Source organism: Rousettus aegyptiacus, unplaced genomic scaffold (assembly GCF_014176215.1).
Source record: "Rousettus aegyptiacus isolate mRouAeg1 unplaced genomic scaffold, mRouAeg1.p scaffold_m13_p_2, whole genome shotgun sequence".
Classification (NCBI taxonomy): domain Eukaryota; kingdom Metazoa; phylum Chordata; class Mammalia; order Chiroptera; family Pteropodidae; genus Rousettus; species Rousettus aegyptiacus.
In genome coordinates, this window is record NW_023416295.1 from 113,240,512 (window position 1) to 113,312,600 (window position 72,089).

At 32.9% G+C, this 72,089-nt stretch overlaps 1 protein-coding gene across 1 annotated transcript; it reads right to left on the reverse strand.

Moving 5' to 3' along the window:
* Positions 1 to 36,943: 36,943 nt before the first annotated feature.
* Positions 36,944 to 40,578, reverse strand: ATXN7L3B (ataxin 7 like 3B). The gene has a single exon (XM_016125454.2). The coding sequence runs from the start codon at positions 40,249 to 40,251 to the stop codon at positions 39,958 to 39,960; it is 294 nt and encodes a 97-aa protein (XP_015980940.1). The 5' UTR covers positions 40,252 to 40,578; the 3' UTR covers positions 36,944 to 39,957.
* Positions 40,579 to 72,089: the final 31,511 nt, after the last annotated feature.

Sequence of the window (72,089 nt, forward strand, 5' to 3'; positions counted from 1 at the left end):
CTTAATGACCTATGTAAAAACTATTGACCCTATTTTATAGACAAAGGTAATAAGGCTAGGAGATTATATACCTTTTTCCAGTTTTCATGACCCATAAGTACCACAACCAGGATTAATATGTTAGATTGTCTTCCTCTAAAGTTCATATTCATTCAACTGTAAGATCCTGTAGAAAACTTGATTTCACCTTTTATGATATTAACACTACACGCTGATGACACAAGGATGTTTCCCTCTGGCATCAAATATTCTCAGGCATCTTACTATTCTCTGGTCCACAGAAATTAGTTTAAAGTGTTATATATATTACGGTGCTAATGTTACAGTTTGGAACATTATTTCTGACCATTTTCCTAGTTAGCTCAGTAACTTTAATTCTCCCCTATTTTCTTATGGTTATGTATCTATCCATCATCTATCTGTCTATCTATCTATCATCATCTATCTAATCTATCATCTATCTATCCTTTCTCTCTCTCCATTCATTTATCTATCCATCAAGTATCTGTGTACTTCTCTGTCTTCCAAACTAATATGCAATATATAATGAGAGCTATATTGCATTTACATTATCTATTACATGTATCCTTGTTCCTACTTCAATGACTAGGACAGTAGCATTAAAATTTGTTCAATAGACAATAATGTAATTCTTTAGTTATGACAGAATTACAGTGCAAGGCAGATTGATACCCAAGACTACTATACATCAGTGAAGCAACAGGGGGATCCAGGATTAAAAGAAATTTTCTGGTTCAATTTCTAACTTAATAATATTTTGCTGCTGTAAAGAATAAAATACACGTGAAGAAAGAAAGATACCTGGCAGAGGAGAAATCTTGATCTTCATGATTTATTTTTCCAAATAACAGTCATCCTTTAAATGATAGTTTCTGCTAATATTGACTAATTCTCCCCAATACAGAAGAATTAACTCAATGACTCATATGAGTAATAAACTATATTTGTTTTTACCTTTTCAGTCAGTTTTTCCCCCTTTTATTTATTTTATTTTTCCTTAAAAGTGTAAGTATATGGTTACATGGAAGGAATATAAACCAGGAGTAAGAAATCCAAGTTCTAGTTCTGGGTATTCTAAGTAGTAGATCTAAAACTGTTTGTGCCCCTTAGAGCTTCAATTATCTAATGTATTACTATATATGACTTTTCCATAACAAAATTAATTTAGTCAAAATCAGTAATGTCAAGAATAGAATAACATACACAATGGCTTTTATGTCATTTAATAGTCACAAAAAAATCGTGCCATATGTTTTATTACCATTTCACATTTGATTAAACTAAGCCACAGAAAACCTAAATAATTTATACAGACTAATGAAAGTAGCAGAACTGATATTCATACATAAGTATGATCCCAAATCAATGTTGATTTGATAGGATTGCATAAAAGTTTGTTCATAGCATTCTAGAATCTCACAAGCAGAGCAGACAAATGTACTGATTTTAGTCTGATGCTATAATACCTTCCTCAAAATATTACAGAATTGCCTAAGTTATGAACACCTTCAGGTTTAAGATGTTGTCTTCTTCTTAGAAGCCATTTGATTGTAAAAGCTTTTATTGTTAAAAATAGGTCCTGGTTATTGCCTTGAAAACCTCCCACATCTTTGAATTTTTGCTTTACAGAATAACACAGAATAAGCCCATACTTGCTGCACATGAAATCTTTACATGTTTAAGGTACATCATAATTCTAATGTTGTCATGGATAAGCATCTCTGTGTATTAAATGGGTTCTCATTTAATATGAACTGTGGTTCCTTCAACACTTTTTCTCTCTGTTTCTCTTTGTAACTGTGTGCCTAAATATGAGTTCAGGTTTTGCCCAACAGAGAGATAGAGCAGTTCTAGCACTTCCCATTTTCTTAAAATATTGTTTTATAATAAAGGCTAAGAATTACTTTTAAAATTTTAGACAACAGTCCTACATTATTGACTTTTATTAAGTTCACAAGAAAATATGAATCCTAGTTCTTTATTTATTTTCCATACAATAAATTATATTTCCTTGTACCTGGCAGTTCATTTTTAGATCTAATTTCAAGATTTCATTTTTATCTATATTACAATTTTTTTTAGGTTTACTCCATTATCCAAACATAATATGGTAATTTTATCTAATCCATATTGTTGGTCTCCCATAAACTCTGTTTCCTAAAAGATTAAGATTTTTGAATAGGCACTTTTTGATATGCAATCAGACATGTTTTACTACTTAATATAGATATATTATTCAGTAATCTTTTTGAGGTAATAGTCTACCAGTAATGAATTCCCATAACTTTATTCCAAGTCTAAATTTCTCCATTAATATCTACATAATATTTCAATAGCCAATAAAATTCTTAACAAAATCCAGATTATAAACAGGGATATCAAAGTCATAGGCACAGATGGACATAGTTGTTGGATAGTATTTGGACTTTAAGGTTTAAAAAAGAAAGAAATTCAGTGACTTTAGGAGAGAGACATATTTTCAACTTTCTATGGGTCTCTGTATTCTTTACTGATTTACTCTTACTGCTTCACACATTTATGTTACTGGTCTGGCCCCTGAAAGCAGATGCGTTTGAGACTCCTGCCATGATTCCCCTTGTCCATTAACTTTTTATCTATATAAGTCTCAGCATTTTATGAGCACATTCCTAAGATTTATCAGTTATTTCCATTCTAAGTACACACACAATGTTGTTAGAAAATTAATTCTTGAAAGTTTTCCCTGGGTAAACGTCAGTTAAAAATATATATCCCTGATTAAATATAACTAGTTTTGCATCTGACTTCTCTACCTTCTTTCTAGAAGGTATGGCTCTTTTTTTTTTTTTTTTTTCATCTCTGCTCTTCACATCCCACATGATCACAAAAACTGCATTAGTGACAGATAGTAATTTCCCATGCACTTTTTTCAATGGCTTGGGATTTAACTTTTCCAAACAAGAAAACTTAACTTTATTTAGAACAGCTAGGAGCAGACCTAAAATCCTACATCCATCCTGGGATTCTATTCTATCTGAATAATGCTTCCTCAGACTGAAAATGGGAGTATTCCATTAGTCCTGAGAACAAAAAGGGTACAAAGTAGGAGCTGAAAAGCGGTACCTAAGTTATCATTAAGTCATTAGTTCTCATTGGCCAAGATGACCTCAATCTTCTTTTCAGCTTAACTTTAAATTTTAAACAGATTTCTTCCTGACTAAAGGCCCCTGACCTCTTTTTTCTTACAGCTTTTACTTTAGAAAATTTGCAGGTGTAAATTTTTTTGCTTCCCCTTTGAGATGTAAATCTTTTAGTACCCTTATCTTCCCGTCTTTGTTGGGGGAAGTAGGAACCAATTAGCGAGTATAGATGGGCTAATCAAGTTGACCAAACTTCCTGCTAATTTTAGTCAGTAATTTTCCACAGGCCGCCCCCAGCACTTAAATAGTCTCTGCCTTTTGTTTCAGGGGAGCTGAATTGACTCCCTCTTCCCTGTTGTAATAGTCCTGAATAAAATCTTTCTTGCCTATTCGACTGGTCTGGTGCAGTTTTTCTTTGACATCATTAACCTAGATATAACTTCCTTTAAAAAAAAAAAAAGTTAAAGTACTTTTCTTAAATAGTAGTAGCATTTATTGTATAGTTTTTGCCAGACTGTATTTACTTGTCATGTTGTCTTCACAATAATGCTGAAAGAAAAGTTCTAGTATTACCTTTGACTTGAGTGTCAGCAAACTAGACTATAAGAGTTAGCTTGCTTAAGATTAAGTAGCACAGGACAAAACTAAAATGCCAACCCAGGCAGTCAACTCCTGAATTCATGCATTTCACCATTAGGCTAACCTCCCTAGTTGTAAGCAATATGTAATACTATAGATTATTCTTTAATTCAGTCTTTCTTTTTAAAAACATTTACCTTCTAACTCTGTGTATTTGTTCTTATCTTTTTCAACACGCTTTTAAAACCTGAGTTCAATGGAGCTATCAGTTCATTCTTTAATTACTTCCATGCCAGTGGTTTGGTGTCCCTCTCAGGGTCTCAGTCCACACTCACCATTTGTCTCAACTTCTACAGTCCATTTTTCCCATGTTTAAGGTATATTTATCACATTCCCTTTTCAAACTATCACTAAGTTCAAAATGACATAGTCCCTTTCTGCAAAGGTTAAATAGCATGTGTTCATTTCCTAAATAAAGTAATGAGGCATAAAAGGTAAATTGCTATAGCGATAGAAACAAGATCAGATTGCTGATGGGGAAGTTTTTAGTAGTGATATTGATGGCACTGTCTGTAGAATTCATTCTTTGGTGGAAATGATAAAGAGAATAGCCTCATAGCAATTCACTAGACCATATCAAATATACATAGTACATAAGCTGATCATCACCCATCCTTGGGCATTCAAGGAACATTAGATTGCTGTTTTATTGGTTTCTTTGTTACCTTGTTTAACTCAATTTTTTTAAGTAACAATATTTTTCTAAAAGTATTTTCTAATTTTAAGCATGACACCATAAATTAATTTACTGATATTTTCATCTCTGCGCTATTCACTTAAAATGCTTTACATAATGTTGTTTTGTTTTGTTATGTTTTTGAGAAACAGCTTGATAATTTTTTTCATTCTTCAAAAACATCTATTAATTGGAATAAGGATAATTTGTATTTCAATTGGACATATGAATTACAGATAAATATTTTTATAACTTCTGACAAATACCAATTAGTTAAAAAAGACACAGAGACACAGACACACACACATAAACACTTTTTGTTGTGTACAGTCCTAGATCTGACAGTTCATCGCTACCGCTGAGGTAAGCTGATCTTGTTAATATATACTGTCCCATGTTCAATTTTTTTATACTTTCAAGATATCTATGTGAAATTGATTAGAAGCTAGAAAAAAATAAAAAATTAAATGGCTTTTGTTGAGAAAACTTTAACACAACTATAAGTTAAAATCTAATTTGAAAGAGAAGTGAGAAGTCTCATTTGAAGACAGGAAACTTTCTTCTTTCTGAAAATGCAAGGTACATTTTCTTCTGTGGAATTTAATAAGCTGATATAAATCAGTATCTTAGCATTCTGCCTAGAAGTGAAAAGCAAAATTATCTTTCTGGCCAAAATTGTGACACATAATTACTCATTCTCAAAAGAAATCATTAACGCTACAGCATTTTCAAATGCACATTTGCCTAGACATGATATTTATCTTGAAGAGTTTTATTTAATGAAGAATATTCTGTCCTCTTTTGGAATTTAACTGAATGTATGAGTAACCAGAAATCAAGCTCTGAGTAGAGGGTCAGTACATTTACTTATGACAATGTCATACATAATATGAGATGTGGAAGGTCACTGAATGAAAGGGTACAAAAACCTGGTCCAAATTTTCTTCATTAAAAAAAAATTACTTGAAATTCCAATTGCATGTATTTCACCCAACTCTCCATTGACCTGGCTTATAATAATGTAGGCAATACCTTCTGTAGATAAGAAAGAAAAATCCTCATTGACCTAAATGGAAAATATTTGAAGATGAAGATATGTAGATATGAACAAGTCATGGCTTATAACGATATTTTGAACTTTATGCTAACCAAAAGTATGAACTTTTTTATAATTAAAAGAGAGAATTATGTTCATGCTTTACAAATTTGCCTGCTCATTTAAGCCATCTCTGCATCACTCCTAATTAGAGACAAGATGTTTTAATAAATGTTTCAAACCATAGACTATGAATATGTCCTTATTTGAAATACTATCTTATTCTAAAGATTTGCATTCTTCAACATTAATATTAAGCAGAAATCCACTTTGATAAATAAAAATATTAATTATTACAGTTGCAGCGAAGTACAATAACCTATCATTACATTATTTTTGTTCCGTGAACATAGGTTATAAATTTCTGATTCATTCAATTTTAAAGTTTATCCTGTCTATTTATTTGTAATTCAACATAAGAAATCTAGTTTTTGCCATAGATTTTATAATCCCATTAATGTGTAAATACATGAAGTATGAATTCAGGCTTACAAAAAGTCTCTACTAAGACAAATGCTCCATTAAAAAAAAACTTAGAAAGTAGGTGAAGCGATTACATCATCTAAGAAATGAGTAAGATGAAGATAGCAAAGACTTGTTTAGATTTATACCTGATTTGAGGATTTAATATATTACTCCAAATTTCTATGTTATTAATTTGTATTAGGAATTACCATTCAATGTTTTATTAAAATTTTTCTTGTTTTGTGTATGAGTGCTTACTGTTTGTTTTCTCATTAACCTCTATGTTATTGCATCACATTAATATAATTATCTGATCGACTGGGAAAAATTTAATGTCCATAGATTTTTGAAGGATCCACAGATTTATTATTGTACTTTGTTGGCAAAAATTTTTATAAATATTCGCTCCTGCATAATAAGATAATATTTTGGCTGGAGTGATGGATGATAGGGTGAGGAGGTAGAAATAGAGAAATAGAGTAGTGGTAGAAAACTTGCAAACCATTGAGGCAGGACCATTTACAGCACTATTAGAGTTTTTTCTTAGAGCAATAATTGAGACTCAATCTGTAGAAATGGGTTCCAAATTCATAGTTCAAGTAATTAACTTAGGGGAGCTTAAGAGCTTTTTAAAACTCTGATTCTTAGTCAAATTGGGTTGATAATATCATAATAGTATTGTCTGAGAGAATAATTTAAACAAAAGCCCTACTTCTACCTATAAGTAAAACATGCCCTCAGGAGAATTTATTTAGAAGTATTTTATTTTCCATTTAGTCATGCATTAAGTTTTATTCATTGTTTAAAATATAATGAGACTGTAATAAGCATTCTAATTGTATTCGTTAAATTAATTTTTACAACAACCTTATGAGGTATAGATTGATAATAAACCCACTTCAAGATGGACAACCAGAGTATGAAAAAATAACTTTTCAAAGAAACATGGCTAGAAAGTGATGAAACGAGAATAATAACACATTCGGTTTCTTTCCAGAAACTCTTAATTCATCTAGTATATTGTAGCTGAACGTTCAAAAAGTTCATCAATTTTTTTTGTCTGATAAAAACATTTTCTTCTTCCATGGAACTAAAAACTACTTAGAATATTAAACCATGTATAAAATGAACCTAATAAAATCATACTTTATAAAACGATTTCTACCCGAAGATACTCATGCAGTCATTAAAAAGTAAAAACATTTTTTTTAAATTAAAATGGGTATGATTTTAATAGGTATTGATAAAGAAGGCACTTTAGAAAGACAAAGTTAAGAGTATAGAAGAAGAAAAGTTTATGATATACTGGGGAATAATAAGATATTTTGTTTTTCTGAATAATAAAGTGTATGGTGAGTAGTGATAGTAGACAAACCTTTTAAAAAGTTTGGATACAAATCATGAAGATCTTGAAAGCAAGTTTAAGAAAATGATCTTAGAGAAAAGGAGATATTTATACTTTTTAATTAGAAGAGTGATGTAAGCATAAATTAAATGTGTCATTTGTGATTATTGCTTGGTAGTATTTTATAGTATAAATTGTCATGTAGAAGACAAATTTAGTTGAGAAAATAGCATAGTTCAAAACTAAATTCCTTATTTATTTTGAAATAAAAAAATGTGAATAACAATGCAAATTAAAACAGGCTTTAGAGTGTAGATATTTGGTTGTATAGAACTATCCATTCTTAAATATCAAAATTATTTAAAAAAAAAAACAGACCTTAGAATCTTTGAATAATGTGTAATGTACAGTGGTAGATAGACGTTACTAATTCATCAGGAAACTAAGTAATTTTTATAAACTCTCACATTTTCAGTATCACTTTATACTTCATGAAAAGCACATTAAGAACAACATTCCTCTGAATCTATATTGATCTACGTAATAAGGAGAAACTTTTTTTATATAATTAAGGTATTGCATTCAAATGTATTTTTTTTTATCTCCATAGGATACTTTTCAATCACTAATAATAAACTTGTTTATTATTAATATCTAGATTTGGGCAACTTGGTGAAAACATTCTAGAACAAGCCTCCTTTACACTGTATATATTTTATTTCTAAGAATAAAATTAAAATTTCTTTAAATATAAATTTTTCTGAAATAGAGGTTCACAGCTTCTTTCAATTGTTCATTCTTGAAATTATTCATTTCTTAGAAAGCAGAGTTCTGTGGGCTTTATAATTTTCCCCAGTATTAGTATATAAAGCAACTGAGATGGTAATTACGAACCCTCTATATAAAAATATTCTCAAATTCCACAAAAGGTAGCCATGAGAGTTTTTACTATTCCATCACCACCTTCCAAAATTTGAAGTCCACAAAAAATTGGGTTCCGCAAATACACTACTGAAAGCTCTTTTCAGAATATAAGGTTGAACAAAGGTTGTCTTAAAAATTTTTGTCTTGAGTTCCAACATACAGATTTACACTACTGGATGTAGGTTTTTATGTTTGCAATTCACTCTCTCCAGGTCGTCTCTTCTTTGCACTCTTCAACCACTCTGTGCTATCCACTTTCACATGAGAATAAATCTTTCTGTCCATTCGTCTCTAAATTAATTGTGAACAGCTTGATAAAATTTTAAAATTTCAATATTCGGAGATTAAAAACCTTACCTGAAACTTAATAAATGTATGATGAATGGATAGGCGAGACAACTGCCAGCCTGAAAAACAAGTATAGATGGGGGGAAAAAACCAGGGTCAATAAAGCTAGAAGTATTGCATTTTTTTCAATACACCTTGGTTTCACCAGGATTCACAGAAAATCCAGCAATAACTTTAGTAGTTAGAGAAGAATTTTATTGCTGAAACAATATTTCCTTCGTCTTGTGCTTCATTGAATTTTTCTACAAAATCTGTGTTCCAGCTGCATTCCCTCTTGCAAGAGTCAGGCAGCAAAAAGAGGCCATAAATAGCTCCTCGGCTTGCCCTTTCAGTTGCTTCTTCAGCCCTCACCCTTCACTGTGGACCCCACAATTTGCTAGGACCTCCAAGCACTCCAAAGCCTCAGGGTTCCTTCTTAAACACTATTTCAGTTTCTCAAGGCGATAATACGTGCAAACCAGATTTCCTTTAGATCCTAAGCAGAGCTGGCTCATCTTAGATATTAGGTATTTCCAGGGCTGTAACAAGAGATCTTGTGCCTAGTAGGAAAGAATCACAAAGGAGACATATATATGATTGGAATTTCCTCACCTAAATTGAATTATCTCTTTGATTACTGTAGCTGCAAAGAAAATCTAAAAGGAGGGATACAACAGTTATTTACTCAGGTTTAACTGGGCAAAGTGAAAGCTCTGTTCACTTTTGGCCCCTGAGTACAGAATAAGGTGGTATAGCTTTAAAAGTGCTTTACCTGAAACCCTAAGATTATATTATGTAGGCTGTAAAACAATTACAGCTTCAAAGTTGGGTTAAAAAAGGACACAGTCTTGAGGATAAAGACTCTTTAGAATAAGAAATTCATGGAATCCTAACAATGCATTATGGCTAGTCTATAGAACAAATCAGAAGGTGACACATTATGGCAAAATCGATATTTAACAATAAAGGTAAAATAATAAAGCTCAAAAATATTTATTTTATAATAATTCATGGATTTTTTTTGGTTTTAATGGTTAAAAAATTGCAACAATATCCCTTTAAAAGGGTTAATTTAGATAATTAGATGATGTACTTGAAGTTTTACCATAATTGTAAAATTTATAATGGTTCCAATTGAGTTCCATTGTTTCATATGCTCATCCTTACACCAATGTCATACCTTCTTGATTATTATAGCTTTGTAACAAGCATGGAAATTAGTACTTTGAGTCCTTGGGTTTTTTTTCCAAATCGTTTCTAAGAAACCTACAAAAATATTTGTAAAACAGATATTTGATAATGGACTCATATCTGTAATGTAATAAAAAAACTTTCAATATAATAATAAAAAGAAAAGAACTCAACATATGAACAAAAAGTTTGAATAGGTTCTTCACAAAAAAATAATATAGGTCAGTAAATAATTTACAGGTGCTCAACATCATAACTTGATATGAAAATATAAATTAAAATGACAATAGTTACCCCACTCCAAAACCACTAAAATGGCTTACAAAAAAAACCGAACAAACAAAAACCCACCAGAGACGTGGAGCAACCGGAAAATCAAACAATGGAGTACACATTAGTAAAGCTGTTTTGGAAAAGAGTTTGAGAGTTTATTATAAAGTTAAACATATGCTGGACTCCAGGAATTCTACTTGTAGATATTTATTTAAGAGAAATGAAATAAAATGTTCAATAGAGACTTGTCCTTAGTATTTCAATAAATTGTATTCATAATAGATCCAACCTGAAAATAACTCAAATGCTGATTAACCAGAAAATGGATAAACACATGGTGATGTAGTTATACAACAAAATAATACTCAACAACAAAGAAGAATAGACTACTAATACACACTACAACACAAATGAATTGAAAAGGCATTATGTTAACAATAACAAAAGACAGACAAAAGGATGAGAAACTGTATGAGTCCCTTCATATACGACATTTTGAAAAGGCAGTATTGTGAACCAGAAAGTGAATCAGGTTTTGTCAGGGCCTGAGTATGGGCAGGTAAGAGACAAGAGGGGACTTTTTTGAGTGATAGACATAATTGTCCATATCTTGATTGTGCTGGTGGTTGTATATATTACTATACACATTTTTCAAGTATCTTCAAATTGTACCCTTAAAATTTATTTATGTATTTATTTATTTAGTAATTTATTTTATTTTATATACCATTTTATATGTAAGTTGTATCTCAATAAATATATTAAAATATATATTATTCTTTAAGAATTTTTCCTACGTTGTTTTTCCCTTGTATCTCTCTCTCTCTCTCTCTTTCACATACATACTTTTCCAGTTTTCTTTCCTTTCCACCTCCCAAATTTCTTTTCTCATAACATTCAACAAAATATGTGAACTGTAAACATAGTTTTTAATTTTTATGCACCTAAACATTTTAAAAACAAATCCCAAATGAAACTCCCAATCAAATGAAAATCAGTGTTTTCCCATGATAATTATCTCCATCTTAACTTCCAGGACCTTAAATATCAGGTAGATACGATGGAATCTAGCTAAATTCTCGTCTAGTTAATCATGGTTTCTATCGGTTCTCCTAAGAGACTGCCGACAGTCACTAATCATTTTCTTTTAGTTTAAGCTGCTTATGGAGGGGAAAAGGAGTTAAAAGAATGAGCAGGTAATTTTGTTTAAAAACAGCAGGTAATCTTAGCCAATTTTACAAACTGATTATCTTACCATAAAAGATTCTCTTTCAGAAAAAAATGCACATATATAATTTCAGTTGCATACACATTTAGGAAGTTCATGGGCAATGTCATGACTTCAGAAAATTGAAGAGAATCCTTTCTCTATGAGAACAGTGAAGACCTTTAACGTCCCTGGAAATATCTTTCTTTTGTGCCAGGCTCATCGTAGAATCAAATGCATTGATGAATAGTGATGCTTACTATAAGGGTAATGACAACTTCTTTTCTCAATTGAGGTAACATTTCAAAATACAGTTTAATTTTCAGCTTCTATTTACAAAGTGACAACATAGAACAGGAATGAGAACATGATGTAATTTGAAAAACATGACATTATGAAATGGTGCTTTTAAAGTTGTTGCCTTATCTTATTTGATTTTCTACAGATTTCATTTTTTTTTTTCATCAAAATGTGCTGTCACCCAGTAGATAATCGATGTGCAACTGTGTGAGTTTGCAGTGCCAGAGACATTTTTTTTCCTGAGCCCTCGTTGATTTTGTAGAGCAACAGAATGGTATAACCAAGAGCCTATATCTTTTCTATGACTAGCATTTCGTTTACCTCAGAAACATTTTAATAAATAATGTCTTAAATAAATATTAGCAGTAATTAAAAGGAAGAAATATACTTGATCTTTAAAATAGCAGAATTTAAATACTTTTATAAATAGAATATCACCTCATCCTGCAATTATTCATGACCATGGTGAACAAATAGTTGATGAACCCCAAAACTGACAAGTCAGTTACAAATGGCTTTCCATTTAAAAAGCCAATTTCATTCTTCATAAATTTTTTTTTTATCAACATTGCTAAAAGTAACAATTAGAGCAACTAGTTAACAAAAGTAAATAAAGATTGATTATATTGTTACCTCTAATGTAATTTCCAATTTCCTGTGCAGTTGGTCATTATCTAAGAGAAGTAAAAAATAATGAGAGATGAGAGAGAGAGAGAGAGAGAGAGAGAGAGAGAGAGAGAGAGAGAGAGAGAGAGAGAGAGAGGAGGCATTGAAGAATCAGCCTGAACAGAAAAAAATGATAGTTGTTACCTCAGCTAGGTCTTTGAATTTTCTTTTATCTTTGCTTGAATGTTCTTAACCAAATTATTGATCTTGCAGTGAAAAATTAGAGTGACAGGACATAGTTCCTATAAAACCTAAAAGGGCTTACTGCTTTAGTGCATTCCTTCAAGTGACTATTCACACATTTTCTACAGTTCAAAGCCCCATTCTAGACTTCTGTAGTTTCTTTTTTTCTCAGTATCTTGAAAGTAGGCCAAGGAAATCACCACTTATTAGCTATATGATATCTGGTAAATTTTTTAACTGCTCTGTTAATCCTTTGGTTTCCTCATCTTTAAATCAGAGAGAATTTATAGCATATAAATTCTTCCGTTTTTAAAACTGTGTCCTATTTTCAGGGACGAAGTACAGAGGTGTCACCACAAACATCTTTCAGCAGAAGGAACATCCAGACACTGCTCAGAGGGACTTGTCTATAGATATGTTGTTGGATAACTATAAAAGTCATTATCACCGGGGGTTTGGTTTCCCATTAAAATGGAATAAGAACATGTAATCCTTACTTCTACCTAATACCACTAAAACTTCTATATGATGTACATGAGGCTGTTTTTGGACTATGCCAAGGAAATGTTAGCAAGTGGACTGGGAGTTCAAAGTACTTATATACTGGTTGCAAATTTCCTGTTTTAGTCTTGTTTTCTTTTTTTTTCTATTATCTCCAAGCCTGGAATCAAAGACAACCTAAAGCCTGGAAATGCACATCAGTTGCAGACAGAAATAGTTTCTAAAGAAACCTTCTCTTTGTGGCCAGGGGAGCATGTAATGAAGACCTTATGAGACAGAAAGAAGAGAAACTTCCAGTTTTTATTTGTTTGTTTTGTTTGTGTTCTTTCGCACCTTGACCCCTAGGCAATTGAAACTTTGCGCCTGTTTTACCTAATACTCTGTGAGTTCCAAGACAGTGGTCATTCTATCACTTCACTGTGTGCCCATGATTTACAATAGTGCTCAGACATAGGAAATAGTCAATAAATATTTGTGTACAGAAACTAAAATAAAATATGAGGCAAAAGATAGAAGAGGCTGCCTCAAAAGAAATATAGAGTGATCATAGAGAAGAAGACTTTTAGGATATTTAGTCTTTGGAAAAATTTACCCAAAAGGGACAAACGAGGTCAATAGAGTAAGTCATTTAAGATTAATTTATTTGACAGATGAAGTAAGAAATTGTTTTTAAAGTCTGCTTTGATTAGAAAGAGGAGGATGCTCCAGTAAAAGTTTTCATTAGACATAATAATAAATTTCATCTTTTCTTTAATTTTACCTATATATAAATAGTACTGGCCTACCAAAAGCATGAATAGCTTGTGAGATTTAAACAACCTTTATTTTCTATATTATGGAAAATAAAGAATTTAAAAAAAAAAATCAAGCACTCACTTCAAACCACGTATATCTATTGTCACTTTAGCTACTCGTTTTAGAGAACTGAGTTTAATTTACTAAGTCAAGGGACTGATTTTTCCAATATTCAGCCTCAGTTGACATTTTTAATATTCACTCTGCACTGAGTCCTCTGAAACAGGAATGCTCAATCAGCAAAAGTTGCAATTCTCTCTTGTGGGCCAGAACTTTGGCTTCTGTGATTTGCTATCAGTGGTTTTCTTTATATTTTTCTTCTTCATATATACATTTTTTGTTTTTCCCCCTCAGACCTCTCTGATTTCGGGATTTAGGCAATCCAATAAATTATTTCATATACTCTCTCCTGGACATCTTCCAAGCAAAATGCCCTCATTCTGGCTATTTTGTACAGTTTATGTAGCATCTCATGATTTTATTGGATACATCAATTGTGCAGAGCATTTGATTGTATATGGGCAAATAAGACCAAGCAGTTTCTCTAGTTTATCTTCTGTGTAATGCATTCTTTAAGAAATCTCATAAATAAACCTAGCCATTTCCCCAGCTTGTTCTCCTTTACAGGACCACGCTGAGAGCAAATTCTTTTTCACAATAATTTAACTTACCCTGAGGACTAGGTGGGCAATTACTTTCCCTTTGAATCTTTTTTTGTACTGTGTTGTGTGCTGGGTAATGTTTACAAAATCTCTTAGTTAGCTAGTCTTCAAGTTTAGGAATTAAATCTAAACTCCTAAGGAAGTCTCGCCAATCCAGTGTGCCAGGCCTTACTTTGCATTTCCCTCAGTTGAAAACAGGCACCTATGAGCAGCAAACTCTTAAAATTAAGTTTGAATGGATATCATTTAAAACTTACTATGCTTTTCTTAAGCTTGATTACTAAAATCAGAGAAAAATGGGGACAGAAGAACATCGTCACTAATACTATTAACCGGAGGGCTCTATGGTATATATATTTTTTCCTTCCAAATTGGCAAAATCACTTTGAGAGTAACTATGATCCTGGATTTTACTGTGGAACTATTGAATCAGACTTTCCCAGAAACCACTTACTGTGTGTGTGTGAGAAGAGGGTGTGGTGGGGGGAGTGTGTGTGGGGAGGTTAGCCCCAATGCAAACCGTGACTACTAATCTGATTTTAGAGCTCTTAAAGCTGCCTTGTATAGTGTTGCTGTTTTTTCCCTTGCTTAGAGGTTGGCAGCTATTATTGCTCACTGCTGTCACAGTACCAGTTAGTAACAGCCGTTCCCCTGCCATCTAATGTAGTCACAGTTTTTTTAAAAAAATGATAAATATTGCAAAGCTGATCAATTTCTTTGCAAATCAGAGTAAATATTCTCTAAGCATAGGCCCAAGAGATTGTACATATGTAACCAATTTATTTAGTGTGCTAAACTATAAAAACAGTTTTATTTTATCTCCTTATTGCCTTAATTCTATTCTCTCGAAGTCTCCTTTCTGCCTGTTTTAGAGATATAGTATAACTTTCAAGGTCACTTTCAAGCTAAAGCAAACTTTAACCTTGCATTCACTTTAAAGCTTTCACCTCTCATCAGTTGAGGCTCAACCATGAGCCACAGGACCAGCAAAAAGGAAGGGGTGGGATGGGGGATGGAACCTGATCTGTCGTTTCACTCTCTTTATTCTAAACGCCACTTCTCTCATCTCCACCCAAACAATGTCCTATTTGTGGTTCTCACTTAGTTTTGGCAGGTGTCCATGTCTGATATATTTCTATAGAATAGTGGTTTCTGTGATAAACACCAACAACACACCAGTTTTTTCCATGAGAGACTTATTTTTAAGATCTCACATCACCTTCAGAAGCTCCTGCTCTGGCTTTACAGATAAGGGTTCCCTTGCCCTGGGAGACAACCCCCTCTTGAGCATCTTTAAAGGTTTCCTTTTGGGTCACTGAAAAACTTACAAATCCTTGTCCCACAAAACAGCGGAAGTTCAGATCTGCTAATGCGCCTGTTCTTTCACTCTCTCTCCTTATCTTTCATTACAGGTTCACCCAACCAGCTTTTGATGTGAGGATTCTTCCAGAGAAGGGCAGACACCTGTCTTTTTTCCCTTATAAACTTAGGGGAGCACATGACAAGTGTGTTCCTAAGAACACTTTCCTTCTTTCCCTACAAGTTTCTGTGGCTCAGCTGTGTCTCCTCTGTGGCAGACAACTCCAAACTCTATGAGTAGTCTTGGGGTAAGGGTCCTCTCACTGTTTTTTTTTTTAGATGTAGAGGAAGGACTTTTTTTCTTGCCTCCCTGGGACAGGAAGAAGGGGGAAATGCCATAGAAATTTCTATCTCTAACGAGTCTCTAGTATTTTTTATTTTTTTAATCATCTGAAGACTGTGGATGTGTACAGATGATGACCAGGTTAGCCACCACTTACTAGGTCCTCTAGAATGTGTGATATCCACTATTTATAATACAGAACCTCACTTTTTATCTTTTGTCCTGAATTTTGCAGCCTCAGTCAATTCATTTCAATACAAATAGAAATAGTCCCATATAATATCCAGTTACAAATATGTTGTGCGAACTGAGGAGCAATTGCTTTGTAATATCTGTTTTAGCTGCTCAGAAGCCTTTTCAATCTGGTTTAGTTCCAATCCTGGTGTATTTTTGGTTTTTAAACCTGCAGTAGTGATGTTTTTCTAGTTTTTGATAAGTGTAATGATGTAGGCTGCCCTGTATAATTTTTTAATGTTTTAGATTTATATGTCACATTACCCTAAACTGATTTTAAGTCTCGGTGAAGTCTTAAAATTTCCTGTACTTTAATTAAATAAATACATAGTAAGTACTCAGCATTATTTAAAGAAGGCACTCAATATGTATTTATCTATTAGTTATATGAGTTTTTTCTATGTAAATTTTTCTTCATCCAACACGGCAACTTTTCAAGAACTATGCTTTGGTATTCCCTCAGTTAAAGAGGAGAACAATTAAAATTTGAGCAATAAATTCAGATGCTGCTTGACCATTTACTAGATATGAGATTTAGGGAGAGTTTCTTGTTTTATTTCAGCCTCAGTTTCCATTTTTTAAAGGACAATACCTATTTTGCCTGTTTGCAGGAATTAAATGTTGTAATGGATATAAATTTTCTGGAACTTAGTGGGAGATTCATATATATCAGTACCCTTCATTTACCCTTCAATTACTCTTTCCTTAAAATATTCCACTCTGAGTATCTTCTTTGAATTTATAATGGTGATTTCTTACTCTTAGGGTAATTAATCTTTCAGAATCTGTATCACAAAACCTACAAATGAATTACATTACCCACCCTTCACTCAATTGTTTTATATTATATTGAGAGTTCTTAGAGAATTATAAAAAATATATGCACTTGCCAGAGGCAGTATTGTTGCTTTTTCTAATTCCTTTTGAATTCTATGATGTAATTAATCTGAGCTTGGTGCTCTGTCAACTTCAATAATTCTGACGACCTTATTATGCTCTCTAGCAAAGAGATAAGTATTAGGTGAGCACCTGAGGGAATTAGATTCTACTGTCATCATTACCAGCCAATGTTTCAGAAACCATTTCACCCCTTTGTATATATGAGAAATTGTATATTAAACTGAGAATGAATAGAACTGTTGTGTTTGCCAACTCATTTTTATAACTGGGGGCAGGGTGGAGGAGGCGAGCTACTGAAGATTCTAATAAGAAAAAAGAAAATTAAACTGCATCTGTGTAGGTAAAACCAAGAGTCTATTTTCATTATTAAAGCTGTTTATCATTGAAACAACCACTAGTTTTGTCTCAGGGAAGTACTGTACGCGCCTGCAGTTCTAGAAAATAATATCTTCTCAATTTTGCTTTGCTTCTTTGGACTTGATTGCCAGGATGGTAGTGTGATTGCATACCTAAATAATAATAAATTTTGGCATGCAGACTTGAACAGTGAAGGAAAAGGATGAGGAAAATAATGGTGGTGGCTTAAGCCCATGTTAAATTTATGCAAAAATATGGTTACCCAAATGATGAACAGATGCAGCTGAGTATTTCCATCATTTTTTGTTAAATATCCTGCAAATGATTCTGGCTGGTTATACGGGAAAATTGCATCAAAATGAAGTGTGTACATGAGTAAAATATTAATGACTGATCTCCATTCAATGTACTATAGATAATGCAGCTGTTTTTAGCCTCCAGCTGTGGAAACATAACTTACTTATTCTAGGGGAGAAAAAAAGCAGACTTCCTATTTTATTTTATTTCAATCTCATTTTCTATTTACTTATTTTTTTCTTTTCTCGGTTTTCTGACACCTCTTTCTTTTGGAAGAATCTCCAATATTTTAGTCTTCCCTCAATAATAGGAATCACTACTGGTAAACTTTACTTAGACTTCTGGTAATGTGTGTCATTCATAATTAGTGGACACCTTAGAGAGTTGCTTATTAGGGTCTCAGTTCCTAAAGAACCTTATGGTGGGAGGCTGTGTATCTTCGCCTTCTGGGTCACAGCTGTCATGAGTCCGCGAGTGGGCTGGGGAAATTAGGAGTAGCCTCATTTCTTATAAATAAGAAGCTTGGCCAAATTTAGGTGGTAGTGAGTAAATCGAGATCATCATTTTGATAAATAAAGGCATACGGGCAGTAGGATAGATTTGGGATAGGCAAAAGGCTAAAAATGTACTGAGATAGTTGTAAGTAAAATCCAAAGCAGAAGTGGTTGCAAATAAACAGAAAACACTAGTGGAGCAAAAGAAAAGAGAGAGAAGTGAATTGCTAATTATAGTAATAGCATAGATATATGTAGCCAGACACTTCAAAGAAATCATTTCATATACTATCTCAATCAATTATCACAACAATCCTACAAGTATTATAAGGTCCTTCCAAATCTTACAGAAGTGGAAAACTAAAGTACAGGGAAATTTAAAAACTCATCCAAGATCATATAGCTCACTGAATCCAACACTTTGGCCCCAGAACCTATGCTCTTAAAGCATTGTTACTTTATTGGCTTCAGTAACACCTGTAGTAGTGGAAGGAGCGTTAGAGAAGTAACTGACTCCTAGTAGTAGTAGAAATGGAGAGTAAGGAGCAGCTACTTTCACTGAGGTTAGTTCTGTTTCACAGGGCCTTTTAAATCCTTAAACTATAATTCTGGCAATGAAAGTCATCCTTTTTCCTGTGAGACCTGGTTGTATGGTCCTGAGGCCTCTAGAATCCTTACCCATTAGATTATTCTCGAAATAATATAGGGAGAGGTCTGAAAAAAAAATGATATGGAACAATGTGGGGATGAAGTGGTCCAGGCAGAGACATCAATAAGTATAAATGCTTTGGGGTAGAAATGACCTTGGAATGTTATAGTCTCAGCAAGAAAGTCAATTTAGCTCTATTCTAACAGCGATTCTTTCTGTGTTATTTTAAAATCTAGAACTTAGAACTGTGAAAGTGACTGATACATAGGAAGGGATCAATAAATCACTTGCTGAATGAATAAATTAATGAAAAAATTAATAAATACAAACCGAACAATATTTGGGCACTGATCATTGACAAGTGGTAGTGGAATGTTACCAAAATGGCAGTAGGAGAGGAAATATAGCTTTACACTTAAAATAGGAAAACTTCTTTAATTCACAAATTTAGCCTTGATTAGCCCTGATTCTTTGTTTATATTTTATTGTTCTTGATAGCCTCATGCTGTTTACTTGGCTTCAGAGAACTTACGTTCTTCCAAACAAACATACTGCTCATTAAAAAGGCTATTTCCATCTTTTCTTAAATGGGAAATAATGCCAATATTTGACAACTTTATTTCGTCAGGCTGTTCATCTATGTAAAGTTACTAGGATCATTTATTTCTAAATAAATTCTGGATTAATAGTTAAATCAAAATCAAATCATTGCCAAGTTGGATACAGATACATTTTAATAGCTTCAGTGTTTCTCATTAACAACTCTGTAGACATGCTCTTTGACTAACTCAAATTTTATGTCAGAAAATAATCCATCTTCAATATAAACTGTAATTATATATAATTGTGCTCTCTAGGATACTAGAACTAAGAAATTCATTGAAAATCTACAAATAAAATACTTGACATCTACTTTGTCTCTTATTTTAATACTTCTCTGTTTCTCCTCTACTCTTGTCATGTGCATGTATTTCTTCATCGTTCAGGGTGGAATCCATGTGGTGTCCTGAATTCTGCTTCTGGGTCTGCTACTTGTATTAAAGCTGTCAATTGTTTATTTAAAAAATGTGGTAAAAACATTCAATTTTTATTCATTCTTATTTTTCAGTGCAATCAGTGAACGTTGGCCATAATTCCATGAGAACCCGGCAGTACCAATCTGAGTTATAGGTAGCAGAGTGTACTGAGTCCTCCTTCCCTTCAAGTGTTGAGTTATCAACTGTAAACCAAATCTCTTGTCTTCAGTATATAGTCGTATTAGTCTACAAGGACTGACATAACAAAATACCTCAGCATTGGTATGAAAAACAGAAATAATTTTCTCACTGTTCTGGGCACTAGAAGTCCAAGATTGAGATGTCAAATGGTTTGATTTTTTCTGAGGGTTCTTTCCTTAGATTGCAGATGTCCATCTTCTTGCTATGTCCTCACATGATCATCCCTCTGTCAGTACTGTTCGTATCTTAATCTCCTCGACTTAAAAGGACACCAGCCAAATTGGATTAGGGCTCACTCATGTGACCTCATTCTGCTTTAATTATCTCTTTACAGGTCCTGTCTCCAAGTACAATCGTATTCTGGTGTACTGTGGGGTTAGGGCTTTAACACTTAAATTTTGAGGGGACATAATTCCATAATTCAGCCCATAACAAAAGTATTCCCTCACAACATATCCCCTAGAATAACCTTGATGGCTCTGATATGCTAAGTATCCAGACATATCCAGGGTCTCTCAGACTCATACAGGGGCTTCTGTTACAAGCGATAACTCTGTTGGTTTACAGGGAAGATAAAGTGAGAATTAAAGTGAGGAAATCAGTGAGCAGGTAATTTTGCTATTCCAGAGGACAGACATATGTTAAGTTTTAATGGTGCCATTATACATTGTGTATGTGTGTAAATTTTTATGTTTACGACCAACATAAAAAATTGGCTTTAGAATTCTATTGTACACATGAAAAAATCAAGGCTCAGAAAAGTTATCTAATGTGTAAAATGGCAAGATTATAGGCCACAGGGTTGGGGTTAAAACTCAGATTCCTATAATTTTAAAACCCTTATACTGTTGCCATTACACAGTATAATCTTTCTAAAAGCTAAAGTCAGTTTTGACTAAGTTCATGAGAAAATTATTAAATGAGATTCTAAAATGTCTTTTACTTTTTTTATACCTGTAGACAATAACTCAGTGCTTTTGTTAAATTTATGTTGGAGACTCAACTGATAAATTCAGTTCAAGTAGGCTAAGAGTCAAAAGAGGCTATAAAACCTAGAATCTCACTGAGGGAACAGTATTTAGACCACTTGTGCTCATCACTGATAGTAACAGCAGGGTGCTCATGCGTCTTAAAGCTGCACAAATTTAGAACCATTCAACTTAAATATAATCTCTATTTCAAATAAAGTTTTTGGCCATTCGTCTGTAAATCACATCTGTCAAAAAGAGCCAGATGGTTTCCCTAAAATTTGAAAAGCACATGTGTAATGATTTGGACTATAAGAATTCATGTTGGGATTTATGAGAGAAGTCTCAGGGGATGAGACAGTTACCATATAGTGTAATAGAAATATAATAGAAATTGTGAAGCTGTCCATACAAAGAGGTATACAATACTTACTATGATTCCATAAATAATTGACTATTATTTTAACTAGAACTTTCAGATCAGAAGTCACCATGATATATTCTTAGAAATACTGATGTTGGTGACTCAAACTGAGAAATTATCATTGCTTCTTATTTGGGCAGAGGTATTTGTAGCATCAGAGATATATTTAACGACAATTACCAATTATAACTGTGCTGGGTAGGCTGGAAATTTAAAAACAAAAGATATGTTAACACAATTCTTTTACTTCATATTGTATTTATAACCAAGTATCCTGTACCATCACAAAAACATTCCTAATAATTGGAAAAAGGCCTGTTAAGACTGAAAGCAGAAAGGATAACTTGTTATTAAGTAAAAAAATAATGAAACAATAAATATTTGCAAATAAGTAAGTAATTCTGTAGCAAAAATTGTGGTATAACAGCAAAAAATATTCAGTGTACACTCTCAAATGAGATGATCTAACCTCATGATAGTTGTATCCTAAGGTTTTCCTTGATTTAAACTTTCACATAAAAAATTAAACTGAGTTTATTGACCCCCACCAAAAGTATAGGACTAGGGAAATGAAACATTTTTGAGAGATATCTTTCCTTGGGGGTAATCATAATCATAGTATTTACAATCACAGAAAATTGCTATAAATATTATGCAACATTTAACTGAATTGATTGAGCTGTATGCATATAGAAAAGATTATTTCTTAGCTTTCAATAATATGGTTTGTACAGTTACCTATTTCGGTCATGAGAAACCACTCGCTTCTCCTACTGCTATATGATAATGGAATAGATTATTGATAAAAAGAATCATTACAGCCCAAGTCCACAGAGAAAAAAAGAGAAAACACAGAAAATGGAAGCTACATAAATTACACAATGGTATTTTTTTCTTGTTTAAAAATCTATATGTGAATAACAAATTATGGAAGAAATAAAAAATTGTTGTATTTTGCTAAAATTTAGTATAATTTTGAATCAATCACTGAGAATACCACAGATATTGGCAATCCTGCAACAATGGAATAGGCCTTTAGGATAAGCAAAGGAGTTCATTAAGAAAAGGTGTGGGTCTTGAGTAAGTTTTCTTTTCTGCAAGGTGTGCTCACATGGTGAAGATTATTTTACTTATAATTTATTATTATATTTATACAATTATATACATCTAAAAAGAGTTTAAGAGCAAATGAATTCTCAACTACTCTTTGAAGAGTTCTTGTTAGCTAATCTTACTGCAAAATCATTGCAATACTTGGAAACATGTATAAATTACCAAATAAACAAAGAAATAACACTTTGCAGAGAATTAATATTTTTCCTCGTAGAAAATACAGTTGTTATGTATCCTTTGAGTAACATTAAAATTCAATGACATTAAAAGGTAACTCACGAATGTTCCACTAGATCTCTCCTGCTGAAGATATTGGTGAACATTGGGCTTGCAATACCCATGTACATTAACTGCTCTGAGGCAAACAATAAGAATAAAACGCATTGATTTTTTTTTAAAAACCCTGTCATATTTGTGACTTTAGTTAATTCTGACAACTTCACCATGAGGGTGCAATGGCAAAAATAATTATCCTCTTTTAGATATGAGAAAACCTGAGTTTGAAAGATGATTTGCCAACAATCACATGGCTCTTTTGTGATAGAATTGATATTAACATCTGCTCCTTACTCCTAGTCTGGAGCTTTAAATCAACATCAAAAGTTTACTTTGAAATAATCTAATACATTGATTTGGTCCTTCTGTGAGATTGCACTTAAATTCTTTTTTTTAGAAAAAAGGCTCTTTTCATTAAATGACACTCAGAAGCCATTTTTCTGATTTGCTATCTGAACTGTTCAGTAATTGGTTGACCTGTAGCAAAACCATAGAATTAAAAACAAAGAACAAAATCATTGGGGATAAGTGGGTGACATTTAAAATTACAACCTAAGTGACTTGTAATCTAGTTATTATTTCCTTAATGAATGAATTGTCTTTGTTCTCAAATCTAAAAATGATGTTACTCTTGAAAAATAATTGTTAAAAAATTCTATTCAAATGACATTTTTTAGGCACATGAAATTATTTGTTACTCTCAATAGACCTGAGATTTGGCTATCATTATTTGGTCACTAAAAAAAGTTCATCAAGGTTTAAATTTTATTCAGTTTCCATCATGACAAGAATAGATATGCCAGTGTTGCTCAATCTTAAGATGAATTTCATATTAGCAAGCACAACAGTAAAAATAAATAGCTTGATATGAGAGAAATGGAGAAATGTTTTAAAGCCAAGTATTTTTTTCTGTGTTCCAGTGGTTAAATTTAATTGTAGCTCTCTAAGATCTGTTAGATGCTTTTGTTGTGGCATTGTGTGTTTTGTTATAAGCTTTTCATTTTGTCGTATTGAACTATGTAATCATAACTTTGTTCCTCCATGTAAAATTAAAATGTAAAATTTCAGGCTAAATCATCATATAATAATCCACCCTTATAACTTAGCATTTTAGTTTTTTACAGAAGTTGTGATGATCTCATTAATGCTGCCCCCCAAAAGAAAATAAATTAATCAAACTTTAATTGCTAAGGTGCTTCCTCGTAAGTGGAAGTTGTGAGATGAATATTAATCTATCTCATTTGCATTTTGCAAGCAAACAGAAAAACTTTCCATTTCACTGTTTGGATTCACAATGTACTAGGCAAAAGAGGACAAGTAGTTGATTGCTATATTTCTTAAAGATAATTTTAAAATGCCATGATTCTTAATGTCATGAATTAAATTGTCATGAATTTGCCTAAAGTATGAGATCTTACATTTCTTAAAAAAAAATAGATTAAAAACAAAAAATGAATTCTTTAATCCTTCAGAATAAAAGCTAAAATATCCAAATATTTAGAAAGATTTCATAATTTAAATAATGGTAAGAAAATTTTGTTCCTCCTTGTCAAGAACAAAATGATCCATTGTTTTACTCTTGGAATTAACATAACATTATTACTTGAATTGATATACACTTACTTTTGTCATTTATCCTATAAATATTTGTTCAGCACCTATAATGTGACAGACACCATCTTGGGCAGTATGCAAGCCTATTATCGTCAGTTCTCCTGAAACTTACATTCTAATAGGAAATTCTGTACTTTGTAAGGAGTTATGCTGGGGTTAATGGTCTCTGCCTTCAAGAAGTATGCTTGCACTGTTCATCTCCATTAGAAATGAGGGAGGTGAGAGCGATGTGGATAGAGCATTTGAGACTGAGGGTAGTGGTGAGTGGAGTAGGCAAGAGGACAATGATTCAAAAGGTCCTCATTGCTGCAAAAAAGGGACTGTCACAATCTGTTGTTATTCACATCCCACATATTACTGAGGTTTTCTCTATAAATGGAAATAAAAATTGACAATCAAGATCCCTAACTAACAGATGTTGACTTGTTTTGATAAAAGCATGGCTGCAGGTCCATGGATATTGTGCTTCCAGATGATACGGATGGACAAAAGACCCTGGAGGACTCCAGGATTTGATAGATGGAGCTCTTTGCGGGTTGTTTCTATGACACCTACTCACACTGAACTCACATAATCTTGAAGATGAGAGAACAAACAGGACATGCTACCTTTGGATATGCCACCCTTATCTTCATAACAGCTTAACACCCAGGTACTTAGGAGTGAAGTAAAAGCAGAGTTTGAAAAGGATGTAGTATGCAGAAATCTAAGATGGCCCCATGGCTTACAAACCCTGTTTAACCAACTCCTGGAAGAAATGAGGGTGTGTGTACTCTGAAGATAATGGGCTATCACACCTGCTATGAGGTTACTTGTAGACTCTTGAGTTCATAAAAAGGGAGATTATCTTGAGTGGTCATGACATAACCATGTGAGTACTTAAAAGAGAGTGAAGCATCAGAGATGTTCTTCTGTTGGTTATAAGCTTCCATGTTGTGAGAAGAGGTGGTTATATGGCAAGAACTGGAAGGGGGCCTCTAGAAGCTGAGAGCAATTCATGGTCAACAGCTAGCAAAAAAACCGGGACAGTAAGTATACGACCTCAGGAAATGAATTCTGCCAACCCAGAGCTCCAGACGAGGGTCTTCTGCTCAGAATATCACACCTTGATTTTTGTGAGATCCTGAGCAGAAGACCCAGTTAATCTATTCCTGGAGTCTTTCTTCAGAGAAAATGTGAGATAACATATTTTTGTTGTTTAAAGCTATTTAAATCTGCGGTGATTTGTTATATAGCAATAGAAACCACAAATCGATTCAATGGATGAATCAATCTACATGACCTTGAGTAAGTAACTTAATTTCTCTGTGCTTCAGTGTCGTCAGCTGTAAAGTGGAAGAGAGGTGGGTTCACTTTTATAATTCAGGTAAAATTTATTCTTTCTGAGAACACATACTTAACACTAAAAAAGAATATAAAAATTGATTACAGAAAAACAATAAACATAATCACGCTTCTGTCACAATGTCACACAGAGATGTGTGCTATTTTTTAAATTCCATAACACTTAATGAGTACCTTCCATGTATCTGTCAGTGAGAGGGATTGCAGAACATACAAATCATTCAGCAGTGTAGGACATTACTTTTCTCTATCTATGTATGTGCAAATTGTAGATGATGATGATCATAGTTATTATGGGAAGATTTAATTTTCTATGTTGTATCTTGACAATTTGCTCATTACCAGTTAAAGATATTCATTCTGATGTTTATCATTGCTACAAAGAACTAATCAATATCTAATTGTAGGGCCAAGACTTTATCGTAGTAGATTCAGCTGGATTATTTAGTTACATAAATTGGTATTTGTAAAATATGGTCATTGTTAAATGTTCTTTTTCTCTATCCTGAACACAGAAAATCAGGAAGAAATGGGACCAGAGAGAAAGAAGCCGCTGGGGTTAGAATGGGCCAAGTGGGTAACAGGACAGACTTCACATGTGCATAAAGGTATATGGAATCTATATAAGACTGGAAAACTGGACACATATACATCTGTGTTCTCTTTTTTCTCTTTTTGGGACTGGGGGTAGAGTGACAAAAAAGCTGATTTCATTCAGAAAAGACCCAGTTGTCTGTTCATATGATGTGTCATTACCTCTGAAGTAGCCATCCCTACCCTGCATTCCCACAGTTATCTACAGTTCCAGACATAGAACATTTCCATTGTTTCAGAAAATTGTATTGAATAGCACCAATTGGTAGTTTTTTATGTCCATCAATGGTAGGTAACTTTTAAGACCTGGAATATTTTCCTCACCCAAGAACAATGACTAACTATTACATGAATAGAGAAAGTCACTCTGAATTATTCCTCCCCACCCTCTTTTTAATGATGCTACCTGCTAATACCTGTGAGTTGCTATGTATTACCTGCTGTATTGCATTGCTTATGAGCATCATCTCGAAGTGGTCGATCTGGTTCCAAAATGCAGTCTGCCCATAGTTCTGTCACTGAATTACAGGTAAAGGTTGAAGTTTGGACAATTTGCTTTCACTTGCAAGGGCATCAAATTGAACTCCCAGATCATATAACAGTAATGCATTTTTTCATAGTTCCAGTTTACCCCTTGTACATTCTTTATGCCAAATCACATAAAGCATGGAAGATCCAGCTTCAAATATCTTTATCTCTTTAATTTTCCCATATATTCCAAATTACTCCATCAGCTAATCTACTGTACATTTTTGACCATATAGAGATGCATTAGACCTTTATTTCTAACTTCTGATTAGTTACATACTACTATCAACACATTATACTACATGTAAATTTAACACTTTCTTTGAAGACTTGCTCCCATGACTTCCACTACAGTTTGGTCTTCAATCTCTATTTTAAAAAATCTCTCAGTTATTCTGTGAGTTATAATTAGGATAATGATATAATTCATTGTCCAAAATATAACACTTTTAAAAGGACAAGGAGGCACTATTAGTAACACCTAAAAATAGTTGAAAACCAAGATTCTCCGTGGAAAACCAGGATGTATGGTCACTCTAGTAATAGCCCTTTGGGCCTTGTTAGGGCAGGAGGTGTGATAAATATTTGCATATATCCACAAGATAAAGTAGCTTAATTATCTTTTTCCACCTAAACTTAAAAAATGTCCCTAATATACCACTTTCTGGGCTTCTAGTGCCTCCTTGGGCCTATTCGATAGCTTTCCCAATAGTAAAAATTATAACTGTTATAGATCAGTTAACATTACTTTCATGGGGGGATTTTAGACAATATTGTAGATTATTATTTCCCCTGTTAATAATGAGCAGCCTATAATAAATACTTGATAAACCAATGGGAGTCTTTACTCTTATATATTCTCCACTAGTAGAATATTATTCTGATAGAGATGGTTTTATTAATCTATTGTTCTTGTGGCCTGCTGTCATTATTCAGAGGAAAATAATTATTATAGCTACTGTTGATGATAAGTTGGTGATGAGAAAATCAAAGTCTTTTTAAATTTTATATATAGTCATTAGATTTGTTGGGGGTAAATCAGTGACTAAAATATAATGCTCTTAAATCAAACTTTTAGCTGAATAAAAGTAGAAAATATATTGATACCAAGAGACTGGGAAATAGTATCTGAGAGAAAAAAATACTTCAATAACTATACTACAAATGCAACTGAGTTCATCACAGGCATTAATTCTGATGTGATAATAAATTAAATTGTTTCATATTTCCATCTATTATTCCAGACTGTCATTTTTGTTCATGCTATAGAACCCTTTAAAATGAGCACTAAACTCCTTAACAAAAGAATAGATCCTTTACAACTGATTCAAAGGTATGCAAACAGAAGACTAGTGCTATGTAATGGAATATGCATTGCCTTTAAACGCTTAGGTGCAGAGGGATGATATAGTCTTTATATAATTCTAGAGGTAAAAGGTGAGGAATCTCAGGGTCATAACTTAAGGAATAAATAGTTCTTAAACTTCAGTCTTTGTAAAGGCGTTGCAATGGGCCTGATGCCATGTCTTTAAATTCTCATATTGTTAAATTGAATGTTTTATGTACACAGGAGCTCAGCCAAAAATAAAAATAAAAAAATAAAAAGTCTAAGGTTCCAAACATGCTAAGGATGGCCTGTTGGAGATTAAAAGAGAGGATAAACATATAGTTATTTTCTGCTTTCTCTCTAGGAGAGTAGTTCTCAGCATTTAGAATGCATAATATTCATTGGGACATATATAGAAAATACAGCTCCCTAGATTCCACTTTTGTGTAAAGGGAATTATGAGGTTCCTATGGGACACACAGTTAGAGATACCTAGTATGTCCTTGGAAATGTAAATCTGAAATGAGAGCATGGCTTAGAATGATACATTTCTAGCCAAAGGAGTAATAGAGGTCTAGAGCAAACCCATGCAGCAATTTACAAAACAGAAAAATCACAGACTGACACAAAGGAACCTATAATCTAACTGTGACAATTTCTCTACATTTAGATGTTAAAAACTGGCCTTGGAATAAAATAATTTGAGTAGTTATTTTCTAACATTTTGATTCATGGAATCAGAACAGTACAGGTGGAACGGAACTAAGAATTTATTTCATTCGAACTTATTAATTTCTTAATGGAGAAATTTACCTAATTGGGGTCAGAGTTTGTTGAATAGCCAAAACTGAGTTTAATGTTTTTCTAATCTATTAGACAAAGTTCAAGTTGCTTGCTGGGTCATTGTTGAATTCAACTAAGTAAAAAGCAGAAATAACACAAGCACTTTTAATTTTAAAAAATTTAGCTATAAGAGAAGTACCTAAGAGGCCAATACTAATCCATCTTAAAACTGTAAAAGTGTCTGGTCTGAAAGTAGGCTTTGAACTGTAATAATACATACAACATGAAGAGCAAAAGCAGAGTCACTAACCTCACTCTGAACTGGGACTTGATCTAAAGTAATAACTCATGTGCATGCTCATATGTATGTGCATGCATGCGTGCATATCTTTGAAAACAGAATGAGCTGTGAGACCAAGGAGAGTCCAGTGGGAGAAGAGTAAGTTTAGGATATCAAAGCATATTACAATCAGAGGTCGCTGTATATTTAAAACAGCACCTATGCAGGTGTAAGGTTAACCTTGCAGGTGTAAAATACTATATTAATGAGAGTTTGTTTACTTAGAGCTCTGTGGAATTAAATTTCTAATTATGATTTATCTATTTACCTGATAAAATCCAAGTAAGGGGTTTATGCCAATAATAAAGATAACCATCTAACGGTGCTTCCTTTCAATAGCATCCAGAAACTTCCTGATAGAGATGGAAGGGATATGTGGGTTATGTTAGTAACTGAGATTTTTTTTTCCCATCCTCAGTGGCACAAAATGATCATTTTCTCAGAGCTTTAAACTTTCCATGTGAATGGTTCTCTAACACATGAGCTCCAACCACTTTTCCCAAACTTCTAACAACCCACCCCCAACTCACCCTTTACCTACACTAATAAATTTATCTTGGGAAATTAAATTAACTCTAAGTTCTCAGTTTAAATATCACCTTCTCAGGAAAGCCTTATTTTATTCCCGTTACCACCCATTATCCCAACAACGTTAATCTCACATATTTAGTTTTCATAACTGTGAAGTACTATTGCTATTCTCTATTAAGAGAAACAGAAAATCTGAGTTCCTAAAGAATGTTATTTTCTCAAATTCATTCTACTAATAAATGAGAGACTGAGAATTAAGGGATAAATATCTAAGTACAGTGTCTATGAACATTTCTCTCCTTATACTTTGTGTTCTTTCTCATCACTCAATTTACTTTATTTTTCATTCATGCAGGAAGTACTGTCTTCCTCCCTTGATTCTTGGTTAAATATTTCCTATTTCATTTAGCTTATAGTCTTCTTTCTCTGCTTTTGCAACCAACTGTTTTCCTTCTTTTTCTTTTTCTTCTGTCAGTCTTATAAGCTTCTCCAAAGAGCTATCTAGGGGGAACCCATATCTTTTGTGTGTTTTAGGCTAATTTAGGTTAAATTATCTATGGTAGGTTGATGTGTAATTTCTTGATTGCTAATTTTTTGAATTTGAAATACAATTTTAGAAAAGATGAAGCATTAACATCTCTGAAAATTTTTAGGAAGCGATAGCGATACAGGCAGTACTAGCCTTGCACAGGTGTAGACTGTAAATTGACTTTGCACGCTAAAATCGTGCAAGGCAATATTAATAATAAATGCAAACAATTAAGATCATCTGATAACTTTTAAAACTTTTTTGTCAAACTATTAAAAACTCTCATATTGGCAATGATTAAATGTATCAGGAAATGAAAAATGGTAAAGCAGTTTTTATTTAGTACCCTGTAAATTTAAACATTAGAAACATTGAGAATGAATGTGCTTTATTTGTATAAAACTTTTCAAGAATAATTAAACAGTACTTGACTTATTCACATATATAAATTATAATTCAGAGCAAGCATTTTTTCAATGCCTTGGCAAATTGTTTGGATCAGTTTATGACTGTGGTTTTTATTATTATTATTATTATTATTATTATTATTATTATTGTATACTATTTATCACAAACCTGGCTGCCTAAGACAGCCCTCACTTCTTATCTCAATTCTCTAGGTCAAAATTCAGGGCATGCTTGGCTGAGCTGTCCATTTACATTCTCACAGGCCAAAGACAAAATATGTCTGGGATGAGCTCTTATCTGGCAGCTTTGGGGAGGAATTCATTTCCCAGCGTATTCAAGTTTTTTGCTGAATTCAATTTCTATGGCTAGAGATCTCGGGTACCTATTTCCTTGTTAGCTGTCAGCTGAAGACCACTCTCAGCTCCAATATGCACCCAAATTCCTTTTCACATGGCCTCTTCATCTTCAAAGCCAGCAATGGTGCTTCAGATCCTTCCTATCTTTCAAAATCTCTGTCTTCTATCGGATGGAGAACACTTTCTGTTTTTAAAGTGCTCACATGACTGAGTCAGGATCAGCCAAATAATCTCCCTTTCTTAAGGACAACTGACTTGGGGCTTTAATTACATCTGCAAAATACTTTCATAGCAGTGTTTAGATTACTGTTTAATTGAATAGCCAGGTGACAAGAATCTAGAAAGATTGTCTTTAGAATTCTGCCTACTGTACACCATTTTACCCTTTGCATTTTCAGTATTTTGAAATAGTTCTAAAATATCCTTTAACATTAAGTTTACTGGTAGCTTCAGTTCCTCTGAAACATCTTCCTTTTTGTCATAATCAGTTTCCTCATTTTTTGTTGATAATTTCACCTTCATTAAGTTCCTCTGGCTGCATATCTTGGGTCTCTAGAATGTTGGCAAAGTCACCATTCCCATGGTCAGCCATCTTCTAATCCTATCCAATTGCACTTTTCAGTGTTACTTTTTCTTTGCTGCACTTTTATCTTTCGATTATCTACTTAAAAAGAAAACAGCACATTGAGTTTGTTAATGGGAAGTGAGGAAGCAACACAAATACACTCTCTGATGTCTAAGTGAGCAAAAGAGACTGTGCTTTCATGTTGATTCTTTTCTTCTTTTTCCAATTTAATTAAACAATTTTACCTATATATTGAGTTTTTAATTTTATTAGTATACTTTTTTCATTTTTAGAAGTTCTATTACTTTCATTTTTATAACTGTATCATCATTCTCTTCCATTTCTTTTTCTTGTTTAAAATTCCATCTATTATCAGCGGTCCCCAACCATTTTGACACCAGGGACCTGTGCTCCTTTGATAATCTAATGCTTGATGATGAGGTAGAGCTGAGCTGGTGATACTAGGGCTGGGGAACAGCTGCACATACAGATGAAGCTTTACTCGCTTGTCTCCTGCTGTGTGGCCAAGATCCTAACAGGCCCTGTATTAACTTAAAGATTAACTTAATTTATAGCCATTATATTCTGCATCTATTAATTCTATTTATAAGAAATGAGTTCTAATTCTGTAGATTATTTCTGCTAACTACGAATTAGAACTCCTTTCTTGTAAGTAGAATTAGATGCAGAATATGATGTAAGTGAACTTTCTAAAAGAAATAGATGTTTCTTTTATTGCAAGTTTATATTTTCTGAAAATGTTGAGGGACCCAAATTCTGTCAGGTATTTAAAAACTATATCATCTTTGACACATTATAATTTTTCGGTAGAGTCTTCACTGAATACTAGGGTAGAGTAACTACGTGAAAGCAAGGGTATGAGTACAAATTCCCAAAGGAAATGATTTTGTTGATATTATTTTAATTATTTCACCTCAGGCCATGGCAGAAGCTTTTTTCTGTTCTCTGTAGTCAGGAAGGTCTTTGCCTATTTTTACCCATCTTTTCACTAAAGACTCAAAGATTATTTCAGGTATCTTGTATTTACATGGAATGTAATGGTCTCAATTTGTCATGATCAAGGCCTATTCTCCCATTCCCATTTGGAAGTCCCTAGTATCTGTATGTTCCACAGTGTAGTCCCATGTTGTTTTCACTTAAATCTCTGGTGCTTACTGTCTGCCTTTAGAAGGAAAAGTTGGGTCTTTTCCTTACTTTCTTGGAAGGATAGAAAGGCACTTAATAGCATCTTTGTTGCTATTTATTCAACATCCATACATTTTTCTAATCTCTAGTCTACCATATACCATACAAATGGAAGCAGAAGTCCACTTCAATGCTTTTGGTACACAGTACTTTTTATTACATATGCATGTACCTCCTAACAATATATGGCATTGGTTTGCATATTGTTAAGCTTTGAATGAAAGGCAGCAAATTTTAAGAATATATGTTTTACTAAATATTTTATTTGTGCTGCCCTAGTTATTTCCACTTCTGTATAGTGACTATATTTTTCATGGGTATTTATATCACTTTTAAATTTTTTCTATTATAAATAATGCTACAAGAGATGAAACTATTAGGGTATTGGTTATGCTTATCAATGGTAATATTTTCAAAATGCTTTCTAAAATATTTTTATCAATTTGTACCAGCAATGTACAAGTTTTGATTGCTCCAAATATCTGTCAGGGTTGATATCATCACTCTTTTTTATTTTATTTATTTTAACCATACTGAGAGGTATAAATTGTTATTTCATTTATTTTTAGCTTGCATTTCTCTGAATCTAGGTGAACTTTTCACATCTTTTTTGACATTTGTATTTCTTCTATAAATGAGCTGTCCTTTTACTTTGTCCATTTGTCAATTGTACAATTATTTTGTTAATAATCTTTTAGTTATAAGAACTGTGACACTTCTACATACTACTGTGGCACGAAGTTTTGCTTTGTTCATGTCTAGTATGACAATGCACAGAAAGTTTTACTTTTACTATAGTCTAAAAGTATCAATCTTTTCTTTGTGTTTGCTTTCATTTACTTGTTTAACATATTTTCTCTGGCCTACTATTACAAACATACTCTATTTTCCTATACAGGTTTGATGTTTTATTTTTCCACAGTAAGTCTTAAATGCACATAGAAATTAACTTTTGTGTCTGGAGTAGTTTTGTTTGTTTGTTTGGTTTTTTTATGGATAATTTATTCCAGAATGATAAATTGATAATTCATTGACTATAATATCAATTTAGTCATACATCGGCATAACATAAATGTTTATTTGCCCACCTAATTCTGAACTCCATTTTATTCTGTTTCTGCATTAAAACCATGCTATATGTAAGACATGTTCATCAAATAGATCTTGTCTATTCTTGTATGTTGGTTTTCATATAAATCTTAAAATTAGCTTGTTAAGTTTCATAAAAATGTCTATTTGGATTTTTATCAAAATTACTTCCAATTCATATATTTGGAGTAGTGACATTGAGCTTATCTATGAACATCCTATAATTTCCCATTTAAGGTTTTTTTCTAACATACTAGAAGAAAATTTTACCATTTCCTCCATATTATACCTCTCTTGTCATTTCATAGGACACTTATAATTTTTGTTGCATTACATTATAAATGTAACATTTAAAACATTTTACTATTCTGATTTTGGATATATTGATCTTATATCCATCAATTTTACTGTATTCTATCATTACTTCCAGTGGTCTGTTCATAGATTCTATAAAATTATCCACTTAGATATGAGAATTGGAATTTTCTTCATTCCTGCTTTTAAAAGGAATACTTCCAAGTATTCATCATTAAGCAAAGCAATTGTAAACTTTTGGTATGTACTTTACCAGAGTTTTTTAGCCCTTGTTTCTATATGGTGAATAACTTTTAAATCAATATTTGATATTAAATTTTACAAACTATATTTTTCTGTATCTACTGAGATCTTCACATAGTCTTACCCTAATAATGTGATGATTTTGAGTCAAAATCTTACTTTCCTGGGATTAAACAGGCTTGTTGATAATGTTTCATATTTTAAAGGAGTTGGTTTGCTAACATCTTCACTCTTTTTAAAATCTATATTCTAATACATTAGACCATAATTTTTTTTGTTTTCTGCTGTATCATCTGTAAAAATTCTAAATGTCTAGTGTTTCTATGTGTGTACTGGGGTAGTCATGAGAAAAGTTGGCTTTTCTAAGTTCTAGATGTATTCCCTTATTAAAAAATAAAAATTCTTTGAGTCACTTTTGATTATATTTTGAAATTTTTCATTTTTTTCAATTTTTTCAAGCTCAATGCTAAAAATTTTCATTTGTATCTCAATTTTTTCATTCTTTAACTAGTTAGTCTTTGTTTAGTCTTTTCATTTATTACATTAAATTTCTTTGGCTTCAACAAATAGCACTGGCCTACCACCAGCATTCTACTTTTGCTTCTGTATTTTTGAACTGTGGGTAAGTGACTGTTGCTGAATTTATTTTCTCATCTCTAAAATGAATATAGTATTTCCTTTTTAGCTCATATATATCCAATGAGGCTTACGTAATATAGGATTTAAAATGTTTTCAAAATGGAAAAAAGGATTTACAGGTTTACCTGCAGTATCTTTTTGAACATGTTCATCACTTGTAACAAATGTTTTCTTCCAAAGCATCATGGGCATCTTTTAGAACATGAATGAGACTCAAGAGGTTGGGCCTTCCATAGAGTAAAACTTCCAAAATCTGACGCTGAAGGTTAACTCTAGCTGATCTGCAAAGTAGCAATTCACTATGACAGTTATTTTAAGGATTAAGGACTAATGTGAAAAGGTGTTTAACAAAGTATAAATGTTGGAGTTTTAACACAATATATCTTGATTTTATAAAACCTTTTTTAAAAATTAAAGAAACTTTCAAGTACCTCCAATAGATCCTAATGGAAGCAATTATTACTGTGTGTAAATTATTACTGTGTATAAATCTCTTCCCAAATCCTTAACGAGTTGAGCATGGTTCGTATTCTGTCTTTATCATATAAATATGAACCATTTATTAGGTTCCTGATCTCATGCTATATGCTGTAGTTAAAATACAGTATCTAGGGAATTTAAATGTAGGAAGTTAAAAGGTATGCAATCTTTTTCTCTTTTTTAAATATAAAGATCATCAGTTAAAAAACATGAAAATAATCTTAAAAGTCCTACTGTAAAGAGAATTTAGTAAAGCACTAAGGTCTTGCAAATATCTCATTTCAGAAAACTCACTAGGTTAGCACTAAATTATCGATTCAAAACTAAACATACAAAATAGAATCCAAAAGTATTGCTACAACTATATTTGAATGTTAGGTGACTCAATACCATGTTACAAGTCTATAAGATGCCCTGAGGTATCCTGAGATAATTTTTACTCTGGCCCAATTTCTATAATTTGTATTCATCTCAACATAATTCGCAATTTGTTTCTTTACCAAATTACGGCCTTTAGCAAACAAATGATTTTTATTAATAATAAGGAGCAATAAGCACAACTTTTGGGGAAGTAGTCCAACTCTGGATTAGGAAATGGAAAACATAAAAATAACCTCAATTATTCTAAATATAAAATGAAAGACAAAGAATTGGAATAAAATAAAATACATAAAGTATTAGGGAAAAATTACCTTGAGAAAGGCCGATTCATTTTCTTAGCTATGAATCATTGGCCTTTTTAGAGCAAAGGTATTAGCTTGAAGTAGTAAAGTGGTATGTATTAAAATACCTTGAATTCTAGTCACATTGAACCATTTTTCACACTGGACTTTTAGCAACAGGCTTGGATTATATTTTTTTTTACAGTTTCTTAGCTCATATGAAAAAGGGTAGACGGTGTATAGTTTATTTCATTACAGGTTGCAGAAAGCTAATTTGCAGGACTAGGTGGAGAAAAAAAAGTTGGGCAGAATTCTATCTATTCTTATAAGTGACTAAGGTTCAACAGCAATTCAACATTTATTTTACTATGTCAATACCTGAAAAAACATCTGCAATTTTAAATGATTAACATACAGAGTCCAAATAAAGTCATTTTTTAAAATTTTGTTTATTACTGTTTACCAATGGGGAGATGCAATTTATTTACACCAGCGGCCATAGGGGTAAGGGGAATACACAGTTAGCAATCTGCATAGGATGAACTACTTATGCAAAAATAAGAATTTCCAAAGCAAAGGATAGGGGTGAGTTTCACTACACTTCCCCAGCATGCGATACTGCCAGGCAATGGTGCCTGGGCATGCGGTGTTAAAAACTAATGTATGGAAGAATAAACCACAAACCACAGAAAATTTGTAAAGAACCCCTTTCCCCCCATACACACACACACACTCAGATACATAATAGAATTTAATTACAGGGTGATCATTACACTTAATTGAGGAGGGAAGGATAAGAGTCTGCTGTTAGAGGAAAGATAAGTAGGGAAAGGGAGAATTCCTAACCACTGTCAACTATATGGTAGGGAGCATTCTCTCTCCCAAAATTAAAGTAGTTTGTCCCGAACCCACATTATAGCCATCCAGGGCAAGGGTCTACTGCCTTAATAGTGGGTGCCAAAAAACAAAAACCAAGAGGGAGGTAATATGAACTAACCATTACTCAAAACTACTTTCCACTTTTTCATCCTCTAACCAGGAGAAAAGGCGAGAAATAGTAACGTCATAATCTGAACCGCCTCCCTGAAGAACAGACCATGACCCCTATCTTCAGCCTGTTTCCCAGACATTTGGAAGCAGGCCAGAGTCTCACTTAGACTCACCTTTCCCTCTGCATCCCCTTGAAGGAAGATGCCTATAAAAAGTCAAGGGCAGATAACTCAAAACTGTTTTATCTCTTGCCAAGGTTTGACTTTTTAAAAGGTTATCACAATTCTTGAAGACTTATAACTAGGCCCCAACTCTGACCAGGACACCTGTAGGGGTAGAATGCAAAGGACAGTCTTGAGGCCCTATTACTCTGGTTTCCTGAATCTTCTAGAGTATGTAACCCAAATCAGTCCATACAGTCCAAATAGTTCCTCCTGGGTAAGGAACAATACGTGCACAGCCAGAGTTAGATAAAATGGATCAGGACCCACTCCATCCACGTGTGTCTCTTAGCCTTTGCTGTTCTTCTGCTTAGGACCTAAGAAGCAATATCCAGGCAGATATAGGAAGATATAACTCCTCATGAAATAAGACACAGCAAGAAGGCATATTAGCAAGGCAGTCCTATAGGAGAAAGGCTTAGACATCTCACTGCCTTTCACATACAATTATGTTTTCTTTCCATCCTAATCCCAACAGAGGGAGCCATAAGATTCCGAGTCTCCCACAAAAACAAGGGGAGGGGGAACTTAAAAGAAGTCAAGAAAAAGGAAACTGGACAGACTTCAGAAGCAGAAGCATCAAGAGAAATGAACTGAAATTGGTCAATGTAAAAGTGGAGTGGCAGGCAGCACCTGGAGTCATGAGCTGCACCGGATAGGCAGTGGAGCAGGCAACAAGGGGAGCATGGGGCCAAGCCAGAAAGATGAGGCTAGGCTTCTTACTGGGGCACAGAATGAGGTAAGAAAACATTTCAAATAAAGCAGCACCGTTCCCACTCAACACGGGGCTCCCATGCCTCTACATTTTCATAAACCCTTCATCAGGGAGTAAAGAGGAGGGTTGTTTTGATATGTGGCTCACACTTCCCATCCTCCCTTATTCCATTCCCTGAAGCCAGGGGATTTCTGGAGACCCTCCCTTGGTTTTCAACAGTGAAAAGACAGCTCTTGTACACAAGGTCCAAAGAGGACCAAGTGGAAAGGGCTGCCCTTTGCAAGGGGCAACGACCGTGGCGAGTCTAGAGATTCACCACAGTAGAACTCTGTGACTGCACAATCCAAGTAACAGGGGCATTCAATAGGATACTGCACAATCAGATGAAAGACAACCAGTCCTGTTTCATGGCTCCTAACACTAACCCATTCACATTATTGAGGGAAGCTGGAAGCAGCTGGCCTCAGTTTTCAAACCGCAGCCTCCTACACAGCCATGACGCTCGGCTATAGTTCAGTCTCGTCCCTAGGGCAGGAGGCAGGTAGTGACCTGGTGAAATGACCAAGTCAGACCCACGGGCTGCCTACATAACTAGTAACGAATAGGAAAATGACTGCCCCACATAACTGTTATCCACAGAATAATATATCCAGATATGAATCTTGCAATTTGAGAGATCGTGCATAGTTGCATAGGTCCCTGCTACCTCCCCAAGGGACCATAACTAAATCCTCAACCTGCCTGGATAACGAAATTGTCTATTTGCTAGGCCTACGACACTAGGTGGGGTGGCAGGACGAGGTCTCTGTTCAGCAAAAGATTAGCCTTTGTCCCCAAGTCCGGTGAAGTCACTGTAAATGCTGGACCTTTGGGAAACTGGTGGCTTTGATCTTTTCTTCTTGTTGGAGCCAAGACCAAAGAGCTTCCCCTATCAGATTCAGCTGGGGATTTATTTTCTTGGTTTTCCCAAACTGGAATTGTTAATATCCAGATCTCATACCTGACTTTCATTTGTCTTGGAGAAGCCCCAAGCAGAGGCTCAGAGATCAGAGGGGCAGTCCCACTGAGGCCCAAAGATAAAGGCCTGACCATCAGTTATTGTCCAAAGTGTCAGTTATCCAGGGAAGCCCTTGACATCAGGCAGACAGAAAGGCTGAGGAACCAAAGGATCTTAAATGCTGGGCACACAGCTGCTCACCTGTGCAATGGGACAGTACAGAGATCTTCTGCACTTCCTGGTGTGTTGAGAGACCAACCTCAATTGCTTGGTGCGCAAGATGCACAGCTCCTCCTGCCCAGGGTTTCAAAGCTGATCACAGGCAATACACTTATAAAAGATTCCGAATTCTTAAATTCTCCACTTTGGGTTTTTAAAGGCTATATCGTCAATGGGAATTAGGACTTACAGGTCTGATTTTTTTTTTTTTTTTTCTTCTACTTAGCTACCTAACTTCTCCAGACCACAGGACCGGTCTATCTTGTTGTCCTGGTCACCCTCAGACTCTCTCATGGTGCAGCTACTGGAATTCCGGAGGTGAGCGTTGCAGCTGCTGATCAGGCCCATTCCCAGACTCTCCAGGAAGGGAGCAAAGCGGAAGGCGGCGCGCTCCTTTATCTTCCACTGGCTGAATGCCAAACTCCTTCACACTACCAGTGTCCGCGAACTCCAGGTAGAAGTAGCCACACTTCACTGCCCGGTGAACCTCAAAGCAGAAGCCCAAACAAGAATCCTCTATCAGGTCTACGTATATCTCCTGAGCGATGGCCTCTAGCTTGTTAGTATCCAGGTTAGCCAACGAAATTTCCTCCATTTTAATCTGTAAACGACTGTGGAGACGGCTCTGGTATTACTCACAGCAGCACCGGCAGCAACACGTCGGGCTCCGCGGGCCGCGCCTTGGCCTAGACGCCTCTTAAGACCGTGTCCTCCGGAGTCGGGGGTGTCCGCGGCCGCAGGCAGGGAAGCAGCTACCAGTAGCGACTGCTCCGGAACTATAAGTCCTTCGGTTTCTTTTGGCGTCTCCCGGGGTCTGGGGATTTGAGCTCGGGAGACCCCAGACTCACCGCTAAACCGTCTCCGCGCCTCACCCAGCAGCCGGGGCCTCTTCCGCTCTCAGATCCGAGCTTAGCCCCGCCTCCCCGCTTCCGCTCCTCAGTGCGCCTGCGCACTGGCGCTCAGAAGCGGGGTTCTACTGCGCAGCTGCCTGGGAAGCCGTGGAGTTTATGGAAACAGTGGGAAGAAACAAAATGTGTTTTGATTTTCATTATCTCTAATTGTAAAAGGATTGCCAGGGTGCTATTTTATGTTGTTTTATTTGTGTGTTTAAACAGTTGCTAATGAATTCAGCACCCATGCTTAATTGATTTCCTCATGAAAAAGGAAAAAATAATTATGTGCACATTTTTGATGTGATCTGAAGTGTACTTTTAGGAATAGTTGTCTGGATACGTTTGAAATTTTGACTTAATATGATTAACTTGTAATCACTTATAGTACTGTGCAGTTGTTTTTTAAGTCCAGTAGATGGTGCAAGGAAACATTTTTTGAATGAAAATTTAGGCACCAAAGACTATATATATATTGATCACACGAATTTAAGGCATTTATCCTATTTATAAGACTATTAACTCAGTGTGACCATAAATAGATAACAATATGTATCTCTAAAATAATTAAAGAGAAAATTGTACGTATATTCTCAATGGACGAGGGAAGAAATCTTAACTATATTGGGAAAGAAAGGAAGGTTTTCCTAAAATTGAGGAACATGAAGTCTAAGAACTAGAGCCACTCTACCTTGGTTTATATTTGAAATTGCTTTTTAAAGATTTTTATTAAAGACCTCAATTCCATAAAAGATATTTTTAAGAGCCACACCTTTTTATGTGTTCGCAGAAAATGGAAGAGTAAGTTAGCGGGTGCATCAGGGACAGACCTACCCAGTGACATTGGACAAGAAAGTAAATTCACCTTTATAAAAAAACAGCTTCACTCATGTTTTCTAACTGTCTTTTAAAACTGAATTTCTATGAATTGAAGAATCTGAGGAAATATGTTTCAAGTTAAGGGTAAAGTAAATCCTTATGTATTGGCTCACAGAGTTCAAATTTTGGATCCTAAACTGGGTGTGTAAAGGTTTTCTTACCACAAATCTGCACTCCTGAGGGAATCTTGAAGCATCTCCACAATTTAGGGTTAAGAGCATTTCTCACCCACTGAATACTAGCTGTATGTTGTAATTATATTGCCTAACATCTGAAGATGTTACTTGTAGAATGTCATTTTTATTTGAAAATTTTAATTTAGTGATTTTGACTTCTGTGAAATCCACTTTCACTTATAAAATATTCATTAAAACTTTACTTGTTTTTCTTTACTACCTAGCTATTTTAAGATAAGTGATTAGTAAATCAGAGATGGAGGGAACATTTTGCCATATTCTCATAAACAGTACTTTCTCTGGACCATAATTTATGTCAGAAATAAGCTATGTAGTATTTTTGTATAATTTGCCAAAAGCAACATATGTGTGTGTCATAACAGTAAACACTTACATGTCCTCCCAGTCATGGCCAGCTTGAAGTTCAAATTCATTCTGTGCTGAAATCCATATTTCAGGATTTGCATTTAAACACTGATTATCTTGCCTTGCATGAGATTCTGAGATGCCACAGTTTGATATTAGATAAGGGCATCATGCAAAAATTGCAATGTCTAAAATTAATTTACAATTTTAATCTGCCCTACTAAACTGTGAAATCAAAGTGACTTAGTGAATTAGGGTATTTATGACAACTTTGGCTTATCTACTCAAGAGAAGGACTGTAATCCTGAATTAACTATAGTTAGTAAGTACTCTAGTATACTAATCTATTAAACAACAATTTTAGTACTTCGAGTAATAGCCTTTCTCAAAAATGATCTTTTGGTATATCAATTGTTCAGAACCACTTCAATTTGTGAAAGGGTTTCAGAGGCTATTGAAGTATTTCCACATGTTTGTATGTAAAGCATGTTTATAAAAATATTTTTAAAATTGTTTATGACACTGCCCTTGAAGGTTATAAGATATTTCTTAAATAAAAATAGAATAATCGTTGCTGGATCCTCTTAATGTGAGAGAGTCTACATGATAGTGCAGAAAAGGATATCTGTTTACCTTAAATGTAGATATAAGGATTGGTCCAGAAAAATGTAAATTTATACACTTAAAATAATTCACGATTAGACAATATAGATGTGATAACAATTAACAGAGACTTTTAAAAAACATTTTTTAAATGAAATTTAAAATTACAGAAGAATTGCAAAAATATTACAAATAATTTCTATATGCCTACCCTTCACCTAAATTTACTCATTAACATTTTGGTACTTACTTTATCTCTCCCCTTCCAAGGTTTCCTTATCACAAACTAATCTGAATGATTAATTTTCCTAATCTATTTGACAGTAGATTGCAGACATCATGCCCTATAACTTTTAAATATTTCAGTGTGTGTACCTGAAGAACAGCTATTTTCTTGGATCATCACAATACACGATTGAATTAAGATTTTGACTAGTTTAGGAACTAATACTATTGTCTAATGAACAATTCGAATATTCAAATATTACCGGTTGTCCTATTAATGTCCTCTATAGCATTTTTTTCTTGGGTTTAATCACGATCACATACTACATTTACTTGCCATGTCTATTTTGTCTCCTATAATCTGGAACAATTTTATAGCAGATAATTTAAAAAATAAAACGGTGATGTACATAAGTTTAAAGATATCCAATTTCAATTTAGTATGGGCAGAATGAAAGTATTTTTGAAGACATGCAATTTCCCTAATTAAAGCTTTAATCGTGGTAAAAATTTTATCTTAGCGATCAGGATGCTACAGCAGTGTTGCGTGAAAATGAAGATGATTCTGAAGAAAGCTCATTTACCAAAGTAAGTTCATAATGCTGATGAATCAGGTTTCTTTCAGATGCCTTTTGGAACTTCTGTTACATCAGTTTTAAACATATTTAATGATGATAATATTATTTTTGTCAAGCATAAGACTTTTCAGAAATCTAACCGTTAAACCTGATGAGGAATTTCTATTATGCCATGTAAACTTGCTTGGGCCTGTCCAGATTAGTAAAACATCCGTTTGGGTTGCTAGTACACATCAGAGAAAACCAATGGTAAGGGGCATCGGAATACAGGACTCAGTGAGAAAAGTTGACGGCATTTTTTTTTTTTTTACTTAACCAGATTAATAGAAAAAGGGGGAAACTAAAATATTTTAACTTATGATAAAACAAACAAACAAACAAACAAACAAAACCCACCCAAAAAACCTAGGGCTTAAGATATTAAATGCAGAGTGAGTTCTAGATATCAGGGCTTCCGACTCCTAATTTTTTCTGTTACACAGTTATGTTTTCGATATTTACTTTTTTTTAACTACAAGATAATCAGTAATGACTTTTCTAGAATGTATTTTGTAAAAACACTTTAGAATCAGCATTAATATGTACTACATCAAAATCTTACTGCCAATGTAGCATGTACCAGGCTGAAGGCATAAAATACAATTTAAATATTCTTTGCTTATCCACAAGGTGCTAAAACTCATAAAATGATGCTCTTACACAATATGCTCTTTATTTTTTTTAAGCTAGCGGTTCAAAAGGAGAATTTTTTCAGATGAAGAATCCATGCATTCCACACAAAGATCATAAACACTTAGAAATATATTTTGAGAGTTTTAAGAATCAAATCATGACACAAAAGTTCTTACTACCTAAAAATAATATAATTTTTAGAACTTTTTCACCAAATTGGTAAAATTGTTCAGTGCAAAATTAAGTTTCTACCTTTCTTTTTGCTTTCTTTTTTTAATAGTTCTTTGCTTTCAAGTTATAAAAAAGTTTTTATGTAATTAATTGAACACACTTTTTTTCTAATTTGACTAATGTCCATTGGGTTTGTTTTTGTTTGCCTTCTCCCCTTAAGAGCTGTCTCATATTTTCTTAAGTCAAGCTGTTCAACTAGTGGGTGGGATGCTTTTACTTCTGTGTTCCACAGACAGGCATCTGGCAATTGCCACCAAGTGAGAGATTAATCTTCTTGCAAACATCTTGGCAAATGTAAAATTAAGAGCAAATTTAGGCACTAACATAAGGGTATCTCAGAATCACACATTAATTATAGGTTTTTTTTTTTTTAATTAAAGTTACTCTGTTTTCTTTCTTTGAACTTAACCTCATATTATATTACTTCTTTTCCGTTGTTTATCTGAAACTTCTCTTTGCTTTCAATTCTCAGAGGGATTCCAAAACTTGATTTGTCCTCACTCTGAGATTTTTAGTTGACTTCTGGACTCACATTTTTTATATTTCCTAAACAATAAATTTTAGTTATTTTACTATAACTTTACTTATCTTTACTCTTTATTAAAATCAACATCTATTTTTGAGACTCATTTTCTTAGCCACCCCCAACTGCTGTTAAATTTTAGTCAACAGTAAGTAACATAACTCTCAAATATTTTTCTTCACTTCCTGACTTGCGTGGTTTTCACTTGTTTCAGATGCCTAGGCCTTGTATTTTATGGAAAAGTACAAACATAGATGAGTGCACTTCATTAGCATTAGCACAATGCCATGTACACAGAAGATTCTTAATACTCAATATGCCATAGGATCTGCAGCAAGTTTTAGAATTAAATTTCATTTTTTAGTATTTCCAACTATTAATAAAATTGATATTTCATAACATGTTTTTCTTGAGGACTACTCCCAAAACAAAGTGAAAATCTAGTTATTTTAAAATAGTATATAGCTCATTCTGTCTTATAGATCTAGTAGATTATAGCTCATTCTATCTTATAGATCCAGGGGACTATCTCTAAATCTAAGTTACATTATAGGATCTTGATGATATTATTTTTTTCTGTAACTCGAAACATTTTTCTATGTTATCATTAGAAGAAGTGTTGCATCAATAATCGATTATTCCAAGTTATGTTTTGAAGTACAAAAATAATAAAACAGATGATGGAAACATCTAGATTCATAAAGATATATGGACTACAAGCCAAATTGATGTCACTATTTTTGTTAAGTTGTATTAGAACAGAATCACATTTATTTAAGTATTGTCCCATGGCTACTTTGTTTCAGTGATAGAGTTGAGTAGTTGCAATTGAGATCACATGGCTCACAAGCCTAAAATATTTACTATATGGTCCTTAAAGAAAAAGTTTATGCTGTGATTCTTTTAGAAGGATAAAATAATAGTGAAAGAATTAAAATCATTCATTTTCTTATGGTTACTCATAATATCGCATCATCTTTCAAGAAGGTATAAAGAAGCTTAGAGACACCTTTAGTATAGTCTGCTTTTAGCTTTTATTGAACATAATTTAGAATTCAGAATTTTTCACTTTCTGCCCTTAATGGCACAGAGAAAAAAAGTTGACGGAGGAAGATTATTTAAGATGATTAGATGAATCAAAAGATAAATTTAAAGAGACAGATAATAGTACTCTAATGATGATGGTAAAATGGATCATGGTTGTAGAATGGGTCATGTAAGTGGAATCTCAGACAATGAGACAATGAGTTTTCAGATGACAATATCTAAATTTTCTTGAATCTATAAGTGAACAATATATTTCCAAGGACAACGGGAAAAATGGTAATTACATCCAGTTGGTCGTTAAATAGGAGAGACTTCATAGGGCAATGTTTTGCAGTAAGAGCTTGGACTATTCTGTTTTGCTAGAAGGGGGTGCGACATATATCTCATTTTTATTGTTTTGATGCCAAAATTTACTTATTACAAAAAGGTTTGTAATTTTTAAATGTATTTTAAATTTTTCTAATATAGTTATTTTCCACTGTCTCTTTACCCTTACTTCTGTGAATCATTTTTATTAAATGACAAAATTATTTTTGAAAGGGGTCATTGGACTCAGATGGCAAACGATGGTGACAATTTTTTTTTTGATAGATTGGGTTAAATATTAATGATAAGAAAGAAAGAAGAAACAAATAGAAGGAATAAAATTAGGTAAGGTAGATTTAATGGTTTTCATTTTTAGTTTAAAAATTAGAGTAATATTTCTGCATTTTATATTTGTTTTTCTCTGGGAGGTAGCCTGTTTGTATCCCACACAAAACCTCAAGCATTCATACATTATTTGGATTTTATAAAAAGTTTTTTTAAAAAATGACATGAGCCCTTGACGTGATTCTGTGCAGTGAAATTCTCTTCTGCTTGAAAATATAGATGCTCTTAGTATATACTTCTCTAGATCAGATGTCTGGTTTCTGGAGTCATTTTGTTTTGCAGTTTTTCCTTTGCGTGTCTGCCTTTTACCTTTATTTTTAATTCAAGCAGATGTTTCCAAAGATATGTTGTAGTGTGCTTACCTGTGGTTTTTGATAATTTTTCCTTGGACGTTCTCAGAAAATAATAAAGCAGCTTTTTTGTTTTAGCCCCCAAAATACATGCTCCTATAAAATCCCACATACATAAACAAGGCACAGCATAGGGTACAAAAACAAAACAAGACAAAAAATCTTAATATCAATTTGAGCTCAGAGAAAAATAAATATTTTTCAACTTCTTACACTTAAAATAATAAAGTCAATCTTTTGGCACTATATATTTTGACACTTGGTAATGTGGGGGAGACAAGTAAGGTTAAAGATTTAGACTTAAGTTAGGTAGTTTGCAAACTGACAAAGATTTTCTCACTTCTTACCTACTATTCCCGGCACAGAGTCCATTATCATTCTATACAAATCTCACTGTATAATGTAAAGTTTTTTGTTTTGTTTTGTTTTGTTCTAGGGACAACCACATAGAAGACAAGAAATGGGAGAAAGGTTGGAAAGATCTCGTTGGTTTGACACTAAAGGTCACTTCGTATTAAGGTCTCAAAAGAGTAAATTCCTAACATCTACTCTGGTGTCATTCATTTATAACTTTTCCCATATCCACTTTGTTACATAAACATACATGTCAGTTAAATCTGAATTTAGAGCCTGGGCCACTTACTGTTTGTATGACCCTATGCAATTCTAGTAATAGTTCAGCCTTAGTTACATTCTCTGTAAAATGGACATTAAAATAGTGCTTTTCTTATGAGTATTGTGAAACTAAAATGTATTGCTTATAAGAATGTCGGGCATTAAGTAGCTAATAAACATAACATTTTTATGTTTTATAATGATGTAGGAGAAATACTAGTCTTCAACTCAAATGATTCTGGTTTTCAATTACTTATTCTTGTTTTCAGTAAAATAATGAAAGTTTTTTGTTTTGTTTGGCACTTGAGGTACAACGATAAGGGGGTTAATCTCTCTTTCAAGGAGCTACTTACCAGAAGGACAGGGATAAACAGAAACTCATACAATTAAGGATTATGAGACCTATGATAAAAATGTACATAGAATTCAGCAGACATATCCAAATTGTATCAGTCAGTTCTATGAGAAGAGAAAGGACATTTTAATGGGAACTTAACTCTTTATTTAGGACTTTGGAGGAGGAACGTTGCTTGTCAGTAGATGTAGGTGCAGTGATTTGTGATTAGGAGAAGGACATGGTTAAGAGCACAGAGGTATAAAATAACACTGTGTTTACTATCTGTTAAATTATTTCCTGTAGCTAGTGTGGAGGAAAAAAGTGTTTATAAGCTGGGGATGGGATGGAGGAGAGACTAGAAAAAAGACTTTCGTCACTGAAAAGTTTTTTAGAAAGATTATCTGACATCAGTGTGGAGGATGAAATGGAATGTTATAAAACCATGGGCAGGAAGGGTAACTCATAGACTATTGCTATAGTCCAGGTGAGAGATGGCAAACTCATGAACTAATGCAGCAGAATTGAAGATGAAGGAAAATAGACAATTATGGTAAATATAGAGGGAGTCAAATTAATAGCATCTGTTTGGGTTGCACTAATAAAATCCTCACAGTTGGCAGAGATCATTTAAATAAAAGTACTTCGTAAGTTATAAGGCTTTATATGATTTCCAGTTATCCACATTCAGACATTTACAATCAATGACTTTAACCCATTTCCATTTTCCCTGGGAATACTCATCGGCACTTGTGGCTGCAGTGCTTACCCTGAGATAACTCACAGAGTACAGTCCTGATCTTACCCCCAAAGTTTGCCATGGAATATTTTGCTTTTATTATTAATAATTTTTGCATCAATATAGTATACTGATAGTCTTTGGAAACAAATGACATCATTTTATTTATAGCATTCTGTGTTTAGTAGTGGTATTTCCATTTACAAAACATAGTAATTCTCGATTTTTGAAAATGTCAAATTCTAGAAAACAAAGCATTCTTATGTGCAAAGTTAAATTAACAGTGGCAGCAAGCTGCACTTTTTTTTTTATAAACAAAATGGGTTAAAGGCATAATTAATATGATCTATAAAATGTAACTGTTGTCTGCTCTTAAACAAAAACTTTTAAGATTTTAAGTTGTATTATTAAATAAAATCCTTCAATCTTTGGAGACTGTCCTAATGATACTAGTGTTTCTGTGGGAACATATCCCACAATAACATGTGTTTTCATAGATTTCAAGTTTCTTGTATACTTTATAACAACAGCTTAGATTGACCAAATCTTAAAATTTTACCTTTTCAGATGTGTGTACACATGTACTTTTACAAAATCGGGTGAAACTAAAGGAATTTTTGAGGTAGTAGAATTATGAACGGATTTTTTTTTTTTTTTGCTAAAACATAGGTTAAGTTATATAAATAAATTTTTAAAGAAAGAATAAAATTGGAAACATAATCACATGATATTAACTTTTTAATTGAAGCTCAACTTGTCTTCATATCCACAGGTGACTGGGAGGGAGCAAATTAATTTTTAAGTGATAATCATTCTTTTCATAGAGCTAGTTAAGACCTTTGGTGTTCAGAGTCCTATAAACCTTGACAAACAACTGTCCTACATGCACCCCAGGTCTTTAACTCATTTATTGTTAGAGGAATCCATCCATCCCTGGCATGAGTTTACAAACATTCAGAGATCTAGTTCTCATATTCTACATTTTGGGGCTATTTATCCATTGACATTAGGCCTGCCACATCTGTTCATGCATTTAAATGAAAGTTAAAGACCTTCCTTTTTGATCAAGTCGTAGTGTTTTCATAATTTATATGCACCACAGTATTTTAGAAGAGTTTGTTCAGAGCAATTTTCTCTGTTTTATCTGTCATTGGCATTTTTATGCCTTTTATTTCACAGCCTTTAAGATGTGATGTGAATAAAAACAGCTCTCTAAATAAAGATTGACTGTCTGGTAACAGTTCACCCAATAAACAGTAGTCTTCATGTGAAACTAAAAAATACTACATATGTTGATTTAAGTGATAGAATAGCATATATCTTAATACATTGGTGTGTACACAAAGCAATATCCTCATATATATGTTGATGTTAAATTGGGAATTTTTATGAGAAAAAATATTTTGACCAATACCTTGTTCAAATGGCTGGAACATCTGTGTACAGTGTTGTCTTAATATGGACATTATACTACCATTTTTCCCCCATGGAGTTTGATTCTGCCCTACTGAGAGAAATGAGATTGGAGAGAGTCATTCCCAATCATGTCCATAGGTCAGAAATTTATCTTACATAAATTTCTTTTACCGTCTTAATTTCTATGAATCTACCTCACACTTTTTCATTCTACTGACAGAGAGTCGAATGTTTGGAAGAAAAGCCACTAGCCTTTCTTATACAAACAAGTTTGTTAGATTTATATTCACATTACTTCATTTTAAAAATATGTGCATCGAAGGAGTTAGATTTTTAAAATTGATCTTCAATGGAGAAACGAACTTATGTTTATTGAAAAATAATGTCAAATTACTTTTAAAATTTGTTGTAAAACGTGATGCTGCTCAGAAGAAGTATAAGGAAGTACAATAATAAAATAATGTGAATATACTGTGCATGGAATTGTGTCAATAATAATTACAAGACATAGAATATGTCCCAGAGATACTTTGGTGAAATAGTTCCTTATATAATAAACATTTTTTTTTAACTTAAAAGAGTTCTAAATAACTCTTTGTATTTTTCCTCTTTAAGTATCTCAATTTATAAATTTAAGCAAATATATGGCTCTCATAAGTGTTTAAAGAAATGTAGATTAAGTATCCAATTTCTCTTTTGTTCAAATAATTGCTAAATTAGATCTCTAAAATCTTGAGCTCCAATCACTGTAACTGAGCTCCAGCCTATAATATCTACCTGCCTGCTTGACATCTCCATTTGGTTGTCTACTAGGTAGCTCAAACATTTTTACATGTCTAAAACAAAACTTTCAATTTTACCCCTAACTTTCCCATAAAATGTCTCCCCTACATTTTACCTAGTTCATTCAACCAAATTCAACCAATCTACAAATTTGTCTCAGTCTTAATTTCTCTCTATTCATTACATTAATATCTGTGTATTTGCATCTCATGGGCTTGAAAATGAAAATATATCCCAAATCATACCACTCTTCACTTTCTGAATCGCCACCGCCATTGTTACCACCCTACCATCATGACTGTGCAGCCATCATATTTCACATCAGTTGTGGCAGTAATTTTCTAACTTTGCTTCCATTTCTTTCCTATAATTCATTTGATCTGGAGCAGCCAGACTCTTTCTCTCTCTCTCTCTCTCTCTCTCTCTCTCTCTCTCTCTCTCTCTGTCTCTCTCTCTCTCTCTCTCTCTCTCTCACACACACACACTTTAAACTCTAATTTTTAAATTTACTTTTAGTGTAAAATCCAAACTCCTTACTTTGACCTACAATACCCTGTGTAATCTGATTATTTTCTCCCTTTTCTACCCCATTGTCCTGACCTTTATCCTCCATACTCCATCACAGTGGCTTTTTTGCTATTCCTTAACAAACTCATTCTCATAAAAGACCAATCAATCTAGTTATTTAATTAGTGTGAAATACTGTTCTCCAACATCTTTATAGGGTTCTCTCATTCTCAATATTTAGGTTGCTTCTTAAATATCTCATCAGAAAGGTCTTTTCCAAGAACTTATCTAAAAGAGGCTCCTCACCATTTTTTCGACTCTCACTTGCTCTCAACATATTGCTTAATTTCTTTATATACCCAATTCCTATACAAATAGTATATATTTGTTTCTATAGTTATCATTTATCTCCTTTGTTAGAATGTAAGTGTCAGTAGGTCAGACATTTGTTTTGGTAACTGCTATATCTTTAACACCTATAGCAATATCTAGAACATACTTCATACTTAAAATATAAATGCTGAATGCTTGAATGAATAAGTAATTCAGACTTTACCAGGAATTAATTTTTCAGTTTTTTTCTCTTGTTTTTATATTCTAACATATAAATCAGGCATCCAGGAAGCAAGTGCAGTGAATCATGTATGGGTGTCTTTGGTATATTTCTCTGTAACTAAATGTCAATTATACCAATTTGTCTTACTTTATGCATTTTAAATAATGTAGATATAATTGAGAGATGAGAAATTAACTTTTGTTTCAAAATTACAATAAAAGTAGTATATCTGAAAAAGTTGAATATCTATGGAGAAAACTGGTCTGTAATACCATGTTTAAAGGTGTATTAAAATGCTTATCTTTTTTTTAAAAAGCAGACTAAAGTCCAAAATGTTTACCATTCAACTTTATATTTATGAGAAATGGAAAAAATAAGATAAAAATATTTTTAAAGAATAAAACACTTTATCAAATAAATAACATTCCAGACTATATAGTCCTTTGGCTGCTTATTGAGAATGCTAACAGCTGTGTAGACTCACATTTCTCTTCCTATCAGGAAGATTTGTTACAATAATGATTTTTTAAGTATTTTATTAACTTTCAAATTCTACTTCCAATTTTAGTAGTTTACTTCTGTTTTGAAAACTGCTCTCTCTGAGAATTACTTTATCATGAAAGTGATTTGTGAAAATGGGACTCTGATCTTAGACATCATTGCCTTAGCCTGTCATGACTTGACTCACAATTTAAAAAGGTCATTTTCTCTGGGGGTTAAAAATTGATCCACAAGGGAATATATGTATAGATCCTTTGAAACCCAGAGTTATGTACAAAAACTTTCAAGAGACATTTCATCCAGCTCTGTATCTCGCGATCATTGCTTTTCATATCACATGTTCAGTCTGAAGACTCAAGCAAGGAATGACAGAACTTGAAGTGTTGTTCCTTTTGGAGAAAGTTTGAAAGAAATTATTTCTGACTATCTTTAGGAACTTGAAGGAGATACTGGTAAAATCTTGTTTGGGGCTTGTTATTATAGTGGTGAAATATTGGGCTAAACTTACTGTTATATTTATTATCTCTGAATATAGTTGGAGAGGCAATACAGACTGATGGAAACATTTAATTTAGGGCAAAAATGATAGCTGGAGCATTATCATGTAATGGGTGACTCTAGACATTTCTCTTCATAAAATGGCAATAACTTCATCTAAAATTTGGTATAGTTATGCCTTGTTTATAGTGTTTGGTAAATATTAAATGCTGACTATAGAACAAAATTTAAAGATTTTAATGTACTACATAAATGTTTTTACTTTTAGAACATATTTCAACACTTCATGGTATTTCTCACTAGATCTTTTCACTCATAGCTACATTTGAATTTAAATTTCAATGGCCCCTTCAATATTCTCCATAGTAGAAAATTTTACCTTGGGTTAGTTAGAAATAACAAAAACAAAGCTAATGGCTTATTGCTCATGTAAGTTTGGGTTATATTTCTTATCTGCCTTTTCTTTAATTTTCTTGACATGTAAAAATGTGTGAGAAGGGAGAGGTCATGTGACTGCTTATTGGGAATAGCTCATTCATCATTGACCTGCTTATTGCTGTACCAGCAAGTCTTACATGTACAGTAGTGCAGGCTCTGGGTTCATGGCCATGCAGAGAATGAGAGTTCTTCATGGGGCTTCAGTATGAAGCAGTTTGTAGAGATGCTCTGCCTTGGATTGCCTTGCCTGAGGATGTCATCAATTCAATTGAGAATATGTTTGATAGGGTAAGTAGGAACTAAACCCAATATCAGACTTCTATTTCAGATTATTAGGGTCATATATTTCCTTTCTGCCCAAATACCCATCATCATACCGTTTTAGTCCTGGTAATGGAATTACTTCTTACTAGGATTCTTTGTTTAGAAGTTTAATAGTGGATACCCAGTTGAACTCTGATTCCAACATGAAACTTCATGGGAAAGGTCAAACTGTGTTTTTTCTGCATCTCACCTTGAAACTGTAACCTTGAGACAAATCCATTATTCGAACTTAAAGTTTCCCACTCCCATTTAAAATAGCAGGGCTCTGTTTTTTCAAGTTGTATGTTCCCCACATCTGTTATATCATAACTGGAAATGTTTCTTATTCCTCAGCATTTTAAAAGTCTCCCTATTACGTCAAAATGTAACAAAACAAGACGTATCATTTGAGTTAATCAATATTTATAATTTATAATTTCTTATACATACATATATTTAATATTTGTTTTTCATTTGGGTAGAATAAGCCTCACAAAGAACTTTTTAAGATTATGTTCATATCTTCTTACTATAAATACAGTCTCTCAAGAAAAACTAAAGTCCTCTCAGTATTTTAGTTACACTGGTTTTATTTTATTGTTTAATTTGGGGGGATCTTACATCTTTACAAGATTTAGACTTCCTCTCCAGATAAAAATCCATATCTGTCTTTTAAAAATCAATTTTTATATCGTTTAAAAAATTTTTTATAGTTTTCCCCCATAAGCTCTATAAAAGTCTTATTATAATTATAACTAAGAATTTCACTTTTTGAGCTTTTTTGAAGGCCATTTTCTCATTTATATCTGTTTCTATTAACATGATTTTTAATGAGAATTTATATATATAAATTTCTATATATTTTTCTTAAGCTGATTAATGTTTTAAACTATATTATTTTAAATATTTTTAGTTTATTCTCTGATGTTTTTAATGTACCCATTGTCTGCAAATAATGATTATTTTTTCTTGAAATCATCCATAGTAAATCATTGAGGATTGTGGTTATCCAATCATGCCACTATGAATAGCAAGTGATTTTTGCTCATAGTCAAATGACCAAAATGCTGTGGAGCAACTGCTCACTGACTACCATTGATATTAAGGTACCATTGACTAAAATATATAGTTTTGAGATGTTAGAACATTAAATAAATGGGCATCTCAGAATCAATGAAATTCCCGGTTAGAGCAAATGTTTATGTGCAAATTCTTTTATACCAAGATGATTTAAATCAAGCATTCTTAATTTTTAAAGAATGCTTTTGTCACATGTAGAATTTTTGGTTCAGAGTATTTTTCTTTCAGCACTTTGCATATTTCATTCCACTATTTTCTGATCTCTGTTGTTTCTGATAAATTACCTATTTATTATGGTTCCCATATATATGATGAGGAATTTTTTTCTTGCTGATTTCATGTTTTTCTGTGTCTTTTGTTTTCAACAGTTTGATTGTGACCTCTTTGCTTTTGTCCTACTCATTCTGAGCCTCTTGGATTTGTAGATTAATGTTTCATTGAATTTATGAATGTTCAACCACTATTATTACAATAAATTTTATATTATCTTCTCTCTTCTCTTTCTAAGACTGACATTATATGTACATTGGCACACTGAACGTTTGTCACAAAAGTCTATAATATGAAAAACTGGAATTCTCATACATTGCCAGTGGGAATGTGTAACTGTGCAGCTATTTTGCAAACCAGTTTAATTTAAAATGTTAATGTAAACAATATACAGCTCAGCAGTTTAATTCCTAGAACACTACTCAGTAGAAATGGAAACATGTATTCACACAAACTTGAATGTAGAAAACCATAGAAACGTGAGTCTATGGTAATAAAAGTTGCCAGAAATCCAAATGTCCATCAGCTAGGGAATGAATAACAAAGAGGTATATATGCACATAATACAATATTATTCAGCACAAAAAGGAAAAACATAATGATTCATGTCACAATATGGAAAACTCTCAAAAAACAGCATGGCAAGTGAAAGTAGTCACATGCAAAAACTGCAGATCGCATGATTCGCATGATAAGAAATGTCCAAAAAAATGCACATTTATAGAAACAGAAAACAGACCAGTATTTGCATGGGGCTGGAGGTAGTAGTGGGAATTGACTCTGAACAAGTTCAAGGGAATTTTGGGAGGGACGAAATGTTAAAAAAAATGAATCGTTTGTTATTTGCATGACTCTGTATAAAGTTACCAAATATCATCAAATCGTGTGTTCTTTTACAATGGGCTAGATTTATGGTGTGTAACTTATACCTTAAGTTGTAAATAAAAGAAAGGAAAACAAGAAGAGGAAAAGAAAACAATGTTACAGTAAATTACTGGGCGCATATTTCATTCTGCACATTTTAATATGTATATCAAGTATAATTTCCTAGAAGTAGAATCATAAGGTAAAAATTATATGCATTTTTCATTTTTATTGATAGTACCAAATTACTTTCTACAGGAATTGTAGCAATTATAATCCCACCAGTAAAATCTAAGAATGCCTACTTCTTTAAGCTTTGACCATGTTTTATATATCAGACTTGGATATTAATTAGCATTCTGGTAGTCTGTACACACTTTAAATTTTTGTTTACCTTACTCTTAAGATGAGAATCTTTCCATCTATTAAAACAATTGTAATTTCTTGTATTATGCACATTCTATCAGTATCTTTTATTTTTGTATTATGTTCTTTTGTCTTTTGATTTCTAAAATTTAGGAGAAGAGGGATCCCCCTTTAAAAAGCTGATTTAATGATTTAACCAGAGACTTATTGTATATAATGGGACATTTTAAATTTGTCACCTTCTGATTATTGACTGAGGCTGAAATCAGGTTTGCTTCTAAACCCTACCATTCCTGTGAGGAATCCTGGCTATGGGAGAAAAAGATGATGCTATTTGGCCAAGTCTTATTCCATTACTGCTACCCCTTCCCATCTGTGCCAGTACAGCTTTTTGCAAATGAATTTTTCCTGCATCCTGCCAGTCACCACTTTAAATGAAACCTGCTGCTCACTACTGTGACTATGCTAGAGAGAATGTTTTATGTCGAATCCTGATAGTCCTTTCTAATTTGATCAATAGCACGTCATTTTTTTTTTTTTTTTTGGCTAATATCCCTGCATTATGTATTTTTTTGAGATTTTTTTTTTCTCTCCCATTTTCTCCTCTCCTCTCCTTGGGTTGCTGCTCTCACTGTGGTAGAACCACCTATTTATTTCCGTTAGGAAGCTATATCACTTTACTAGAAAAGGCTTGACTTCCCAGTAGGAGTCAAAAATGACAAACCCTCTAAGAAATAAACTCTCTGGGTACCAGTATATTTCATCACATTAAAACATTTTTGACTGCAACTGCAGAGCTGGAACCAAAGGGACATTATAATACAGCAAAGACTGTCAGCTGTCAATGGATCAAGAGCTCTCTGTAGAAACTGGAAAAAACACTTTTTGTACTTTTAATCTGTTACTCTCTACAAAGTGTTTATTATAAGAGGAACTATAAGATGCTTTAACAGAGGGAAGAAAAATGTGAATGGAGTAAATGTGATAACTTATAAGAAAGAAACATCTGAACTGATAAAAAATAATTGAAATAAAACAGAGACAGTGTCTAAAATTACCTACAAAAACTTTCCATGTTTTAATTTTATAATCAATATTTAACATCAACCGCAACTCTGCTATATGAAGACTGAGACCTACTACTAATTATAATGACATGGTTGAATTCAAATTTATGAAAATGATGGATGAGAGATGCGTATGTTTTGAATCTCACTTATCTTGCTCTGTCGATTATGTCACAAGGACATGACTATAGTTTCAAGTGGGGCTGGAAAGGAAGATGTGCTGTAAAATCAGGTCACAGTCTTCCCTGGCCTCCTACTGCAAATACAGTTCATGACTAGGAAATAACATTAAACTGAAGAAAGCTTTTCTTTAACTTTCCCCTACTCAAAGAACCCTTCTCTAAAAAATCACTATCAGTAGGTTTCCTATCATATTTTCTGTAATAACACCATAGACACCTCCTTTGGAGCACTGATTATACTCTTCAACTCATTAATTTAATGCAATGATTTGTTGCCCTCATAAACCAGATTTTAAAGTCTTGAGATCACTGAGTTTTCCTTCACTTTTGTATCTGAAGTTGCTCATCTTTCTTGCTGTCGGCACCCAATGAACATTTATTGCATGAAGGAAAGAACACAATTCATTTCTTCACTCTCGTAAATTAAGAAATAAGCACCCAAGTTATAATGGACAAATATGAGGGTAAATATTATGCTGTGGATATATATATTTTTTGTTTCCATTACCTCTGGCATGCACTGTCTTACTGGATAATACCCTGATTTTCCTCATGTGAATATCTTCTTCCCCTCTGTGCATGACCTGGGAGAGGCTCTCAGTGCAGATGCACTACTCTCACATGCAAAAAAAAAAAAAAAAAGTAGACGCAAGAATAGAGAAAAACAAAATAAGCTCACATAAAAGAGTCAGTCACCTCCAGCTATCTGGAACATTGAGACACTCCCTTTTTGAATCTAGTTCTTGCATTAATTCTTCGATTATGTGACACAGGCTCTTACCTTTTTACAAATTTCTTTTTAGCTAAGTTATTCACAGTTGATTTCTATTGCTTACAACAAAAGTATCTCAATTTATATACTTAGAGATGTAGTCTTAATATAACATAAAAAAGTTATTCCATTTATCAACAGCTTGAATAAAAAGCTAGAGAAGAATTAAAAAGGGAAACAAGAATTAGAAGAAAGAATATGAATAGTTTTTCAATGTCATCTGAATCAATTATTCAGTGTTAGTCAAATATTTTCTTGAAGGGCAGTCCTAAATATCAACTTATACTTACATTTAACTGTAAATATTAAGATATAGTTTCTTCTAAGGCTCAATTTCAATTGAATTGAAAACAATATTATTTCTTCCTTTGTAGGTTTATTGTGGGATTACAAGGGATCACATATACCACCATATTGCCTCCATTATCCTTTACCCTTACTCGCTCCTTCCTTCAAGAAGAGAATTGTTGCTACTTGAATGATCAGTCTGTTGCATTAATTAGGCCTTATTTCTAAAGTGAGACAGATCACTGCATTGCAACATATGCATCTGGGGCTCTCCCTGTCTACTTCCTCTTCTTCTATTTATTGCCAGAAGGGTAAGTGGCCAAGATGGTGAGTCTGCCGACCTTATCATATTAGATAAAAGGGTAAAAGTGAAAGCAAGAAGACTTACATGATGAGTCTTAGCCAGTGGTTCTCAAATTTTAGTATTTAATACAATCACCTGGAGGGTTTTTAAAAATATAGATGACTCACCTCGCATTCCAGTTTTTCAGATTCTGTAGGTCTGAGGTGGAAGCTGGGAATTTGCATCTTTAAGTTACAAGGCAATGCTAATCATTGCTGGTCCAGGGAGGCCTTTAATATCCTTGGACTGTTGAGAGCCACTGCTGCTATTTATCAAAAATTTAGCTGCATTTGCATTGGAACTTATTGGGTACATGCCAAGATATCAAGAAATTGACATTTAAATATTTTTCCATTATTTGCCTCCTCAAATATATATCCATATTCTCTGTGAAGTCATGGAGAGGAATGATAGGATTACTAAATGCTAAAAATAGAAAGTGAAAAATATTGCAATACATATGAAAATGTGCTACCATATTTTTACATCTAAGATGCTATTGATTAGAAGATACACTATTATTTTAGGTGCCACCATGAAGGAAAAAAATTATGTGCTGATTACTATATGATACAATACTTTCTTATATCTTACAGTTTTAATTTTATTCTTATTAAAAATGGTTTTAAACTTATTTAATCTCATATTTTTTATATTATTTTCATGTAACCATAAATGGCAAAATATAAGCAAAATAATTATTTGTGATATTCTTAAAACTTTCCACATTTAGAGTTATGTCTTTAATTCACTTTTTCTACTCATACAAGTTGAAGTCCAAATTTTTTCATACATTGGGTCTCCACTCCACTGGTAGAGTCTGCAACATTTCTTAAGCTAGCGATAACTATTATATGGAAGATTTAGTTTTTGAGTATTGATACCCATTCTGAAAATTTGATATTGAGGTTTTATTGATCTTACTATAAAGCATTAGTTGGTTTTCTGGCAACAACCAGGAATCATATTCCTTCCTTAAATGGTGCACAAATATTTTGTTGACTAAAACGTGAAAAAGAACCAAATTTTAGCATGAAAAAACAATGAAAATTAGGTCAGAACTGCTTCTAACTGACAGTGATTGTAAGATGCTATAGGTTGTAAAAGAAATCTCAATTTCAGAGATATTAAAATAGGAAAAATAAACTTCATATCTTACCACTCATGAAATAATAGTTTTCCTAATTTTCAGAGTTTTAGTAAATCACTAAGACATCACCAGTCATTTCTTCTTATTATTGCAATCATCTATAAATCCTGGATCAGTTCTTTGAGTTCTTTAGAATTGTAGCACAAATTCTACCATAAATTTAGATAATTTCAATATCCACATAATGTTCATTTTGTCTCCATTTTCTCTTCAGCAGTGATCTTATAACTCACCTCTTACAGTAACTCCCAAGTTAATACTAATAATAATTACACCTCCTCCATAATCTTAACTTCAAGCATTCCACTTCCAGACTTCACTTGCCATATTTCCAGGTCATTCACATTTTATAGTACTGTATCTCCAACAATTTTGTCAATAATTAGAAAAATGATCCCTTGTTTCTACCACATGCTTCATCATTGATTCTACATTATTTCTCACAAACCTTGTATTATCTTTCTCTTCTCACCCAATTTAAGTTCCATTAGATATTATTATTCTCACTCCTTCAACTTATTTTTCCCATTCCCCCTGTGTTTTATTCAGTTTTTATATTGAGTAATTTTGCTGAATAAACTAACTCACCTACTCTGAACCTGTACATGAACTGCTAAAAGTTGCTGGAGAAAAATGCACAACTCTGATGCATAGTCTCATTTTAATTTTGTGGATGAAAAAGGGGTTCTATGAAAAGTAATTTCACAGGGTGATCCAATCATACATTTCTGACAGGGCAGGTCATGGTAGGTAGTAACAACCCAGGTATATAACTTTTTAGTAAAGGTTTATCTTTGCCTTAAGCAAGTCCTATCCATTGTTTCTGTGTTAGGCTGACACACCATCAGGAGAGCACATAATTATGTTAACTATTTTGTAATCCAGTCCCTGGCTTGCTTTCTCCCACCTCCATGTAATCTTCCTTAACATTCCCTTCTTAATTTCAAATACATAAAAGAAACTGTGAAACTTTCATTTGAGATTTTTTCCCCAGCAAATGGTGTCATTTTGGGTCAAATAAACTCATAAAAATTACGTACAGGTTTGTATGTTTCTTGTTTTGACAATATCATGGCCGCTCATCTCAATTATTATTATTTTTTTTTTGCACTTTCAAACTTGTTTACTCACGTTGGATTTTAGAGCTACTTTACATTTGTTCCCTTTTTATTTCTGCCTTATTTTTTTCTCTTCCTTTTCCATATGGCTTGTTCTCTTTGGCATAAAGAACTACTGCAATATTTCCCATTGAAAACAAAACAAAGCAAAACAAAACTCCTTTGATCCACATTCCTTAGAACTACTGTCCCATTTTTTTGCTTTGTTTTACAGTTTATGCTTCTAAAAGAGTTGTTAATCTCATTCACTTTTCTCTTGAATTTACTTCTTTTATGCATTTATTCTTACAGTTCCACCTAATTAGACATTAGGATTACTAGTGACCTCCCTCTTTTCAAATGCAAATGGTGTATTTTCATCATAATCACCTACTGCTATGGTTGATCATCCTTTCAATAAAATATTTTCCTCATTGAACTTTTCCAAGACTTAATTCTTTCTTCCTTTTTCTCCAGCATCATTTTGCACTTTTTCTGAAGATTCTTTGCTGATCTCTTCCATTTTTCTGATCTTTAAACGTTGATTGTTTCAGTTCTATGCCCTAGTATTTAATCTAGGCTCATTGTTACAATGTTTCTATTCTGATGATTTCCAAAATTTTATCTCCTGCTTAGATTTCTCTGCTGAACTCTAGAGAACATATAGTCAACTTTTTACTCAATATTTCCTATTGTGTGTATCTCATACACAACTCAAAATTAACATACCTAAAAACTCTTATTCTGATGTCCTGCTTCTATTACAGTTGTGTCTCAGTGGAAGATGTTTTCAAAATGTGAAGAACATGTTTTCTTTTAGAAGTACATAGTATTTTAGAAGGATAATTATATAGTTAGTTATAATTAAATTTTTTTCAAGTTTCAGTTATGTGTGAATTGTGAAAGAAAATAATCACTCAAGAACACTAAAAGTTCAATAAAAATAGAAGTTATAAACACTTTACAAAAAATAAAATTTAATTACTATTGTATTTTTTCAATTCTCAAATTTATTCATGCATAAGAAATAAATTAAGAACCATGATGGACCACACTTTTATCTATAGCATTGACAATAACTATTAATTTGAAAAACAGTGCTAACTTGAGTGATGGAAAAAGCCACTTCAGCTATGGGTAGGTTGCTGTATTATTACAATCTTTTGATAGAGCATTCGGAAAATATTTGGCAAAGATAACATATCTTTTGACATGGCAATTTTTCTCATAAGAATTTATTCTAAGTATTTCTTTAAAAGTAACATCCAACTGAAAGAGAGAGATTATAGCACAATTTTGATAGAAAAAAAGTGAACCAAGGGGAAGTCTAGCTGCCCTTTGGTTTGGTAATAACTTTCTAGAATAACACCAAATGCATGATCTATGAAAGAAAAGAAATCGATAAACTGGTGTATTAGTTTGCTAGGGCTGTTGTAACAAGGTATCATACACACAGTAGAAACAACAGCAATTTATTTTCTCACAGTTCTGGAGGCTAGATGTCTAAGATCTAGGTGTTGATAGGACTGATTCTTTCTGAGGGCTGTGAGGGAAAGTTCTGTTTCAGATCTCTTTTCTTGGGTTGTAGATGGCCGTTTTCTACCAGTATCTTCATATCTTCTTCCTTCTGCACACATCTATATACAAATTTTCTCTTTTTATAAAGACATCAGTTATATTGAATAAGGCCCCATTCTAATGGGTTTATTTTAACTTACTGCTCCAAAGACTCTGTCTCCAAAAATGATCATGTTCTGAGGTACTAATGATTAGGACTGGTACTTATGAATTTGAAAGAAGGGATATGATACCATAACAATTGGACTTTGTTAAAATGAAAGACTTCTGCACTGCAACAACCAATCTAGAAAGTGTACTTACTGTATAATTCCAATTACATGACATTCTGGAAAAGGCAAAACTATGGAGACAGTAAAATGATCAGTGGCCATCTGGGATTCTAAGGGAAGGAGGGATGACTACGAGGAGCACAGGGGATTTTTAGTACAATTAAACTATTCTGTAAGATACTGTAATGTTGGATTCCTGTCATTACACTTTGTTAAAACCCATACAATGCATAATACAAAGACTGAATCTTAGTGTAAAATATGGGCTTTAGTTAATAATAATGTATTTATTGGCCTATTGATTGTAACAAATGTACCACACCAATGTAGCATATTAATAATAGAGGAAACTGGAGTACGGGCATGAGGGGGTATATGGAAATTCTGTGTGCATTCTGCTAATTTTTTTCTTAAAAATCTGAATTAAAAAAGTAGGAATAAACAAAACATCTGTTTAATAAATAATGATATCATATAATGGAATACTGTACAGCTATTAAAAACAGTGAAGGAAATCTGAATTACTGAAATGGTAAAGGTTTCACCTTTACCATAAGATGTTCTTATCATATTTATATAAATATAATTTATATGAAATGTATGTATACATAACTTTTTTTGGAAGGATGCAAAGGCATTGTTTATAGTCTTAACCTTTAGAAGAATAACTGCAGTTTGGAATGAAATATTTTACCTTTTTATTGTTTGGATATTCTGCCTATGCAAAATTAAAATTTTAAAGTTGAATATAAAGTATATACCTAAGTTATATACTTTTGCAAAGTTTAGTATGGAATACAAGTGATCCATACTAGATTTTAGTAAATCTCAGTGTATATTGAAACTCTTTCCTTTGCTACCAACTTGAATGGATAATTTTATAGTTAGTTCCTATGGATTACTTATTTGACAACTTCAGTGCTCTGAAATAAAAAATCTGTGGGCATGGGACGAACCTGAGTTGGGGTGTGAAGATGGATCAAGGAAGAAGATTTTAGTTGAATTGGATGTGAAAGTGTTTTGATTTACTCTAGATTCTATCTTTTGATACAGAAAGTGCTGAAATAGACTATTTCTTTACATAGAAATGATCAATATGGAGGGGGGGAAAAGGAGGGTGGGAAACAAGAAAAAAACACTGTGGGATCTACCATAATTATATCTTATCAAGAAACGAGGAAAAGAGAGCCAACAGATTGTACAAAGTATCTTTGAAAGCAGTAGCTACAGAAACAGTCATTTTCCTGTTTATATCCCTATTGGATTTTAAGTGTCAAGTATGTTCAATTAAGAAACTGTAACAGTATAAATTCTAAATTTCTGTGGCAGGCGTTCAATTCAACAAATGGCTGAATACTATCTATCATGTGGCATGGTATCTCTAAAAACTAGATCAAAGCAGAACAGATTTTTTTTTTTCTCTTTTGTTCTATTTTCTTATGGAGAACTTTTATGATCTCAGGCACATGTTAAATTTCATGATTTAAAGCTACAATGATGCATCATTGCATCCTAAGCTAATGATTATGAACTAGAAAGAAGAGGGTAGTTTTATTCAAAGTATAGGAAAGATAACAACAACAAAGAATTTAAATTTTGGATGTTCCCTATTTGCATGGATATGTTAATAATAGATTTTTTTTTAATCTCTCTATATTTTTCTGTAAGACATGTCTGTTATTTTCTTACTAATACAAATAGAAGTTATTTATGAGGCTTACTTTATAGCCACATTTCCAAGGTTGAAGATAGAGCAAAATGGGGAATTTCTCTATATATGTTTTCAAGAAGCTGGTGATCTACCATCAAGGACCATTGCTGCAGCAGGGCTGCTTGTGCCTAGCGAACTGTCAGTGTTTCTATTTTGTGTTACTTCCCTGGGGATGGATGGAGGAAAAACCCTGACCTTTTTTTCAGGCAACAATATCAGTGTAAAGAGTCCTAGCTTAACATCAAAGTCAACTTGAGAGTAATGTATGCAAGTAATAACTCTTTAATTTATGGCTCTGATGAAGCCTGAAATAATAAACAAGGAAATGATACTGCCAAAGACAAAAGCAAATCAAGAAACTAGTTTTTAGTAGTTGTCCCAAGCACTGGTCTTTGGCTCTGCTTCTGAGGTTTTATGTATATATATCAAAATATAATTAAACAAGGCCTGTTATAGGCTTCTCTATACACATTTAACTCCTAAAATTGTTCAGTTAATGTTGCAACCTGTATATTACATCTTGTAGTTACATCTTGTAGACAGTAGATAATTGCTTAAGCTCTCTGCTTTACTGATTCTTTTCAGACAGATCTGTAGGACTCCCTAACCTTCAATACTGAACGATCAGAACTTGGTACATATAAGGTGAAAATTAAGTCCTAGCATCTTAAGTTATAAATTAAGTGAGATAAGAGTGTTTATGTGACTTACATAAAATCAGTCATGTTTGCTATCAATCTGCACTATACTCAAAAGGATCGCATGACCTGTTGCAGCTTTGGTGGGTAACTAAATGGGTAGAATGAAAGTCCTTTATTTTTTTTCCCCCATTGTAAATTAATTTCTTTAGTCTAGGCAGAAGTATCTGAGAGCACAATGACACTCTTCACTCACTTAGTAGACCAGCCAGTCAAATATTACCATCTGTTGCCATGTGGTGCATTGTGGAGCTGACACACATTTAGCCTTTGAAGAAAGGGCATGTAACTGCATCAGTATGTCATGAAATCCATTTAAATCTGGCAAATGCACTGCAATTCTTTGTTAGCAATTATAAATTCACAGTAGTATGTGATAGGAACAGAGACAGAAATGGAATGTCAGGAAAAATAAGGATCACTTGCTGGCAACTGTCTATTCAGTTGCCAGAAATTAAACAGTTTGAGTTTCATTGTGGTATTAGTGCTACTGCTTAGGAATTAGCCGTTAATTTTTATGCCCCCTGCCATCCCCACCTTTGTTCTCATGAATCAAACAGATTTAGTTTCCAATGCACAGAGCGATGCCATAATGAGAGAGGGTATTTCTCTAAAGGAAGGTATATTTAAACAGGACGCATTTCTTTATAGGATTATAACGTTTTAAACTGCACCAACAGAACATAGTCAGAAAAGTAAAAATAAAGAATTTTTTTTTAAACCAAAGTATAACTGTCCAATATACAGCATGGTGTATAAATGTTTTTGTTTGAAATTCTGGAATTCGCATACAGACTTTGGCAAAGCACGTATGCACAACTTCCAAATTATTGAAAAGTAACAACTGGTAGGGCTAACACAGTGAAAATATTGTTTTATGCTGTATTTAATTCATAAATAGCATCCTGTTTTTTAAAGTCAAATACAGGGATGCAGTCAAACCACATGTTTCAGAATCATGAATCATTTTGCCTCTCCTTAAGCAGACAGATCCCATGATTGCTAGTCAAGTGGGCAGTGGCAAGTGAATTTAATAGGTGAGGTAGCATAATGCATTATGTAAATCTCCTGAACACGTTTAAATTCCAATTATTTTATATGTGAATGTATTTCATAGTGCAAAACTTAGGGAGTACTAGAGGAAAGTTCTTCAACATCTTTTTTCCCCTCTTTTCTTTCTTAATACTAACTCTTAATCAGCTCATTGGCTTTCCTAATCACCCTGAGGTGGGGTCCAACCGGTTTTCCAACAACTCCCTCAGAAATAAATCATTATCTAAAATCGCTTCTACTGCTGTGCCAGTGAAAATCCACAGCCCTTTTTCTTTTTTTGAAATTTTCTACTTCAAAATACCTCCTCCTTTCCAATTCTCTCCCAATATATTTTTCCATATTTCTTCCATAAGAATCTGAAGATGATGACAATAATTGCTAAGTGAATAATATATGTAGTAAAATGCGATTAGCTGAAATGCCAGTCTTATTTTTATTGCAAATCAGTGACTTAAATTATATTGAAATAGACCATTTTCTTATTTCTGGATTTGGAGAAAGTGCGTATTTATTTGGAACTCTAATGAGAAAATGAGAGTTAGATATCTTATTATCTAATTTTGAGAATACATTAAAACTAAATTAGGTATTTTCTCAGTATGGTGATATCATATTTCAAATTATACACCTGCAGGACTAGCAATGATCATTGAGCTTACATATAAACATTCTTCTGTAGAATTTTTAGTAATCTTAATGGCAATTCATGATGATGAATTGAAGCTCATGGTGAACTGAAAAGCAGGATGAGCTCATTAATCAATTCAATACAGTATCTGTCATAGGTAACTTTAGAATTATCTATTTCCTTCTCATATCTGGAAAAGCCTAGTTGCCAAATGACTATTGATAAAATGTCAGAGTGAAAAAAAATATCTGAAATTGAAGTATACCTGCTCTGACATAAAGTACTTGAATTATAAAAGATCAGCAATGTTTAGTGTTATATTAACTCTCTTAGATATCAACAAGTCAGTGTTTTATAAGAAATTAGAACGAAGACTTGAAATAAATAAGATGCTAATTATACTATTTAACTGAATGAAGAAACTACAGTATAGGCACTGAATTAATATGGTGATGACTCCCATATCTAAATATTAAACCTGGATCTGATTCCCAGATCTGTGTCTTAAGTCCTGGAGTTCTCATTAAAACTCCAGCTTCACAGTCCGTGTATAACATCTCTGCATGATGTGTGCTAAGTATTTCAAATTCAGTGTTACCAAAAGGAAATTCTTACCATTAGTCCTCAAACCTACTTCTGCCTCAGCCCTCTCCCCGCCCCATTTTGGTAAGGATACCATAGTTGACCCAATAGCTTAAACCAAAAATCATAAATCTAACCTTGATTACACTCTTTTACTCCCTTCTCGAATCAAACCCATGAGCAAGTCATGTAGACCCACTACCTTCAGTATATGTCCATGTACTTCGTACCATTCCCACTCTTTTTACCCTAATCCAAATCATTATGATATCTTAGCAAGATATCATGGTAATAGTTTACTAATTTTCCCGCTTTATTTCTGGCTCTCTCTTTCCATTGTCCACAGTATATTCTGAATAATGGCTTAAAAGTTAGATCATGTCAATCTCTACTTAAAAATTCTTTTTTTTCACTTATAATTTTCAAAATCTTTATAGATTTAAAGTATACACATGTAATGACTCCTGCTAAATGTTCAGCCATAACTTGAATCACTCTCCCCTTTACTTATTTTTTCCCCCAAATTACTGAAATTCTTTTGGTTTCTTGATAATGGTAAGCTAGCTTCCATCTTTGGGTCTTTGCAAAAATTATTCTCTCTGCATAAAAAATATTTTTGCTTGACTTTCTCAAGTCTGGCTCCTTCTTGCCATTCAGACCTCTTTTTAAGTATCAGATTCCTTCCCTAACATTTCAAACTATGGCAATCACCCAGATGATCACTATCTCATTGCTCTATTTTCATTCTTTACATAGCACTCACTGGTATCTGCTTTTTCTTTGGTATTTATGTATTTTATTTCTATCGACTGTCTCTCCCTACTAGATTATAAACTCCATCAGAATAAGAAACTTATCTACTTTGTTTATACTTCTATTCTCAAGGTGTATAATTATGGTTGGTATATTTAGGCATTTTAAAAATATTTTTCAAATAAATTGAGTAATGAATTTTCAATTGCATAATTACTAACTTGGCAAGTGTGAGCCAGGCAGGAAACCATTTGGAAAAATAGTAAAAATATTGACTCTGTATGCCAACATAATATTTTAGAAATAAAATTCATTATGTGTTCCATGTTTGGAACAAGTTGGAATGTTTGTCAGTTTACTTTTTCATTTTGAATTGTAAAAATTTTAACAACAGTTAATGCATCTATATATGATATGTAAAGCTTATTATTTCCTATGCAATATTTGAAGTGCTTTACACATGTTATCTCATATAATTTTATGAAACCTTAATAATAGAAATCTTACTGTATAGATGAAGAAATAGGCACAGAAAGATTAAACAGCTAGCCCAAATTACATGATAAATATCATTAAGGATCAAACCTGGCAGCCTGGATTATCCGTGTTCATAACCACTAAATCATATTGCCTGTTACCTTCAAAACGCAACTTAACTCATTCAGCCAATATTTCACAATTATTTATTGTAGATTACTTTGTTAAAAATGGCAAAGTATTAAATATTTTAAATCGTAAGACAAATATTAAAACTATATTCTTTAGGGAACTTTTATTCTTATGGGTTTAGCAGAAAAGTTAACTATTAATGAAGTGCAAGTTATCATGAGTGTGGAAAATGTTTGTTAAATCAATGTGGCAGAGGCTAAGTGAACTCATAAAAACACCTTGTAGGGGCATCTGACATATTTAGAAAGGGAATTTGTCAGCCAAGGGACCATGGTGGAGCTTACGTTTAAGCTAAATCCAAAAGCATCAGTGGAAATTACTTAGAAGAATAGGCAGAGGGAGAGAGGGACAGAGGGACACAGCAAATAGTAAAGTCTTAAGTCAAAGTCTAACCTGGAAAATGTTTTATGTTACATGGTCACACATTCTCAATGTGACTCTCCTTCTTTCTGGCAGCCAGTAACGTGTTTTCTAATGTCTTTTAATTTTTACATTCAGTGGCTTTCCTGACTGACTGATTACAAAATCAATTATAGGTCATTGCAACAGAGCTATTTTTTTCTTATTCTATACAAAGAAAAAATGAAGGAGGTGAAAATGACCTAAATAAGGACTTTAAAACTTGTGAAAATAAACTTTAAAACACTTAAACAATAGAATTAATTTTAAAATGCTACAAAATAGGAACAGTCTATTTTTAAAGAAATTTTTTATATAAAATATTTTTATGTTTAACAGTGACCAATAATATGATAGTTAATATCTTTAAGGTAATTTAAATTAGGATGAGTTTTAGGAACTCCCCACAACTAAGTGGCCTTAAACTATTTTTTTTTCACATATAAAAACTGACATTGAAAGGATAAATATTGAAATAATCACCATAGACTTTAATTTCTATTTTTTATATTAGTAATATCCATGTATTATTACTTTATAACATTGTTCCTAGAGAAAGTAATTCTACCTATTTCAAATTGTGTATGTGTGTTACTTTTATCCAACACTATTATCACAGAGGAACTCTCGGTAGTTACATTAATCAAATAAGAAAAAAATAAAGATAATATCAGAATAAGTTCCATATCAGATTTCAAGAAATAATTAGAATATTAAAGAGTAGTGTAACAAAAACCTTTAGAAGGGCTAATTTATTTCTTTTGTATTAGCTGATTTTTTTATATGTTAATATGTGACCGAAGGAGAAAATATGGTTCATCTCACTACTACTTATTGGTTCATTTCTTTTTAAGATATAAAGATCTATCTCATGATTAATTGTAACTATGGTTGTTGCTAAAGAACATTCCATCAGAAACTCGAGAGAAAATTTAAAGACATTCATCAAAGTTTCCATTTAGAGTCTAGAGAAACAATAAAGTAGATATTGACTTCTCTTGAGGAATGGATCATGATTTATTGATCCAAAGAAAGAGTCAATATTTACCTTCAGTGAAAATAATTCTTGATGGTCAATGAAATGTAAAATTTAATACATTATTTCTAATCAGAAATATCTTGAAATCTATTAAATGATGACATAGTTTAAATAGCATTTATATGTTTCAGCTTATAAAACTATGTGTGCATTATAAAAACTCTGTAATATTTATAAGACTAAAAGAAAAAAAATACCAAAAAATTCCCATCAAAAGAAAACAGTTGTTAATATTTTAGTGTATTTCGTGCCAGCTATTTTCCTATAAAAATATTTGGATGTGTTTATAAATGTAATAAAATAAAAATAAAATGTCATCTTTGTTATTCTTCACAAATATGCATTTCTGCTTCCTGTAAAAGGATTATATGTCCTCACCTACTGACCTGTGACTTGCTAAACCTTATGTGCACTCAGTGCACATCTTTGGTTCACTGATATGTTTCTGTATGAAAATTGTTGTGACCAGTGGCATGGGGCATAGACATACCACCACATCCAAGCCTTAAGAGCTGTTACACGTTTCCACCAGCCCTTTGATGTTTTGTCTCTGTCATGAAACCTGTTACATGTCATATAGGGGCTTCTCTTTCAGTATGAATCCAGAGTTAGAAGATATAGAGGATAGCATCATTTCACAGATGCTGACATGTAATGTGTACGAGAAATAAATATTTAGTATTATAAACCATGGAGATTTTGGCCTGTTGTTACTGCGCAAATGTGACTCATACTCTCATGTGTATTAATAAATATTGTTTTTAGACATTGCATAAGTTTCCTAATCATAAAGGATACATTGATAAATTCTACTACTTCAAAATTAAGAATTTTTGGTCTTTAAAATCCACCACACAAAAAAATGAAAATAAAAGCAACATTCTCAGAGAAGGTATTTGTTACATAATAAGTCAGTTAAAAACACTTTTAGATATTACACATAAATATATACATATATTAATAAGTTTAAATATAAATATGTAAAATTAGAAAATATTTTTCTATATTTCATATATGTAATATGTTAATAATTGAATTAATATGAAAGTTAATAAGAAAAAGATAAATAATGTGAGAAGAATGGGTATAACAAATGAAAGGGCATTTTACAGAAGAGAGAGGTCAAATATGAAATAAACATTTAAAGATGCTAATGCTCTTACTACACTGACAAAAATTTAAACTGAAGTTACCATAAATTGAAAAAGCTTTGCTGTCACCTGGGCAATAGAAACACTTACCCTTTGGTTGAGTGTATTGGTATACTTCAGTAAACATATTGATTCTATCTTTTAAAGCTGAAGTTACACATAGTAGATTACTTAGAAAGTTCACTCTATTTTCTAGAGAACTTTTGTAATTCTGTACTAGGAGACAAGGAGATAGAAGCACCATAGGCGAAAACACTTGGGAAACACCTAAGTATGCTTTGAGAGAAAAGTGGATAAATAGATGAGCAGTTCTACAAAACTGTTATGCAGCTACATACAAACACACAGATGAATCAAAAATATAATAATGAATACAAAAAATAAAAAGAAAAAGGAAAAGAAAGGTAAGAGAAACAAACAATTGACAATTACAATAGGTGCATATTTATTGAGTTTACACACATATGCAAGAACAACACTTTGTTTAGGAATGCCAATGTTTTATATAAACACAAAATTCAAGTAGGACCTATCTGTGGG

Excerpts from the sequence above, each read along its gene's own strand:
- ATXN7L3B (XM_016125454.2), bottom strand. The coding sequence starts at position 40,251 with ATGGAGGAAATTTCGTTGGCTAACCTGGATACTAACAAGCTAGAGGCC.